Raw genomic sequence first — 72,089 nt, 5'->3', positions numbered from 1 at the left:
AATCCTCTAATTCGTCTGCCTTTTTACATTAGAAATATTCTGCTCATGTAAGATTGATTTGCTCTTAAATTGACCTTTTTTTTTTTTTTCCTTTTTAAATGTTGCATTCTAAAGTTCTACTCCTGGCTCCGCAGATCTGTTACACAAACAAGGGAAGACCGCTTTTGTTTTCATTTTGTAGGTTTAGATAGGCTAATCCTAAAGGCTTTGATAGAAACCCTCTTGTTAATAACAGAAAGCTCAAGATGTTATGCAACAGCAACAAGAAGAACATTTTTTTTTTGGTAGTCATCCCACAGGTTACCTACCCTGAACAGAGCTACTCCGGTCAGATATTGCCAACTATTGGAAAGCAACCATAAGTGTACTTTCTCCTTATCCTTCTGATATAACTTCCACTAATGTTCAGACACATTTCACCAAAGACTGAAATGATCTCCTCATTTCCTTTTTGTTCACCTTTTCTGATGCAGTGGCTTTGGTGCACTGCTGGGCTGCTGCACCACAGCTGGGAAAGGACAGGTGGAGCAGTGCTCCTCCCTCCACATTGCACATCTGCAGGTACATCACAGATTGTGGCTGCACCTGATGTGTGGGATCACAGGAGGGAAAACAGCTCACTGGGCTGCTCTGCAGATGACTGACAGCTTATGTACTGAGCCTGCTTCATGCTGACATCCAGACAGGGGCAGCTGGGTGAGCCCAAACACAGCCTCTCAGATTCAGCAGGTTTTCTGACACTGTAACAACAGAATTGCTCCTGAGCAATACAAGTACCAACAGATAGACTATCACTACTGGTTGTGTCCACCAGCCTTCACAGCAGCAACCCTTAATGACAGCCATGCAAGGGGAGCCCAGACAATTTACAGGCCACGTGCATTTAACTGTATTAATCAGTTCCCATGCACAAGCTTGGAACTGAAACTCTACAAACCCTGTCAACAGCCATCACTCCTACAGCGATACACAGGTGTCTGCATTCCTGCAGACAAAACCAAAGGCTGGACCCTCCTGAAACATTGTGATCAAATGAATGTCAAAGGCCAGCACAAATTAAGTGTTGTTCTCTTACTCCTAGGCTGGATTTGACAAATATTTTGCTCTTATGAAACCACACCTGGAGTACTGTGTCCAGCTCTGGGGCTCCCAAAATAAGAAGGACGTGGGCTTGTTGGAGCAAGTCCTGAAGAAGGCCATCAAACATGATCAGAGGGCTGGAGCACCAATCTTGTGAAGACAGGCTGAGAGATTTGGGGCTGTTCAACCTGAAGATAAAGCAGTTTTCTAGTATTTGAAGGGGATCTGTAAGAAATCTGAAGAGGGACTTTTTACAAGGGCATGTAGGGATAGAACAAGGGATAATGGCTTTAAAACTGAAAGAGGGCAGATTAGAGATTAGGTATAAAGAAGGAATTCTTTAATGTGAGGGTGGTGACACTGGAACAGTTTGCTCAGAGAAGCTGTGGCTGCCCCATCCCTGTCAGTGTTCAAGGCCAGGTTGTATAGGACTTTGAGCAACCTGCTCTAGTGGAAGGTGTCCCTGCACATGGCAGAGGGATTGGAACTAGATGAGCTTTAAGGTCCCTTCCAACCCAAACCATTCTATGATTCTGTGAATATTTACAGATAATAACAAGCCCACAGATAATACTATAAATGTTAATCTGCTTCCTATGACCTTTCCTCTTTGAGCTGTAGTGTCAGCAGACAATGTCCAGCCCTTGGCATAAACATCAGTGTGTCGTGCCTCTCTCATCTGCTTGGACAGCCTTTGTAGGGCCGCATGGAGCTCCCTGGGCACCAGGACACACAGTCCAGCATCTGGACAGTGTGTGGCAGACAGTAGAGAGGCACACAGCACATACATGCATGTCACTGCAGTGGTTTGCTTGTTTGATCTTCTCTGTACCACTGCTGAGGATCCTTGCAACAGATTTTCAGTAGGTACTTCTACATCATTGCTAATACCACCACAGGTAAAGGAAGGTATAAGACAGGCTGGAGAACTAAAATGATCTTACAGTGTCTGGCAGGTGCTTTTCAATCTTTTTGCTCCTAAGGAGGGCTGTTCAGGGCTGTTGTTGCTGCCTCAGGTCTGTGTTACGAAATCATTTTGCTGTATCCAGGGAACTACGCCACCTTTTTATTTCCTCCCCCTTCCTCCCCCTTCCTCCCCCTTCCTCCCTCCGTCCCCCCTCCCTGCCAGATAGTAACAAGTGAACCCAATCAATTAATTACTTTTCGTGGAGATATTTTGCCTACACAAGGTTCGCAGTGTCCATATTGGCAGAACACAAAAGTTTTCAAAATCCCATGTGTTACTGCTGGCATTGCATTACAAAAACCACAAGCTGATTAAGATCCATCTCATGAGCAGTTCATGGGCCTCTCCCCAGTCATCTGGCATTTGTAGAGATGATTTCCATATTACCGTGCCAAGTGTGTAAAGCATTCCCCCTCCCCAGCGCTATTCCTTAAACAAATGGAAGCGTAATTTCAACCTGGCACTGGGCAGCAGCTAACGTGGTCGAAGCAGAAATCTGTGGACAGACAGCGCCACCTCCAGCTACCAAATAATAATTACTCTGTGGGGACAAACCAACTAGGTATTTCTCCTTTGAAATTGCCATCTGTTCCAGCAAAAGATGGAGAAAAAAACCCCACTCAGAATGATGGAAGATTGAGAATTAAGCCTTAATACTATCTTAATATCCTGTAGGGACACTATGCAAATCCTTGCTGAAATTTTGGAATTAAATAAAAAAAAATGCTTAAAATTGCAAGGAGCTGAGCATCCCGAATTTGTTTCTGTTTTCAGCCTGTTCAGGCTACTTTGTTAAGTTCTGATGTGATTTTATTCTTGACTAAGCTAAATCTGTACTATATCACGGTCCTCCAGCCTACAAAAAGTCTATGCATCTAATGCTACCTGTGGTGAATTTGATAAGTGCTTGGAAAAGCTCATAAATGACACCTCTACAACTGTCCCAGAATGACTGGGTGGGAAACTAGTGTAACAATGTGTAAAAATAGTGTACACAGTGCATGCAGAAGAATCATATACATATAAATACTACAAAATTCACCCCCCCACATAAATATTAAAAAAATACATTTAAATACACAAATACTAGTATTACAAAATATTGCAAATATGACAAAATTTACATACAGTCAAAAGTTACATAAATACAGATACCAAATAATTACAGTGGTTGGATTATTTACATGTGTATTTCATATACATTTTATCCCACACAAATGGTACATATGTTTGTGTACACTTTTAAAGAGATTTGTGATGAAAAAAACAAACCAAGACATTATGTACAGCTGACACTTGAGAAATTATTCTCCACCACAATGCTACATGATGTTGCTACCATGCTGCTACCCAGCACTTTTCTGTTCTTCTGAACACCATGGGAAAACTCAGGTCTCAAGCAAATTCACAGCTCCAAAGTATTCAAATAAAGCAGAGATATTAAGTGCATTACAAAAGCAATCTGAGAGTGAGGGTACACTGCTTCTGATAGCAGTTTCTAAACTAAATGTACACCCAAGGTCAGGGTCTGTGAGCCCAGCATCATTAATGTCATAAAAGAAATGTATCTTAAGGACTAAGAAACTAGATGTTCTAGAAACGTATCTAAAGGACAGCAGTGGCAAAGAAGTTGTCACACACTAAAATTGAAAATCATGTCTCCTCACATGTGTTGTATATGACTCATCCACATTAAAGAATAATTAAAGAATTTGCAAAAGCAAACTTATTTAATGGGCTGTGAATACTAAACATGTATATTGAAGAGATTCAAGAAGGGTTAAAAGACAAAGCATCTGTTATTTAGCCTTAAATCTGTTATTTAGCCTTAAAAACAGCATTCCTGAACCAGATACAGCATCTTACTTAAATGCAAATTATTAAATTACTCTTACTTTCATGATTGTCTGAATTCAGAAGATATTTGACTGCCATTCAGAAAACCAGAAAGATTCCGTCTGCAGCCACAGAGATTGCAAGATACAGAAAGCTGGTGAAGCTCTTTTAGAAAGCGACCTGTAAAGGACAATAAAGCAATCAGGAACAGCTGGCATGGATTTATGAAGGATAAATCACACTTGGCTAATCTGATTGCATTCTACAATGAAGCGGCTGGCTATGCGGACAACGAGGGAGAAGCAGACACAACAGATCCTGATTTCAGTACAGCTTTTGAAATAATTTCCCATAGCACTTTCACTCACAAACTGAGGAAATGTGGCACGAAGGAGCTGGCTGTTAGATGCATTGTAAGGGGTCATGTAACAACTGCTTACAGCTACTTGAAGGGGGTTTACAATACAACAGAGCTAAAATCTCCCTGGTAGTGGCAGGCAAGACAACAGAAAACCATGGGCAGAAGTGGCTCAGGAGGTCCAAAGAGGCCACTATGAAATAAATTATTTACTTGGAAGGTTGCTAACCTGGACAAACTATGAGATTTTTATTTCAGATGGTTGCAAGCGCTGCAAAGACAAAACTGCAACAGATGTGATTTACTATCAGTAGGGAGGCTGGACTGTGCAACATCCAGAGGTCCTTTCCAACCAATCTGTTCGTGATTGTGCACAAATGTAAATTTGATGACCTTCCTAGTCTATGATTCTTGTTTATTGCAGGAAGATGGCCTTAAAATGGTCACCAAAACGTTGTATGGGCTTTATTATTAATTTGGGATCATGTCTGAGTATGCACATGGGCAAAAATAAAATACTCTGCCATCTGTGGGTATCTGCCAAACTGCAGATGTTCTTTCCTGAACACAGAGGTTTCAATCTGCTACTAGCAATATAAAAATAGCAAAGAAATGCAATGCATTTTGAAAGTCCACCAATTGTAAATTCAGTGTGTTACTTACTCCACTTGTAACAGTGATGGAAGTGTTTGTAGCCAGAGTCCAAAGTAATTTAAAACTCTGAGTGCAGCAACTCCAATAACTAACGCCTCATCTCCAAATAATTATGTGAGCTTGCACTATTTACCATTGTTGGGTTTGTCTGAAGTTTTTTAAGTATGCTAAAGGCTGTGGATATGATCAGTTTTGACTAAAGTACGAGCTATTTCTGCCCATCTGACCTCCTTTCCCTCCCTCTCACTAGGGACTTCTCCCCTTTTTCTTCTGCACCCCAGAAGAAGACACACCACTTCCTTACCCAGCCCTGCCCTTCCCCTTCATTTTCCTTTCACTTTTCCTCCTTCCCCTCTCCCCTTCTTTTTTTCCCCATTCTCCTTCTCCTGGCTTCTCTTGATGCTTCTCTCGTTACGATAGCAGCCCAGGCCATTCTTACTACAGCATTACTTATCCCTAAGGAGCCAGAGCGCAGGGAATACGGTTCCGCCACGCACCTGTCACCTATAAACACCCTTTCCTCCAGCAGCCAGAAGGAGCTCCAGTTGGAGGCGTGTTGTTCTGCACTCCGCTCGCTCCGACCACTCCTTCCCCTTCTGCTACCCAGCACCGCCCAGAGCTGCTGCCCGCCTGGGCCAGCCGAGGGAGGCGCGGGCCGTGGGAGCGGTTGCATGGCGGCGGGGGGCAGCGCTGGCGGCGGTCTGCTGCCCTTCCTGCGGCTGCTGGGGCAGCTCAAGGTGAGCGCAGGGCCTCAGGGCCGGCCGCTGCTGTGGCTGTCTGCGGGGCGGGGTCACCGGCGTGGGAGCGGGAGCACGGGTGATCGGTGACGCGTGGCCTTCCGGGCCTGGTAGCGGCGTGGCCTGCGGAGAGCAGGGGCCTTCGGGGTGTGGGTGGTGGGAGTGGCGGCCTGCAGCGGCGCCTGAGAAGGGGGGGGATGGCCGGCCTTGGTGCTGGGGCTGCCGGCCGGAGGAGGGCAGGGGTGGCCCGGCCCCTCGGGGGATCGCCGTGAGGCTGAGGAGGGCGTCTGCTGCTGGTAGTGCCGGTGCCTTCGCCTCGCCTGTGAGCGGCTCTGTAAGGCGGCCTCTCACAGCCTCGGGGGAGCCAGGTCCTTGGGCAGGTGTTTACCGGAAGCGTCAGGGCTCGCTGGAGCATGGAGGTTATGGTGGGTAAGAGTTCTGCTGGTGTCTCTGAGGTGAGATCCCCAAAACCTGAGTATTAACGTTCATGTTCCTGTGACTCTCCTTATGCAGAGAATACCACGGACTGGATGGGTGTACAGGAACGTGGCAAAGCCAGAGAGTGTGTCCGACCATATGTACAGAATGGCGATGATGGCTTTGGTGACTGAAGACAAAAGCCTTAACAAGGACAGGTGAGATTACCTCTGGATATTGTGACCACATGTAAACATTGTGAACAAGCTGCAACCAAAATGTTAAAAATAGCATCATCCTGAGGAAGGGCTTTTAAACCATACTGAAGGAGTTTAAAATCCTTTCCCCTTTTCTCTTTCCTCTGTCCGTTGGAAAGGGTGCTGTTTACCTGGAGAGCTGAAAGGGGCTAAAAACTTTCATTGCTAAAATGCTATGCTGAGGCAAGTTTTACTGCAGAGGCTCTGGGCTGGTGTTCTTGTAAAGCTGTAAGTATGTGAGCTGAAGACACTCAGTTAAACCACAGCTTGAAACAACAGACAGCAAAGGTAAAGCTGTATATTATGTGGATTTTAACAGCAGTAAGAAGCCTGAGCAGTCATCTAGAGTAGCAGAGATTGGTTATTGTGGAATGAATTATCAAGTCTAGTATGGAATCACACTTATTTTGTCCCTCTTAAAGCTGAACTGAATGCTGTTGTGAATATTCTGCTGCACACTGGCATAGCTACAGAGCTGTGAATGTCAGATTTTATACTGAATTCAGGATGATTCCAATCAGATTACCTTCTACATGTTGCAGGAATAATATGAAGTATATAATGTAGTTAGTCATCATAACATCTCTGAAAGCCAAACATGCAGAAGCTAAGTATGTTACTTTTGAATGCTACGCTCTCGTACAAAGGGTATTTATGCTTAAATCTGCATTTACAAGCAGCAGTAGCTAGAAGTGAGAAATTACAGTCATGTCTAGATGGAAACTGTTGTAGAAAAAAAAATGAAAAACATGTAAAGTTTAAAAAACCCAAACCAACCTCCACAAAAGACCCACAAAACATAACCTGTGAAATATTTGAAGGGGGTAAATTATATAGTCTCTTTGCTTAATGAATAACAGGATGTAACTTCAAATGCTGAAAACCTGATTATTCTGTCTTTGCTTCTTGCCAGATGCATACGATTAGCTTTGGTCCACGATATGGCTGAATGCATTGTTGGAGACATTGCTCCTGCAGATAATATCTCAAAGGGGGAGAAACACAGGAGAGAAGAGGTATGTGTGTAAGCTGTGAAGCCACATCTACAAAGTGTTCTGCATGTTATTAATATTCTGGTGGTAGTGAAAGGACCTTCTAAGCAACAGAATACTGTCACTGGCACTAGACAAGTGTGTCACAGACAACCGAAGTTTTCAACTCATTGTGATTCCTGTATGGGTATTGTCACCTAGTACAAAGTTAAGGAAGACCCTTTGAACTAATTTTCATGTTGGCCATTTATTCCTGAGCTGGCTGGATTTTTGATAACCTGAATTAGTCATTTTGACCAGCCTTACCAAAAGGTACAGAGGAGGGAGTGGGTGCACTGAGAAATGTGGATGGCAATTTGCGGTGGATCATTAGCGTGGTGCCAGATCATGTGTAGCAAGGACTTTATTTAAACCATTTGCACTATTTTTTGTCACGAATTTTTTTGTGCAGCATGCCTGGAGTTACTTTATGTTTGGCTTTGTACATACACAAATATGTATACAATGTTGGTTTGTCCTTTCTGGCTTGAAGAAAAGGTAAACTGCTCCTCTAGCCGCCGCTAGAGGGCAACGTGATACCTCAGAAGCTTTAGAGGCTCTAATTAGCTCTTCAAAGAGTGTAGAAAATGCTGCAATTATTATTTCACCATGACCACTTCTCTTTTACTTTACCTCACCTCCACTTGCCAGAGGACAGCAGGGGTGGCACCCCTAAGGCTGAGGAGAGTGCCTTCTGTTGCTTTCACCTGGCCTGTGAGCAGCTGCCTGAAGGCATCCCTCATAGCCTCAGGGAGCCTGGTCCTTGGACAGGCTTCTTCTACCTTATCTGGGATTGAGGAGCCTATGATGAGTAGCCTCCTTGCTATAAAATTGGAAATTAAAGATCAAAGGGTTATTCAGTATCCTTGAAGTGCTGTCTTTGCTGATTTCAATTTTGGTTTGGGCTTTTTTGTTTTTTTTTCCCCCTAAATTTATTTCTTACTGTGTTCTCACACTATAAACAAACAAACAAAATAATCCCTCTTTTCTGGAAGCCCCCAGGGGTTGTCTTGTCACTGAAAATCAATCTTCAGCTTTGCCTATAGGTAATTCTCACTTGTATTGAGGCAGTAAAAATTATATTTTGATGCCTAAGTATGTTTAAGAAGTTTCCTTAAGTATTCACAGCTTCTTCGCTCCCATTTCACTCAGTGAGGACTTTGCTGTTGACTCTGTGGGAAGGATGGGCCAGTATTCAACATTTAGGCTGACTGTGAAATACTTTGGTATTTACCAAAGGTAACCATTTCATGAGGGGGCTTGAGCTGAGTTACTAGTATGCTGTTTTTTTCTGCAGAGTTCTCCTTTTTTCCCCTTTGCTCTACAGCTGACATTGAGCTGGTTCTGAAGTTTGCTGCTCACGCAGTAAGTTTAATCAGCTAGTCTCACCAAGGCTAAGGCAGCAGAAAATGAACTTGAACAACCATTTTGGCCTGATAACCTTGAAGTCTGGTGAGCTCCAGAGCTGGAAGGAGGTGGAAAGTAATAAGACCTTGATGCTTCAGAGTGGGGAGCAGCTGATTCAGTTCAGCTATATTGTGAAACTGTACCTTGTATTTGAAGTGGAGAACTAATTGTGGCACAAAACCTCTGTCTTGCCTGTGATGTTGATTGTTTCAGAGGCAGCCCTTACCCTTAATAGGAAAAGAGCAGAAATATCACAGAAGTGAGACTGATCAGCTGGGGGAGCATGAAGAGCATGAATAGTTTCTGCTTGCTGATACCATAAGTTTGATACTGTTAGACCTTGGACCAGGATTTTTGTTGTTGAATAAATGGTGTTTCAGTCTAGTGCCGTGTTTCATTGCTGTAGGGTATGAAGTGGATTTTTTTTTATCCCTATTTTTCAAAACTGGGGATTTTTTAAAGGCTTATATTGTGTTGCCTGAGAATCAGTAGCTGTTCCTGCTAGTGGAAATGTGCTACTTGACTGGGAGGTGGCAGTTGCTTGTCAACACTGCACCTGTAACCTGTTGAGTTCAGATGTTGCATCCACTAGTTAAATCTGGGAGGCAGAGTTAGTAATTGGCAGCAGTTCACTGGCTTGCCTGCCTGCCTTGCTTTGGGCTTTTTTCTGGACTCTTGAAGATACTGGATACACATTCAAGCTTTTTCTTGTGTTGTAGCCTACCTGTCTAACAACCTAAGCAGCTCCCAGAAAAGATTCTTCACTGAGTGGTCTTACTGTTTCTTTGGTGGGTCTACAGATGGGTCTGCATGTGCACTTCAGAATAATCGTGGGCTGACCCTGGCTGGACACCAGGTGCCCACCAGAGCTTCTCTGTCACTCCCCTCCTTAGCTGGATAGGGCAGAGAGAATGCACCAAAAGGCTCGTGGGTGAGATAAGGACAGAAAGAAGTCACTCAGCAGTTACCATCATGAGCAAAATTGACTCAGCTGGGGAAATGAATTTATTACCAATCAAATCAGAGTAGGAAAATGAGTAAAAAACCCAAATCTTAAAACACCTTGTCTTCCCCTGTGTCCTTTTTTATCAGGCTTAACTTTACTCCTGAATTCTCTACCTCCTCTCCCCCACTGGTGCAGGAGGTTCTCCAATGTGAGTCTCTCCCATGGGCTGCAGTTCTTCATGCACTGCTCTAGTGTGGGTCCATTCCATGGGGTGCAGCCCTCAGCAACAGACTGCTCCAGTTTGGGTCCCTCACAGGGTTACAAGTCCTGACCACAGACCTGTTCCAACATGGGCTCCTCTCTCCAAGGAGTCACTGATCCTGCCAGGATCCTGTTCCAGCATGAGCTTCCTACAGGGTCACAGCCTCCTTTGGGCATCCCCCTGCTCCAGTGTAGAGTCCTCCACAGGCTGCAGGGTGTGTGCTCCACCGTGGACCAACATGGGCTGCAGGGGCACAGCCTGCCTCACCACTGTGCAGCACAGACTGCAAGGGAACCTCTGTTCTGGTGCCTGGAGCACCTTCTGCCCTCCTTCTGTGCTGACCTTGGGGTCTGCAGAGCTGTTTCTCTCCCCAGCTACAGCTGCTTCTGCAGAGTAACTTTTCCCCCTTTTAAGTAAGTTATCCTAAGGGGATAAAGCTTTTGGGCTTGTGCTTGGCCAGCTTTGGTCCATCTTGGAGGTGTCTGGCATTGGCTCTGTTGGACAGAGGGGAAGCTTCTAGCAGCTTCTTACAGAAGCCTTCCCTATATCCCCAAAACCTGGCTATGCAAACCAAATACAATAATACACTGTACAGTGTATGTTTCTACAAACTTGGTAAGAAGTAGTTAACTCTTGGAGGGGGAGGGGGGAAATGATATGCTTGCTCAAATAATGGATAAATAGAAATAGCTTTTTATTATTTATTTTTTTTCCAGGCAGCTATGCAACAACTGACCCAGCTTCTGTCAGAGGAGCTCAGAAAAGAAATCTATGAACTCTGGGAAGTAAGTTTGCATTCTTTTAACTCTTTGCTAAAATTAAGTGACTCCTTGTCCTTTTTCTGTTTACCTCTGAAGTGGTGTTGTGTCTTGTTTTGACCTCAAGCAACTTAGATTCATTTGCTTGGGAGGTAAAGCGAATGGTGTGAGTCAGGGTCACTTTGGGATCTTCTTGAAACAGAAATCCCAAACTTTTGTAAAATAACCAGGTTCTGCCTTTGGCTTTGCAAAGTTCCAGATGGACCTGTGTTGTGGTCTAAGGTGGTTAACCTGTCCAGGACGTTGTACAACAGAAGGAAGGTTTTGTCCTCTACATCCAACCTTCATGAGTATAAATCTGTTTTCTCACTACAGTATCTCTCTTGTTCACATCTGGCCATTTGTAGCTCATGATCTTTTAGTACAGAAAAAATAATGGGAGTTGATGTTATGGAGTATTTTCTGCTTTTTATGCAAAGAATATGTGTCTTCCATTTCTTTCTTATGCAGCTCCTTAGGCTAAAATATTTAGTAGTAACTTCTAGCTTAAACTTAAATGTGACCTACTGACTCACAAGAGTGCTTTTCTACAAACAGCACCAGTTACTCGCTGGTCTGCGTACCTTAAAATGTTTGGTCTAGAAAGTATCTTCTGTATTTGAAGGTGATTTAACTTTGATATGAACTCATGCTGTTAATTAGGATCTTTATACTTGAAAACCAGGGATGATTAGATTATCTCCAGACAATTCAAGATGGTAATTATTGTGCTTAGTCTTGTCCTGCCATACAGTTGTATGAGGACAACTGTATCTATGAACTCATGTTGTGGCAAAAATAAATTTATTACCAATCAAATCAGGGTAGGAAAATGAGTAACAAAACCAAATCTTAAAACACCTTGTCTTTCCCCCCATGTTCTTTTTCTCAGGCTTAACTTTATTCCTGAATTCTCTACCTCCTCCCCCCCCACTGGTACAGGAAGTTCTCCAGTGTTTCTTGGACTTTGTGACCTGAAACTGTATTTTATGCTAATACTCTTAGTTTTTCACTTTGACTGTTATTAAATTTAAGATATTTGCAGGCAATTTCTGCCTTTTGTTACAGCACTCTGTTGGGATGTGTTTCTTCTCTTTCTAGTTGTGGTGAAACTGGCAATGGGGATGGGTTTTCAGTGTTGCCATTCAAGGTGTAGGGGGCAAGTCAGCATAACCAGATCTGGGAAATAATGTGCATTTTCTTAGTGAGTACTGGTTTTGTCTCCTTTGGGAAGCTGTTATAATTGAGGAAAAGGAGGTTTTTATAAGATTAGTCCTGCAGGATTTCTTTCATTATTGTTTTTTTTTTTGCCTATGTTATTTTCCTTTGCCCCACTCTGCTCTTCTGATGGTATAGAGCTGGTTCAGTATGCAGTTAGTTGTTCAGCACGTTAGCTTTTTATCATTCTCATTAACCATAACTGAACATATTCATGCTTTTGATAATTTGTTCTTTGTTTCTACCTTCAGGATCATTTGTTGGCATTGAGTCTCTAATGCAGTAGTATGATTGTAACCCATATAGCAGCAAGTGTAACCTAAAAATCTATTATTCACATATAGTCCCTCTGGTCTTATTTTAAGTGGAACAACTAGGTGCTTTTTAAAAAGAAAAAGGAAGAAAAAATGCAGAAAACAGAAGCCTCTGATCAGTTGGTGTTGATACTCTGCTCTCAGCTGGCCACAGGCATTTCCCTCTGATTTCTTTTTATGAGTGAAGGAAGTTACGGCCCAGGGCTGAGCAGTGGCTGGGACAGGATCTGCTGACACACTTAGCAAGCTCCTGTACTGCTCTGCCCTCATCTCTGTGCCTCTTTCCCTTTCAGCTTTGTCTTTACCCCTCTTTCCCTTTCAGCCTTACAATGTCTATTGCTTTGGACTGGATTGACAGGCCCTCTGCAGGCCTGTTGGAGGGTGGAAAGGTGGCAGAAAGATGCCTCCAGTGTTATTTTGACTATAAATAAACCCAGAATTATTTAAAAAAAAAAAAACTAAAGAAAAAGAATTGTCACATTTCAGCCATGTTCTGCTTTTTTATGTTCAAGAGCAAAAGCACAGGAGTGATTTTTAAAAGACAGACTGTGGTGTTAGAGAGACCAGTTGCTGTTTTTCCAAAGCTTACTGTTATTTTGCCCTCTTAAACACCTGCAGGGAGGAAAGAGTGTTTATTTCAGCACTGCACAGTAGCACATATAATAGCTGCTGTTTCTTCAGGTTAATGTGAGCTGAGGCATGAAAAAGGTCTGGTAGGTTGTATGGCACGAAGAGGTTGATAACAGATTGATACTCCCAGTTAATTGCTGAAGGTGGGATAGACCTTTATAGGCAAACAGCCATAGTTCTTTTCTTAAAGTTCTCCTTTGTAGTGGTGCCAAGAGGTTTTTTTTTAGTTTTTGGTAGCCAGAAAAGGAATTATGAATAGTTTTAAGAAAATAAGTAGTAGTATTTAAACAAATTTTAAAGATAAGGCAAAGCTGAGAGTGAAAAGAGGAAAAGGAATTTAAAACTTGACTACTGAAAAATGATCAAAATATAACTGAAAATGTAAAGCATCATTCAAATCCAAATAGGGTGGTATATGAATCAGTCATGGCTATCAAAGTCTGGATTTCTGATTTTCAAGTGTAAAGCAATAAGCATAAGAACAGGCTTTTAAACAGCAGTCAGTCACACTTATCTGAGTTATCGCTGTGCTGGAAGCTACAACCCAGGATCTTTCCACTGAATGACACCCACAGTTGTCTTAAGGTGCAGAAAGGGATGCCATGTGCTTTGGTCAGTAGGAGCAGCTCTTCTGCAGCTGTGCTGCTCTTGCCTGCAGAATGGCTGTGTGTCGGAGGTTGGGTGGCTCTGAAAGCACAGATGGGCTTGGTGTGGTTAATCAGCCTCTGGTCTCATTATTGGTGGTGGTGATGGATGGCATCAGACCTGCTGAAGGTATCAAGGTGATGGCAACCTGCACAGAAAGAAGCCTTTTCCTTTGGTTGGTTTTGGGAGTCAGGAGAAGACAGATGATGAGAGATCAAGAAAATGCAGTAGATTTAGAAAACCGAAAATGAAATGGCAGACCTGTCTGCAGCCATCACAGGAAGCAAATGACAGGAAAACTGTTCAAGTTGCCTAGAAATGTGAATACAGAATATTCATACTCGTGGTGACTGGAGAGAGGGAAAAGATGGCAGAGAGATTAAAGGACTTAAAGTCTGAAGGGGAGGAAATCCATAAACAAATCCCCTTCCTCTCTTCTAGGAAAGACACAAAGACATAAGCAGCTCAGACAGATTAAACCAGAGAGATAAAAAGGAACAACAGGAGAAATGTAAAGAAAAATTTCTTGCAAAACCAGCAAGTAGTGGAGAAAAGTGAAAAACAGGTCTTAAAACTCAGTAACGGTAATGCATAGGTACACACTGTGGTGATTGATGGCCTTAGCTTGGCCTGAGAAGGTCTTTCTATGAAACTTTTGTTAAATGGAACCTATTATTGAACTTACGTATTGTGTAAGGTTGTCTGTATATCATCCCTGATTCAGCCAAAATGCTTGGTATGTTTAGAGTTAAGACATGTGAAAGAATCGTGTTCTTAAGTCCTATTACATTGAATTAAAATTCGGCACATACTTATTTCAACTGTTTTGCAAGTGGGTGAAGGTAGTCTTAAAAAGTAATCTTAGAAAGACCTAACTATCATGAATATTTATGGAGTGGCTTGTACTGATGAAGAAGATTCTAGATATATAAAGAGCTTCTAATATTCTGTTTCAGAACAACAAATTTTTTTGTCTTATAACTGCACATCTGTTCAGGAATATGAAAACCAGCATACTGCAGAGGCCAAGTTTGTAAAGCAGTTGGATCAGTGCGAGATGATACTGCAAGCATTTGAATATGAAGAGTTGGAAAACACACCTGGCAGACTGCAGGATTTTTACGATTCGACTGCTGGTATAACATTTGGGCTTTTTTGGGTGGTTTTTTCCTTTTTCTTTTGTAAATTAAAAAAATACACAAATTGCCTTTTTTCAGATAGATGTTCAGAGCAAGTGAGAGCTGATTATTTCACTCATTGCTCAAGTACCTTAAACATTTCTGGGGTAACTTAATGCAGAATGAAAATACCTTACTTTTATATACAGGTATTGAACCTGAATTTCATTTATGCCAAGTTCATTTTACATCAGTCTTTCCCTAGAGAGGCTCAGCTTTTGTTACATGTGTTTAAGGATCTTCCTGTAACATCAGAATAGGGTGTAACAGAGGCTGCAGGCTTCACCCATGCATTGGCAGTGGCTTGTTTCTAATTTGTTAGTGTTTCATGAACCAGTGAAGTAGAATTTGTTATCCCTACCTGAGCTGTGGTCTTGTGTGGCCTGTGTGAGGTACATGTGAGAGCCAGCTCAGTGAAATGTTTTAGGTGCAAACATACCACTTTTTATTCTATCCACTGCTTTTTGTCTTCTCAAAATAAACTGATAGTTGAAAGGAAAAATGTAAAATAGTCCTTACTGTGTTAGCAAGGGAGTTGAACACCAGCAGAGAGCTGTGGCTCCAAGTCACCCTATCCTGGCAGAAAATTAGGGACAGACAGTCACCAGACAGTCTGGGACAAGTCCTATTTGTACCTTGGTGACTCCTCAGAAATAATAAGCTCTCTGGAAATGGATTAATTTGATTAGAGAAGAAGGGGAAAAAAAGAACAACATCAACAAAGCTGGAGTACTTAATTTTATAATTGACATCTTTGCCCTCCTATCAGAATTCAGAAACTTAAACTGAGCTGGTGTCTCAGTAGAACCTGCAGCACATGCCCTAAGCGCACCTGTAACTGGGATGGTTTCCCGTAGCAGGATACACAGTGTGGGATTGTCTTGGTCAGGGTACATCACCTTTTCAGCTCTTAAGGGTCTTAACAGAGCACAAAGTATTTTTATAAGTTTTTGGGTAAAGGACTGTGACTACTCTTAGGCATTCCTTAGCTGGATTAAACTGGGAGTACTTTGACATTTATTCTGAGCCTAAAGCAGTGTTACTGCTAACATTTCACTGCCAACCTTTTGCACACAGGAAGATAAGAACATTTTTAACTAACTTTCCCTTTCTTCTGTTTTGCAGGGAAGTTTGTTCACCCTGAAATACTCCAGCTTGTATCTCTGATCAACACAGAAAGGAATAAAAAAATAGCTGCTGCATCTCCTCCACATTCCTGAGGTGCTCCTAAATACTATAGCTATAATAAATACTTTGTTTTGTATTCCATGTGTTGTATTTTCTCCTAATTGCTAATTCTTCTAGCAGTTTTTTTTTTTCCATGCATTTACTGTTGAGAATTCTAGGACCACTTAGGAGCAGGTAGGATAGTTACCTCCTGGGTCAGAGTTGGTGTTGTAAACCAGATGTAGCCTCTGACTGATGCAGTCCTAGTTACAAATAGGTTCTGCACTGGGGAATTTCAGGTAAGTTTAAAAATCAGCTGATTGCAACCTAGACAATTCGTGTAGTGCATTGACTAAGACAGGCAGTCCTGTTCTGTGATTCATCAGTATGTCTGGATTTAAGTTCCATCTGTATCAGATAGGATAATATTTGTTCATTGCACTACACAGAAGTGAAGACCAGTGAGTGTATGTTTATCTAGCTCTTGACAGAGCCAGACTTAGCAGTGAGATTTCTTTGGAGTGCATAAGCCTTAGGATAAAACTGGTAATCTCATTAATTAATTTTCTCAGTGCTTATTGTTTCATGCAGTTTTTCCACTGTTCATGTGTTGTATCGGGGAATGGTGCTGATGTTTCTGGAAGGCCAGTATTCCTGACACCCCTCACCCCAGATGGGCAGTTTTAGAGACTCTTGCCATAGGTATAATCACAGAATAGCCAAGGTTGAGAGCAATATTTTGAGTTTGTTGAGTCTAATGCAAAAGCCTGGCTGCCCCTGTTCAGGCTGTGACGGTTTTAGTGGACATAATAACAGTAATGTAAAAGTACTGTGTGGTTATCAAGTAAAGCTGTAGTTGTGGTAAATGCCGTCATGAAGCCAAGTGTCTGTGCTACTAACTGTTGTGTCATGTGTGCAGCTGGAGACTAGGGTGCTGCCACAGTTACTAGATAAGGAAAGCCTGCACCTGGAAAAATGACATGGTAAAGACCTGGAGCTAGCTTGCTTCACTTCAGTCACATGTCAAATGAGGCAGCATAAAACTAAATTCAGTTGCCATCCCCTTTTAAATGTAGGTAATGTAGCTGAGCACACACCTTCAGGCACTGTGACTTAGGAACGTCTCCTTTACACAAACATCAGGGGCCTCCACCAAGCCTGTGCTGTGTTCTGCAGCTGGTGCAGAGCTGCTGGGAGCTCTTGCCTTGATGGCTGGCACTGTGCACAGAATCTGGTCCAGCTGAGATGTGGGATGCCTACTCTGCATGGGAAGCCCCACAAGGCAGCAGTTGTGCCCTGTGGGAACCCCAAAAGAACAAGATGAGCTTTATGGAGCAATAGAAAACTGATTAGTGGTTATCAGTGGCTGATTGTTATACCACAGGGGTGATAAGAGTGTGGCTTGTGAAGCTCTAGTGATTTTATTCCACTGGGAAGCATACAAATCATAGACACCATTAGCTTTCACTGAATACCAGGCATGAAAGAGCTATAGATGCATTAGAAGACAGAACTGAGAACCAGAACAGTGGCCTTAAACAAGGTGTTTGACAGAAAGCCACAGCATGTGAGCTACCTCAGCAGGACCAGCCTGTTCCTCCAGTGCTGCAGGAGGCTTTACTGACTGGCAATGTGCTGCTATGCAGGGGATCCAGGGGATCTTGCACAGTGGTGCAAGAAAGGTAAATACCAGCCTGGAACACAGAGACATGGTTTGAATGCGAGTTGGGTAGGGTTTGGTTTTGCTTGAACAAATCCAACAGGTGCTTCATGTACAATTACATTCCTGTCTACTTGCTGCAGCTGCAATCCTGTGCTAGGTTTGGGCACTGCATTTTAATAGAAAGAGGGAGCTAGCTGGAAGGAGGCTGGAGAAGAAAGCATGCTTAGAAAGCATGAGCCATGAGGGCTTGTGAAGTGAGGCTTCAGGTGGTATGAAATGCACTGTTCACATGTAGAAGTGTATCAAGCCCTGGCCATGCCACCTGTGAGGGGAGACCATCTCCTGTCCTGATCTGTTCATATCAGCATCAACCTTACGTATAGTTGTAGCTGCTGTAGTGACAATAATGTGTAAGGAATGCTGTGGAAGAGAAGCTTGTGTGGCCAAGCTTGCCTGGTCCTACACAAGCTTTTTGAATTATGCTCTTACTAAATGTAGTTAAAAGCAATTTACTGCCTTTCCATAAGCATTTGTCTATGTGTATACATATATATATATACACATACATAAATATGTAATTAAAATGAGGTCTAAATTGGTGTCCTGTATAAGGTGTCAGTCATTGAACTCCATGTTCTAATTTTGTTTTGGCTGCTGGCCCTGCTCAAAAGTCATAGACCTAGAAGATGTTTTCTACCCTGTGCTTCACTTTTACTGATCAATTATTTTTCTCCTTTGAACCTGAACACTTTCAAAACTTAGACACATTTCCATGGGGAATTTCAAGGCCAGGAGGAACTGAACAGATTTTAAAATTAGGAATGGCAGATGAAGTTTTGCTATGTCACCAGGAGTATCAAGGTAAACTGCAGTGCTTAGAGATGCACAGTAAGACTGGTAGAGACACAGAACTGGAAAGAAAACAAAGTGTAAGAGAGAATTTATTTTTAATAAGAATATCAATAACTTCATTTACACAAAATTGACCAGGAGTATCTTCTTTAGTTAAATAAATTCATGTTTGTGCACAAACCCACTTAAAATAAGCTAGCAAATTATCACAAGAAACCTGAACTACAAAATATTAATTAGATTTGTTTCCATGCTAAAAATCACACTAAAGAGGCATTTGATATAAATGTCCAAAGTTAACTTATGTTCAGTAGAACATTACAAAAGGACTTCCAACTCTGTATAAACTATAACAAAAGCCACATGGGGAAAAAAAGTCACTTAAAGCCAACTTTTCTTACAAGATTTTAAGCAGTCTGTAACTTCACGCTCACTAACACTGATTTGAAGCTTTGGCTATGCTAAAAATCCACATCCATTTTGAAAGTAGCCAGACTCTTCCATCTTGTTTCTACTTTACTGTGCTCATCTCAGTCTGGTGAACTGAATAACACAACATGCAGACTGTCACGTGCTCACTAGACAGCAAGAGAGTGTCACAAGTGTGCTGCTCTTAGGAAAAATGTTAAAAGGATGCAAGCAAACATGCTGAATCAATCAAAGCTGAGAGATGGCCGGCTTCTGGTGATCGGGCAGATAGATGTGATATGTGGGATTATGACCTGGAGTGAAGCATGACAAAATGTGACACCAAGAGTAAAGTCCCTATTCATCCTGGGTGTCGTAACAATTTTATGCTAGCAGCTCTGGACCGTGGGCTGAAGGCATGGGTGCCCTAACCTATGGCACATCTTAAGCCAAGTGTTGGGTTTATATTCTTTCACTTAAGGCTGTGTTTTGACTGAGGCTTATAAATACCTTCCCTTATTATTTGAAGAGAAGATATGGAGGCAAAAATATTAGAGGTTCCATCCACTCCACCTCCTTCTGTAATTAATTTATACTGTCCAGTCTTAGCAAACCAGAGAGCAAGCAATGGTAATTTTAAAACTGAAGCTTTTCCAGTTACAATGACCAATTCAGTTTCCATATGAATTACTAAGGTGTCTCCTCCCGTCTTCCTCAACTCTGCTGACGAATGGGTGAAGGGCAACACCAGACTGTACCAGTGAAGGAGAAAAAACCTTTTGTGACAATAAGTGATTTTAATTCCATTAGGAAATAGACCATGTACAGACGCTCCTGATCAAAGGGCACCTGGTACGCCTGGTAGGCAGCTGGTATAGGGACTCGTGCTGGCAGTAGGAATCATTGCACAGCTCTGGGTCCATCTGTCTGATGTGGCACTGAGAGTGGAGTTGGAAACCAACAGAAAACTGAACTAAAGAAACAAACTGGGGAAGTGTTGGAGGGAGGTTAAATGAAAACTCTTTTGGTCACATAACATAGTATTTAGAGCATTTAAGTCAATGACTTGCATGTGGTTTCTATGGTGTACAAAGTACCTGATGATAAAATGGCCCATCAAAAATACAAATAGGAAAAGTTTCTCCAGCACAAGGCCAGGAAGGCAACTGACAAAATCTGGTTGCACAAATTGGGTGGTGGGATAGGTCTGAAGCTCACTGGCTGGGCAAGTCTGTTCAGAGAGGCCTGTGAGGCTCAGGAGCGCTGTGGTCTAACACTGAAGCTCTTCTTCACTCTCAGGGACTCGGGTTCCAGCAAGAGAGCTCTGAGCGCTGGCATGGGCTGTAGAGCTGAGAACTTCTTCAAAACTGCCTCCTGTGTTGCTTGTCCCACCAACCTTGGTCTGAAATACGAAAAAAAAAAAAAACAGCAAGTTCCTCTGCTCACACTGTAGCCAGTCCCATTTACATTCCACCCCAGGGCCATGAAGGGTTGAGAACTGTTCAAAGCAGGCAGAGAACGTGTGGGGTTGGGTTCTCCTTAGAACAAAAGCCATAAAAACATTCAAATAAAGCAACCCCTTTCCAACTCTAGGGCACAATCATAAAATCTGCCAGTGACACTTAACATACACTTAAAGGAACCAGTCCTTAAGCAGATCCTGGACAGGATTCCAGATCCTACCAGCAAACTTAGTGTGGTTCTATACATGAGTAGCTCACACTGGTTTCACTGTTTTTTTTTTGAGTTCTAAAAGGCTGGATAAAAGATGGGTATTGAAATGAACTGGTTCATTTTGCTGGGTGAAGTGGCCCATCACTGGCAACAGTAATACAGTTCCTCCCAAAATACATAAACTGTGCTGGGATCTTGGACAGCAGAAGGAATATAGTAACCAAAGAATAAAACCAGCAGCTTGCCTCCCTGTGCATACTTGTATCTGCCTAGATACTGGTATATATGTAAAAACTGCCCACAGCATTTTCATGTTGGGAGGGGAGAGGAAAAGATACCAAATTACATTAATGATGTTAATGAAATTAATACCAGTGTGCTCACAGGTCATCTACTTTCAAAATGCTTCAGTTTGCTGACAAGTATTAAAACCAAAATTCAGTATGACTATATCTCTGAAAAAAAGAGTTTTCCTAACAAAGAGCTCTAAGTAAAAGTCTGGAAATGGTCAAGACTAAGCGCTGAAGAGACAAAGCAGTTTTGACCAGGTTGCCTTGTTAAGAGAATGTTCTTTGGTGGTTGGTTGCTTTGATTCAAACCTGAAAATAGGGCAAAACTTTTTAGTCCATCCTAGAACTGCTGCAGGACTTGGAGACAAGCTGGCGTTTTCCCAGTCTGTAAGCTACTAAATGCTTAAGAAGATTATTTTAATTAAATGAACTTTATGTGCTCAGTTTCCAAAGGATTCTATGTAATCCTTTGTTTCAGCAGCTAGCACAGGAGCTGGCCTAGCTTGAAAGTTCAACAAAATAAGGTAGTAGTACTAGGCTTGATATTTGCTCTGATAGTTTGAGTCACTGCTATTAAAAGTTCTCATCCCCATAGGCAAAAATGTGTATCCAGTCTAAGGGGCTGTGCTGACTTCCAGAAAGTACCAGTCCATCCCTGGTTTTTGCAAACAGCAAGACAAAACACATACATTGTTAAAAACATTGTGAAGCCCAGAACTTGCAGTGAAAAGGAGCCACTGCCTAGTAAAGCTACTACTACATTTTCATGGCAAAACTAATGACTTTTATTTGCCAGTTAAAGTTCTCAATTGATTTGGACTGATCAGAGTGATTGTGAAATCAGACTATTCCTGCGCTGTTTTAAATGACTCAATAAGATGCATCTGAATTTGGACTCCTCACAAACATTAATGCAGTTTCATTTTCTATTTGCCTTTCTGCCTACTCTTCTATCTGAAAACAAGAATCGTGTAAGTTACTTTTCTGAATGCCTCTGGCCAATACTCATGTGTGTACTCAATCAACTTTTTGTTTTGTTGTGTTTAATCAAAGATTCCTTAAAGGATGATCAAAGAGCCCTCTGAGCACAACTGGCTAAGAACTGGTATGACAGTCTCCCCTGAAGGACCACCTTTCCTTAACCAGCAAAACAAGATCAGGCTCCTCAAGCAGTTCACTATGAGAAGTGGTCTTCAGAGTCATGCAGTTTGAATTGACTTTATCTCTTTCTGAATGACATACTGAGGCAGTGAGACACACACAGTCCTCCCTTGATGCAGAAAGGACATCGCTCACATTTGTCCTTCATGCCTCAAAACAAGGCAAAAAGCTTTTAAGCTGTCCCTCTCACAGCCTGGCCTAAACACAAGATTAACAGATTTGTGGAGTCTAGAGTAGTCTAGAAGCAAACTTGGGAGCTAGAAGTACTACTGAAAGCCCTGAGAGTAGGTTTAGTGACTAAATGGGTACAAAAAGTACTTTGCTTTTCCAACTGGTGAGTGGTGAAAAAGGAAGAAAAAATAATCCATTTCAGATCTCAGAAGTTACAATGAACTGCATTCCCTATCTAAATGGGTAGAATGAACACAAAGGGATAAGCAAGTGATATGCTTAACTGTGACAGGAAATCAGACCTTCCAAGCTGATGCACCCCACTGGATGAATGATTTCTCCCACAGTGAAACTGAGTATAAAAAGCACTTGCAGCTAAGGTGAAAAGAAAAATAGGAAAGCATATATAGGCACTAAGCTAGAGCTCTGGAGGTCTGTGCTCTATTCTAGCTCCTTGGGATACTCCTAGTCTTCCCTGGGATGCTGCCTCTCACTTGTGAAATTGAGATGATGTTTCCTTCTCTGACAGTGCAATGGAGATCACATAACCCTACACCATCATGACTTACATGAACAGCATATCACTAAATAAATGTGAACACTCAAAATCTGAAAATCACAGAGCAACTCTGAATTTTGATGGACATGCTTATTTAGAAACATAAAAGTAAGTAAAGCTCTGTGCTGACTTTCCGCAGACACTGACTGGAAAATCTTATGTGTTGTACAATTTCACAGTGGTACGGGTAAGACAGACCTTCCCTGTGCACCTGCTGCTTCTGTTCTAGCTGCAATCTGCATTTTCTCTAAGAAGGAATGTCCTTCTGTCCCAAATCGAAGGCCATTTTCTCACCTTTTTAATGCTTTACAAGTTATAACACCCCTTTACCTTCACCTATTTTTAAAATGTATTCTCAGTTCCCCCTAAAATGAGGGGTCATAACCTGGCTTTTGTCCACTGACAGACTGTACTTGGAATGTGTTGGAATCTTTTTATCACAGCAAAGTAAAATGTCAGTTTATGAGAACACTTGACTTTATCTGATGAATAAAAACCATTAGGACACAAACTCTCTTGTTCCCCACTTGAATGTGCCTTCCCATGCAGCAAAGATTAGCTCACTGCTCTGTCCTGCCGAGTGATATTGTCCTTAACAAGTGCTGTTAGTTATAATTGGTAACTGCCATCAGATCTTCCTGTCCCACAGCAAATTGAGTTTTGCAATTTTAAATCCAGACAAAACATTGCAATTTGAGAGGAAACACAACTGCATTAAAGAGAGACAAGTTCAGTGCTAAGAGCCACACAGGTAGTGTGAGTCACACCAGAGCTACAGGACAGATTCCATCAGCTGAACAAGGAGTACTTGGTGAGGACATCTCTAGTATTGGCAGGGGTGTAGCTCGGGGGTGGGACCACTTGTTTAATTTGGTGGGCAGCAGAAGTAATTTCTTAGCAACAAAGCAGAGAAAAACTGTTTCTTTGCATAGTTTCTTTGGCCTTCATTTGCCATTGGTGTTCTGTGAATTTCTTGCTGATGGAGTGGCAAGTTCAGTCTGTCCAAATGATAGAGACTAAGCTGTCACAATGTAACACACAGCCATGCAACTGCCTCTAACCTTTACCTTAAGGCTTGTGACAGTGGTCTCAACCTTCTCCTCAAACGATTTGAAAGTTGGAGAATTCCTAGGAAAAAAAGAAAGTGGAAGGAATTAAGAGTGACTTGCAAATGCAAACGCGTAACTCCACGGTTTGACCAGTTCTTGCCAGGCAAAAACAGTAGGACAGACTGAGACCTGGCTGGCAGCACAGGGCTGTAGACTAATAGGGTAAGAACAGTCACTTGTGCTCTGTCAGTCAAATCCAATTATGGTAATCGGATGAATATATTTTAGCTTCAAATTTGCAAAAGTGGAACCTGCCTAGCAATTGAAACCAAACTGGCTTGGCTACCCTGTTCCTACAAGGACAAACAGAAGCCACTTGGAAAAAATAATGCAGATTTACCTTTTGTTCTGTTAAACAGGTGATAAAAGGGTCAAAAGGAGAGAGAAATGACTTCTATTTGACCAACAGGTCACACTGGTGAATGCCTGCCTTAAACTATCCACCTTCTGCAGTTGGATGAATTAACATCCATCCCGTAGTTAGATTTGTTTTCCCACATGCTTTACAGGGAGTGGGGATATTCATATACGCAGAGGCCAAGGGGATCAAAAGAAAGCTGAGTCCTAATTTTATTGAAAACAGTCAGAGCTTTACTTGAACAGACATCAATATTTGGCTGCAGTCAAGTAAAGCATGATTATAGCCATTAAAACATGAAAGCACTCATATAAAATCCCTCCATAGGAACACGATCCAAAGCCTGCTGGAGTGGAAAGCATCTCTGACGTTAATGGACTTTGGATGATATTCTAAAACCAGCAGAACAGCTGAATTTCAGATTCAGTAATACAAACCTGGTAACAATCAACTCAGAACTGCTTCATCTACTCAAAGGCTTGTGCGAGAGATTAAACTAGTTAATACAATTAAAAGGAAAAAAGAAAACAAAACCCACAGATGGCCTGTCCTGCAGTCCTTATCTACATGAGCAACCTTAATTGATTGAAGTGGGACTGTTCATCCAACTAAAACCTGTAGGATCAGGATTGAAGCATGCAAAACCCCCCTCATTACACTGCTGAACATCACCATAGCAAATAGAATATGGGTAGCATATTACCTCATTGCAGGCATGCTTATGGAATGGCGAATAGAGTAACTGTGGGATAAAAGCAAAAGATAAGGAAAAAAAGCTGTAAAATCCAGTTTGCAACATGACTATAATATTTTTTTAACTTAAATTTTAAAATGCATTTTATACACTTTTAAAAAAATTACTTAATTTAAATCTTAAAATGCATATACATATTTTAGAGTGCTGGTACTTTTCCTCTCCTGATGACAGCAGCTTGTTTCCATCCACTCATCTATGGATTCCAGCTCACTTTCAGCACTGAAGATCTTACCACCACATTCTCATGACAATGGATCAGCAATAGGGCTCAAAACAACAGTGCCAAACAGTTCCTGGCAAAAACTATTTAAATGATTCAGACCCCTGCTATCTACAGACATGCAACGTGTCAGAGGAACAGAGCGCTACCTCTGTGCTCCACAGTGGCAGATGATAAGCTCTGCTGGGTGAGAGCAGCACACCTGGGGTTTGTGATCACAGACAGAGCCAGTCTGAGGCAGTACGTAAGTCGGCAATTGCCTTTGTGGTACGTATAATGAATACAGTCCAAACAGCCAGTGCTGGCCCCCAATTTGTGTAGGCTCCTGCACAATATGTTACCTAAGCAAGAGGTTTCTTCAGCCAGATACGCAGCTCTCTCAGCTGCAGCAGCTGCTGCACCCATCTCTGTAGGATGTTTCACCTCCTTCTTCACGCCTCAACATTAACAAGACTAGGAAGCTGTTTTCCACAGCTCTTGGCCATCTTTCCTTGCGACATTTCCCTCCTTAGACTTCTTGGCAGCAAGAGGATTGGAGGGCTGTCAAGTGAAGCATGGAGTCTCTGCATCATTCAAAAATACCCCAAATTGTCCTGCACCTTTAACCCTGCACATGGCTGCCCACTTGGCTTACATTAGCCACGTTCATCCACCTGAACCACCAAAGCCAACTCTGCTATCACAGCATCACCTATTCCTTGCTGGTGGGAAGCATCAACCCTGTTCTGAATATGGATCGCTATTTGAAGGACAAGAATCATCCATAAGTGCATTTAGATTTGAACCCTGAAAGTAAACTGTGCACTGCAAGAGTACGTACTGTTTCAAAAATTCGTGCTTGGCTGCTTTCAGTGTTGACTGACAGCTGCAGCCTGCTTTGATTGAGAACAGCGAGAGCTTTACTTTGAGGGATACCAACATTTGGCTGCAATCAAGCAAAGCATGATTATAGTATTAAAAAATGAAAGCTCTATATAAACAGCACATGTGCTTGTTCTGAACCATACAAATTCAGAGCAGCACTATGGCCGTATCCACACAAAGGATTATTTTTTTTCCAGATTAAAGATTCAGAAACAGGGACAGGAAGGAGGAGAGAGCTATTTGGCAAGCAGGTGGGACAGAGAGATCTTACACAAACTGTTTGCTGTTGTGTATATTTTGAGCATTCTGCTAAGCTCAGATAGATGAGAACTAACAGCAGACAATGCAAATGTTTCATATTCAGTTTCTCACATAATTTTGAAGACTTTCAAAAGATTAGCCCAAACATTTCAGAAGTGCAGCAAATCCATCCTAGTTAAATTAAACAAGCATGCTTACCATTTTAGTCTTTTAACACATGACACATAGGCAAGAACAAGAGTTTGGAAGCATTTGAGCACAGACTGCTCCTTTTCTAATAGCAAAACATTCCAAATATGATCATTTAAGATTACATTGTGCCAAATTAGATTTGCACAGCTGAGAGATGGCGTGTGACAGAAAACCTGAATACTAAATGCATACTTTCTTGAATTCATCTTTTTATTTCTGAGGAGGTAAGGAACTTATGGGAACAGTAACATCATCTTTTACTAGAAGCCTAAAATGTTAAGCTTTTTTAAAGACATACATATCTGTGATCAGTGCAGAGGCAGAGAACAGAGATCCTTCATGACAAAAGTTGCTAAATACTACGTTTTGGTTTCATGTCAGAGTGAAATAGGAAAGTCAGTCTATGCTCCAGTTTGAAGTTCTCTCAGTGAAGTAACAGTTCATGTTAGGATCACTTAGCTGAACAGAAAACTGTTCTTGAGCTGTCCTGTGCACTTGGGATGCTATAAGGGCAGAGAGACAGCAGGGGATTCAGGGCTGTTCAGCCCCTCTGCTGGTTGAGCTGATATAAAGCCAGACCACTTTGAGCCCATACAAAATTGTTTTATAATTCATCATATACTGAAGTGCTTTACCGCATCAATAAATCACACCTCTCTCTATAAAGAACCCCTTTAATCATGTTAAGAACTTGGCCTACTCTTGGAAATTTCCCCAGGACTCAAGACTTGTAAAGAGTCACCCTGTACACTTCATGACTAATACACTTCTGCTTTATTGAAGAGGAGGTAATTAAATACTTCATACTATCTTTATAAAACACTGCTGGCTGACTAGAATTTTTACTGAGCATTCATTATGCTCCAACCTCTGACAAAACAAGATGGTTGAGAGATTGGGATTATGTATAAGTAGGCTTTTCCAAAATCAACATCTCTGAATGTGTTCATTATTTGAATTTGAGACTAATCTACTCAAGAACAAGGCAAATACTTAGACCAGTCCCGTCCTCATTATATTCACCATGCTGTAAAAAATGAGACATTACAGTTTAAGTAGCATACGTTTTTATTCTATATAATGATACTGAAAGGAAAGAGGTTACTGCATTACATTCCATAAAACAAAACCTGTCAAGTATAGAGGCAGTATTCACAGAGAGTAATGTGTCTTACCTAATCGAATGTGATCTGTGGAGGATGCACAAGGAAAGAAAAGCCAGAGTTAAAAATATTATGAAAACATAACAAAAACCACACTTATATATTTCTAGCATGTCAAACTGCCTTAGAAGAAAAATAAAATCATTTGCATTCAAATCTTGTTGTTGGAATTCACATTGGAATGTGGATCAGTTGAGATTCCTTCAAAGCAAAAATATTCACACAGACTCCTCCACTACACGGTCACCTATTTTGTGTGCAGAATCCCACCCCAATCTCATTATAGAGAAAGTATGGGCAAACTGGAATTGTACATGTACACCAGCAGCAAATGTCTTTCTTCCCCTCTAAATTTCTTAATCATCTCTCAGTTGAGAAAGGTATTGGAAAAAATACCAAGCTTTTAATTCCTAAAATGACATTTTCTAAAATACCTGCTCCTTGTTGAAAACAATAATTGAAACACTTTGACACTGTTTTCCAGCTCACAAGGAACTTAATTAAGGCAGCAGAACTGGGAGAGGCACACTGATACACAAGATTCAAAGGATGTCATTAGGGCTCCAAAGTCAAGAAATGAGAAGGCAGACAGGCTCTCCTTTATCTGTGTGTTACTGATGTAGTCTTTAATTACAGACCACTTCAAGGGAACACCTGCCTCATGCAGTGAGCCAGATAGATGGTGCACAATTAATGAGCAGCTCCTCAGTACTCATTTTTCATATCCTTTCTCAATGTGTGGTGTGATGCATTATTTACTGCACAATATTCATATCTTGCTCTGAAGAAAAGCATTGATTTCTTCAGGGTTATTTACAGGACTCATCATGTATACTGGTGCCTTTCAAATGCTCATGGATTTATCTTTGTAACACTTCTCAGCTTAGACCAGCATAAGTAATGCTGTTGCCATAGGTAGCCTTCTTTTACTACCTGCTGACTCCCAGTAACAGTCTACTCCCTTTCTCCATGCTAATACAGATACAGTACAGCCACATCATAAGGAAGTATGTGATACTGCAGAGGTGCAAAAACCATCCCAAATGAAGGGGCAAGTGTCGGTAGAAATGAGAGAAATCAACTGCTTCACCCATCAGCAAAGAAATACTTACAATTACATTCTGAAGCAAGACAGTATTGCCGTTTCTTTTATGGGGATATCAGAGACACAGAGGTTTATGAATGGTAGTTTTGGTTATGACAGCTACAATATTTTAAGGAATTCAGCTCAGTGAATTCAGCAGCATTTTTTAGTGCCCAAAACATCCCTAGATCATGGAAATCCTGGAAATGATCAAGAAAAGACTACACAAAACCTCCACCACCACAACAAAAAACCCCAAAAGGCACAACAATAACAGCATGGCAAAAACTAACTCTCACAGCACTGAAAGAGATTAATTATACCTGAGCCATCTAAAAAAGATATTATCCTAACCTGCTTCTAAAATATTCCAAGGAGAGAGATTTCACAGCCTTCAGAAACAACCAGTTCAGCTGCATTTGTGAGCATTTTCAGTTCCCTATATGTCCTCTTCCTACTAAAGCGGTAACACTTCTTACACTGTATTTCTCTAGTTCTGTGAAAACAGAGTGGACAGCCTTATCAAAGTCAAGCTCTACCATGTCTCCTGCCTCCCCTATGTCCTCTATGACAGGTGCTGTCAGATCAAGATAATTGGTCTTGACAAATCCTTTTATATTTTTGCCATTATGCTATCTCCTAGATGCTTAGAAAATAACACCCCCCACACAGAGACCAGTACCTGCTTTGTATTTCCTTGAACTTCCCTTGCCCCTTTTCAGAGGGATGAACTTTGCCTTTTTCCACCCCTCTGGGACCTCATACACCTTCTGTGCTGATTCCCACCACTTTAGAGGGGCACATTCAACTGCCAGAGTCATGCCCCCAAACTCTTCCCCTTCCTGAAGTATTCTGCCTCTTTCCACATGTGCCTTCCAACTCCCGGTAGGAAGGAGGCATTATATTACCTTCATTCATCTCGAGAGCTGGCTCATCCAGGCACTGAATTTGAAAGGGGTCTGTGTGATCATGTAATTAAAGCAAATGTACCAGACAGTTAAATGAATGACGTATACGCAGTGTAACTGCTGACATCCTAATTTGCATGCATGCCTTTGTTAGCTTCATTTTAAAATACATTTATTTGTGTAGTAGTAATGTATGTAGTAGTACATAGTGTACATAGTTTCCTATTTTTTTAATTATGACCCACTTATTTTTTTTAAGCAAACCAAAATGACAAAAAGTCTTCCACTTTTACTTCTAAGAGGCCATCAGCAGGGCTGAAACTCTTAGCTCCACATAGACAGCTGCAGAGTGGTCCAGCAGTATTGCATGGAAAGATGCAAACTTTACCAATATGCAAAGGAGCAAGGGATAAAGACCTTCAACTCTGTATCACACCTCTGCTCTACAGGGCAAAAGCCATGCTGAAATGCTAGTGTAACATCTGTAAGAGCCAAGCCCATGCTACTGCCCTGTGGGTGTTCCTTCTTCCCCTGTGCCTTCCTTCTCTCTGTCAGAAAACGTCAAAGGACATTACACGAGCTGGGGGTAGAGGGGCAACAAAATATCCTGATGGTGTATCATTAATCACAAGAATCTATTACCTTAACTATATTACTAATGCCTGGTTTGTGTCCCAAGGCAAAAATTTCTGCATACTGTTTTTACATACTCTGGTATTTCTGGTAACATGATGATCTTAAATGGAATGCATTACAACTGTAAAGAGACCATACAAGCACTAATAATTACTACAAAATTTAAAAGATGTAAGATGCTAGTGATTATTTATGCACAAAATGAATTACAGAGTTGGCAAGCTGGGGTAAGGATGAAAGAGAAGCACAGCAGCTGCATGTAAAGCACTTTATCCCCAAGGGCCGGCTTCTCTGTTCTTTGGGACATGTGGAATTTGGTCATTTTTCTTTTTTGTAGATTTCATCTTCTTGAATTCTAGCACAGCAAAATAACACATTTGTGGGAGTCTGTTGCTGATATATGATATTTTAGTAATATTTTCACAGATAACACAAGGTGAGATTAAGGCCCTACATCTTCAGAAGTGTGTTTCACGTGGTGCTCTGTATAGCTGACATAGCAGACAACCTGAAAAACAGAATTTTGTTTCACAAAGCAGGCAAGCTTCAATATTTAGAGTCAGGCTGACTACAAACCCTTTCAAAATCACCATTGCCACAGGCAGGGGGTAAGACTGCTGATCCTACTGGGAATTATGACGATCAACTGAATTTCAGAAATCAGTTACAAGTGTCTGCTTTAAATGAAAGCAGAACAGGGATTTGCATCTGGATGCAAATTGGAAACTATCAGCCTTACTGCCTAACCAACAGAATTAAGCCACAGTGTGATGTGTGTTTAAATCAGCATTATGGGAGGGGCAGTGATAATCTATCTAAAATGATTTGGATTAGCAAAAAGCAAACAAACAATTAAGCATGCCTCCTTACATCTTACTCCCTCAAACAGAGCTGGGATTGGAGTGGAAGAAGGGAAGATTATTAAAATCATGTTATTTAAATGATAAGGTTTACAGTGTGACCCCACACAGAACTGCATCTGTCCAAGCTAAGCCAAAGATCTCAGGCCAGCTTTGTTGCTGAGGGAAGCATACTGACCATTACTCTAGATCTAGGATGTTCAGCAGATGCAGAAGGCCCAGCTTATTCCATGCTTTATATGTAACTATGATATATCGGCTGTACCACTCGATGCTTCATCATAAAGTATCAAAAAATTTTCCTTAAGAGAAAACAGCAAGTGTCCACAAAAAATATTGCAGTGCTGGTAGTTCATACTTTTCTGAGAAATTCCCAACCAGGTTCAAGGTAATAACTTCAGTCAAAGAAAGCTACTAGAAACAAGCTTCTTGATTAATCAAAATGTTTATGGATTTAGCCTCTGCTTTGAGCCCTTGGCTAAATGGCTAATGGGATAAACACCACCCATCTGCTTTCCAAGCAGTAGTCAGAAGTATGATTGCCATGGGGGTCAGGGATTAATACTGATAGATAAGGCAAAAGAATATGATAACAGTGATTAATTAAGGGAGATATTAAAGGAAAAACATGCTTTATTATAGTAAAGACATTTCTGACATTGCAGTTAATCCCATACCCTATGCAAAGCACAAACAACAGGACCTGACAAGCACCTAAGAAGTCCTGAACTGTTAATCATCCTTCCTTCTATGATCAGGAGCCAGTGTTCAATGTATTCTCACACCAGCTCTTTGCTCAGTGCTGTAGAATCTAAAGCACGGAAGCAGCAACAGGACCTATTCACCAAGCAGTGACCTTATCTTTCATTTTTTTGTACAGGAGGGAGTGTTAGGAAAGAACAAAAAATGAAATAGTGGGTATAACATCTCATGCATTTCTCAAAAATACAGAACACAATTCTAAATGCAGGAAAGGCAGAAAGAATGAGCAAAAGTAGGAAAATGGCTTGTGGATGCAACCCATGCAACTGGAGCCTCAACCTGGAAAAGAGGAAACTAAGTAAGTACCACATACCTCACTACAGAACAAGTGAGAATGAAAAGTCCTTGATCAGGGAAAGTGCTACTTAGCAACAACTAAATCATCAGTGTGTTATCAGCACTGTTCTCAGATTAAAGTCAAAACACAGCACTGCACCAGCTAATAGGAAGATAATTAACCATCCCAGCCAAAACCAGGAGAGTGAAATACAATAAAACCACAGGAAATCATGAGTGGCATGAAGGACAGCAGAAGGACTACAGTCAGTGTTTCTTATAATAGAAGGGCCAGAAGACATCAAAGAGAAGGGCAGGAAGACTGAGAATAGCGAATGAATGAAAGAAAAAATAAACCACACACTTCTTTACCACATAACTATCTGTTCATCTGGGAGATAAGAGGTGGTGTGAATGTCAAAAAGCTGATACAAGTTAAAAGACTTTTCAATGAAAGTTTTCAGCTCTCAGATTGCTGAATACTAAAAAATGCACTAGGAAAATGTAACTGCATGGCTCCTTATTCTGATATCCATATACAGGCATATAGATGTTTAACTGTACCAAGTCAAACAATTCTTAGTTTATGTTCATAGCCTGATTACAAGTCACTCGCTAGATTTCCATTTTATACTGCAATGTGGGAAAAGACATTGTAAGGCAGATGACACAGCAATGAAAATTTTCCTTATTTAGTTTCACCTAGAAAAACAGTAGCACTTCCATGCAGGGTTTATTAAGCTGTACATAAAGGTAGGTACAAAGGAGGGACTCTAAAGTTTTCTTAAGATTCAGATTAAAAATGAAAAGGAGAAAAAATAAGTTTTATCTGCCAAGAACTATGCTCCAGCGATTTGCAGCAAAAAATCCAAACCCATATATATTTGAAAAACTGTAAAATGGATTCATACAGCTCTTAGATAGTTATTGCATTCATTACAAAATGACCAAAAAAAAGTGAAAACATACCAATATCTCAAATAAATGTGACTAATTATGCAACTCAAATGATACACTATACAGTTACCCATGTCCATTTATTTCATCACCAAAAAAAATCAACTCCCTAAAACACCTGAGAAATTCTGTAATGCTGCTACAAAGTTGAAAACTGAAGTGATGGTTTACAGTGTACAGTTTCTTCATTTATGATCTTATTGTGAGGAAATTTAGATCAATACTTCTAAAGACACATCAACATAAAAAGCCTGACATTCAGGCTGCATTTAAGTGACAGTTCTTCTCCTGACCTCAACTCCTCCTACTTTCATCATATCTTTTTTTATAAATACAACTGTAAAACACAACTTTCATTTGTACATCTTGAAAAAGCTGATAAAAACAGCCACAGACAGCTGCAAGGCAAGCTTGTTTTCTTCAGACGACAGTGGCCTTCAGAATCCACATATGAATAAAACTGGGTTAATGAAGATCTAACAGCAATTTTTCATTCCATTTTACTTGTACATTTCCTTGAGGTTGCCAAGTTATTCCAAAAGGATTGCAAATTGCACTTTTTTAACTAGGACTCAGGTAAGAATTATATTTTCATTTGTCCCTATCCCTTCTTTTTGGTTGAAGCCAAACTATATTGCACACTGATGCCAAACTACTTGACTGTTTAAAATGCTAATGCAGAAGTTAAAAAAACAAAACCAAAAACAACCGACAGGTGACATATACTTTTTGATCTCCAAATAATATCAGAGAAATAGCAGATCCCTGTACCTCATATCTCCAAACTTCTTGCTTATAGCAGTTCCTACATTGCTGATAGCTGCTGTTGCTTTTTGTCCTGCATGGCTCAGGGTCTCATGTGTTTTCTTGTAACTGAAAAAAAAAAACCAACAACAAACCAGAAGCAGTGATAAGTACTAACAGAGGCCAGAATCCCTTGCAATTAATTCCCTTTTACCTTATTTCCACATCTTAAAGTCCCATCCACAGAAAGATTAAGAAACACAGTAACTGCAGCACAAAACAGATCACAAAGCTGCCTGCTTCTGCACAGCTTCCTAAGTGCAGTTTAGTCCTAACTGAGCAGAACACACTCCAGAACAGTCCTTAACTGTGTGTCTCCCCCTTCCACGTAACATCCCTGGAGGGCAGTAGCAATGCTGTTTAAAAGTGGAATGCAGTGATTAGTTGAGAACCTGTTTGGTACAATTTCTGCTTATAGAAAATAATATTTACATCAAATAAGCATTCTTGCAGCAGATACCAAGTTCGTAGCAAAATCTGCTGTCTAGAGCACAGAAAAGAATCAGGACATACACAACTCTGCCTTTCCTTGCACACACATATTAAGGTACCTTTAACAGATACACGCCAAAATTATTTGCTGATATTTCAAATTAGACAAAAGTTACCGAATCTGTTCCCATATGCCTCAATTTCACTTTTAACAAAAATTTCTTTAAAGGAAGAAGGCTTTAGAAGACACAGAGAAAGAAAGATAAAAAATCCAGACCACAAATGCATATTCTTAATAGGACTCAATCCTTTCAGAAGTCATTCAATACATGTATATTATATACAATCAAATACAGAATCATCTTAATTTACTGATCCAGAATTTATACTCTGACCCACATAGACCCGTTAGTATAGTTAAGTTGCTTTCTTAGAGTAATCAATAAGCTTTTCTGCATGGCTGGTTTTTTGCTGACTGAATTAACTCTGAGCAAATCAAAGACTTCCTTCCAAGTAAATTATCTGATACTCCCAGCGATGCAGACAAGCTTGGAATTAGAAGTACTGACCTAGTAACAAAAGCAGAGCACATTACAAACAGTCCTGTATCCTGTGGTGTGCGTTGGCAGGCAAGAACTGAAGAAATGATCATGAAAAATTCAGAAATAAAATTCCACTGGTTCTAATTCTCCTTTGAACAAAGTCTGTAAGATTGCAAATGTGTACCAAAATATACTGGAGATGAATAAAAAGACCCCACTGCCTAATTCCTGAAACAGAATATTTTCTTCTTATTTTTAGGTATATGAAAGCAATATAACTTTGTGGATGCAGGAGGGGAAATAAGAAAAGATCAACATTTGCGATACAGCACATCACATTTTATGTCAGGTTCTTTTAGCTCTAGCAGTACCTACTGCTTAAAGTCCTTTGTCGAGGACTGTTTTACAAACGACAAGTTAAAAGGCAGATGCCACGTAATGCTCTCTTCTTTCACACAATATTCTTTCAACAATGAATCTTCCCAACACAAATATTTTGATCTTAATGTTCCTAAACCACAAAGTTTCTTACAGACTACTGATCTAACAAGTTCTAAAATTGCCAAATGAAATGGCTGCTCCTATGAAGCTGTTTGTTTTGACTGACTAGCAAGGCAGTCTACAGGGAGCAATTTAAGACTAGCGTAGCAAATCTCTAGAAACCTAGAGAATGATAAGCTGAATCAATCACATACACAATGTTAAATGGCAACAAGGGCTAAAACATGCCAACAGTGACCACAAGTTATAACTAGAAAGGAAGGAACACTGGTTATGCCTGTTTTATTTACTCTGGTGGAATACAGAGACTGAAAAGACTGTTTCTACTGTGTTTCCTATCTCCTCAGCCAGTCTGCCCCTAGATGTTGCAAGACTGCAATGCTCTTATTTCACTGAGACCTCATTCTCTAGCTCAACTAGTTTAATAGCTCTGTCATTCTCTTGCTGTCAGTGGACATATTCTCATATAAACTAGGGTTGTGTGAGACCCCAAACCAGACATTAATAACACTTCAGTTAAATTGTGAGCACATAGCTTTGACAAGTGTTGCCTATGAAAAAAATTAAAAAAAAAATCAAATATTCTAATGCCAGTGGTATCAAAGTCTTTAGACATTTTGCTAGCAGAGCTAGCTTCCTAAACCATTCAGCACAAGTGGAATTTTGCTCATGACAAAATGAAGGTCAAGACTTGACTTCCAGGTCTAAAAAGTCTTTGGTATCAGAACCTATTTATGTACAGGTTGACTGTGCATAGTAAAATACTTTGTAGATATCCTTCTGCAGTGATTTTTTTTTTATTTGTTTCAGTTTTTTGGTTTGATTTGGTGTTTTTTGTTTTGTTGGGGGGGGGGGGGGGGAGGAGGTTTGTTTAGTTGGTTTTCGTTGGTTGGTTTTCTTTAAAGACACCCTGGAGTTCATTCACAAGCATATTTAGTTTAATGACAAAACATCTCCATGTCTTACCTTTCTGCTGTAGGTTCTTCACACTGTGTAAAACTGTTTAAAAGAATAGTCCCAAATGACCCATACAGCAGACAGGCTCAAATTCAATTGAGAAACATTAGAGTCCCCTAGTATTCCTGTGCATTGGTCAGAACATACCTTCTGGGAATTGGCTGAAATTACACTGATTTTGGTGTTCCAACTAATATTATTTTTTTTTCTTTAAATCCCATAAATCCAAAGTTCTCCCCAGAATTTCCACTAGCAAGGAAGACATGGAGACTGCATTTATGTTCCTAATATTTTTGACATTACATAACACTGTAAATCCAGCTAAGACTGTTACACAACTGGTCTTTTTTTCAGCACTAACTTCAGCAAAAACAACCTTTGACATGAAACCCTCCCCCTTTGGCAATGCTGAAGAAGAACTTTAAGGCACAACAAAATAACAAAGCTAAAGACGTAATGCAACATGCAATGCCTGTCATGGAAGACAAATATCAGTAATTTGCATTTTAGGTGAGCTCACTTATAGCTCAAAAATAGGCCACTCCATCCCTGCCTCTCCACCACCATGCATATTACTCTGCCTTCTTCATAAATAAATTATCTTTCCACAGAGCACACTGCCTTACTGTAGTTAGTTATGCTGTGTATTGATCTATAGCAAGTATTTTGGCTCAGATATTTTTACCATAATATTTATGTCATATATACAGCATTAATCTGATGCCAAACACTCTGGTAACCATGAGCTTTTCAACAGGTCTCTGACCTCTGGAAATCCTTCTCATTTGTATGTAGCATAAATAATATGAGCCAGCCATATCCTCTTGTAACACAGGTTTGCAGTTTTGCTTTAATGCACTGAACAGTTTACATTATTTTCAGAAACCTTAAGCAAAGAAATAAAGTTGGATATTCCAGGTAAAGCTTACATTTATTCATTGGAGTGCTATAAGTATGGCTTAAGTCCCTCTAAACCAGCTGCTCCAGCATGCTAAGTCATTTACACCACCTGTGTGTTCTCATCCTTTGAGCCGTTGTGGGCAAGTACAGACTGCCCAGCACAGGAGGACAGGTGACAGCAGCTCAGCAGTCAGTCAGCCATTGTGTGAAATAAGATCATTGACACTAAACTTTAAGGCATAAATGCTCCAGCAGAAACAAACTTGAAGGATTTATAACATAGAGATTCAAGAATTACCACCTTACATCCAACCCACAACATGCATCTTCACACAAAGATGTCATTAGGCTCTGTGCCTCTCTTCACTACTACAAAGTAACCATAACATCTCTGAGTTTAACTGTTGTGCCAGATGCCCAGCAGCATTACTGAAAGTAGAAACAGTCTACCTGATTCATGCTGTTGGAGTAGGAATGCCTTCTCTGGTTTTGTGGCATCTAAACATATGCCATAACACAGAAGAATTGCTGGAAGTGGCTAAAAAGGATCATATTCCATGCTTTTCACTTAGCATTTAAGAATTAATATTTCTATTGCATTTCATACATAAGAAGGATTAAACACAGTATATGAATTCCTGTCACAATTGTAACCCTGTTAATAAAACTCACCTGTGTCATTTTGGATATTACCTTTTTACATTACATTAACATAAGAATTTCATCCATTGACTTCAGATTATAATTTGTTTTTCTAAATTGGGTATTTCTTTAACAAAAGCAATTGTTTATAAAACTGATTATTCGAGATTATAAAATCTGCTGATATTGCAGTTAAATTCTGATAATAAGTCCAAAACACTTAAAAGAAACTTTAAAGATAACTCATATCCCCATCACTGTAAGACACTAATTAGGCAAAAAAGATTTGCAGCATATTTTGACTGCATTTTCACCTGACAGTTTACTGCATTTGGCTTGTACTATCATATGACAGCCGGGTCTCACTAGCTGATTTTTACAGCCAGTGACAGCAAGTGAAAGAACATCTCACTTCATAAAACACAGCATCTGAAGAAAATAGTGCTTCATATAGAGTATAGTCAGGCAGCAGAGGTATAGAGAGGTCATAGAACTGGATGTTTAAATGCATCCTGGATGTTTAAATGTTCATCTGCAGGATAAGACAAGTTAATCATACTGCATGCTACCTAATCTCATCTCAAGTCAGTACAGAACTACCCTTCATATGGCAGAGTTAATCTAACCTTACTTCATAGGTGTAACACAGGGGCTGCTGAGAGAAGCAGACTACCAATATAATATTATTATTTTACATGGCACAGTCAACCTATTGCAGTAAATTATAAGGAACTTACATTCAGCTTCTGTAAAATTAGTACATCTGCTTATTAGCACATCTTCATTCAGCATTGTGCCTCTCCATCAATGCTTGCTTGCAAAATTAATCCATTTGAGAAACCCTCTTCTGTGATAAAGCTTACATAAGATGCAACAAAATGCAAACAATTAACAACAAAACCATACAGCAGAGCAGAGCCTGGTAGCACAAGCCATGGCCTTTGGAGCTTGCTTAGTTTTCAAACCATTAGTCAGCTTAAGAATGACATTTCTGGAATCAATGTAAAACATCTGTATCTCTGAGAAACCCTCAGCTAGAGAACTATTTTTCCTGTTGATTTTCTGGGGAAAAAAAAAAAACAACAAAAAAAAAACCAACAAAAAAACAGGGCTCAGCATTAAATAAATCATGCTAATGTTCTAATAAAATAAATACATGTATGATGGAAGATAACATGTGCACAAAGCATTCTGTAAGAGCGTTCATACTGCCATTTTGCCCACAAATTAACTCTAAGCTGTTGTGCTTTTTTATTACTTCTTCTTTTTTAGTGCTCATCTGAAATTTACTCCAACTTCAAAACCAAACAACAGATGTACTTTTTTTTAGACATTCTTCCCTTTGCCAAGTATGTTAAGAATTAATTGAAACTGTGCTGGCACTTGGGTGGGTACATATGCCTAAAGCAGCCAAAGGAAGTATGCCCCAGGCAGTTCCTCTCCCACAGAGAGAGGAAGGGCAGAGCTTAGGGAACTGAACCTCTGCAGTTCACAGGGGACCTGCCTGCAGCCAGAAACCTGTGGGCAACACACAGAAGATGACTGTTCAGTAGGCTGGAAAGTCACAGGTCAGAAGAGGTGCCAGACAAAGGCAACAAATATTCCATGCCGTCCTGCACTGTAATCGTAAACTTGGGAACAAAATGGGATACAATTGTGTGAAATGCACTATTTGGGCAATGCAGGATAGAATAGGGGAAGAAAAAGCTGACATGATATTGTTAACTTTCAGGTGGAAAAGCCACAATATGTTGGCTTAAGCACAGAAAGATGTTCCAGGCTGAAACTTCACAGTTCATCACACCTTAAACTATGCCAATAAGACTGGGGGCTCTGTGCTGTACACTAGATCAACAAAATTATGCACATTAAACATATTCCAGCCTCTCTTTTCCTTTCTTCCCTTGCCTTTCTTCCCTTCTGCTCCATTTCTCTTCCTTCTTTCTGTTTCCTTCTTTCCTTTCACCTTTTCCTTCCATTTCTTCTTTTCCTTCCCTTTCCACTGACCCTTTCCTGGATATTTTTAATCATGGTAATTTACACTCAGGACTCCTCTTTCTTTCTTAGCTACGTACATACAGATAACTATAATATACACTTATGTATTTTCTGATGCCCAGTGATGATTACAGTGGACTTTTCCCTGAGAAAATAACACTATATTCATCAATCTGGAACAGATCACCTAACCTTGCTGTAGATTTTCCATTAGCTGAAAGTTCTGATGTAAAGAAGTGGAAAAGTAACAAGAATAGACAAAGATAACTTCTTTCTCCAACCTTACTACTCCATCCTTCAAAATTCAAAGCCAAAGATATGTGTGGAAAAGGGAAAAGCAGGAAAAAATATTACCTTTTAAGAAGCCATGAACATTGCCTGATTTGACCCAAAGGACACAAATTCAGTGGAAGTGAGAGGCTTCCTTCCATACAGCACAGACTCACAGGCAGGTCATTTGCTTGCTAAAGCCAACATATAATTTCTTCACTTACACAACTGCTACATTTACTTGCAGATTTAGAAAAGAAAATGCTAAAAGGCGATTACACATTGCAATGAACAGAAACACCCACAATTCTTTTACTACCGCTTATAACAAGGTGTGGGGGGTGGAGAACATGGTATGCTGAATTCCTAAAAGTCACAATAGGACTGTGGTTGTCCACAAATTATATTTGACTTCCTGAGAAAATTCTGAACCCCTGGAACATTACAGTATATTTAAAGTTACAGTAATGAAGACTGCAAGTACTTCAGATTGTAAGTCCAAGACACATGCAGTGCAACTATTACTTTCTATTTTCTCATCACCTGGCAGAAATTTGAACTACAAAATGGTAAGTTCCCACTATTTGTGGAAACCATACAGTTGTCCTCAGGTTCTCTATCAGCAGAACTAAGCCTGCTCACATAGCTTTCAGACAGTACCAAATGAAAATATATTTATTCTGTGTGTGAAGGGAAAGGACAAGTCCATGTTGAATGTTCATATCAAGTAATTACATGTAAGAGCAGAGCAATATTGAAACCTTCCTAAAAAGGCTTCAAAAGACAGCCACCACTTGATAAAGCCCCAGGCACCATCTTGGAGACATGCTGCTTGGAGTTAGCACTTACAGTTCTCTTCATTCTGGCCTCTAATTCATTACATTTTCCCTTTCTATCACAACTGAAAACTTTTGTCTGTGAGGGCAAAAGATGAAGTAATTTTGAAAACAGTTTTGTGAGATTCCTGTCCTAAATGGCAGTCTTGCATGGGTCCATTTTCCATCACATCATAGGCTTCCCAAAAACCTGGCTGGCATCACTAATCACATAGGCTTTGAGACATTTCACTTCAATATACTATTACAGCCCCCAAAGAGGCAATGGGTTTTCTTTAAGTTCTTAACCATTCTAACAGTTTACTGGCCATGGCAGAGCTGCTGCTGCATCTGGAGTATTGGTTTGAGGTTTTCTTTTCCTGGGGGAAGAGAGAGGAAGGTTAATAGCAAAACAAACCATTTTCATCTCCCTAGAAGATATCTCTGTAGTTGCATTACTTTTGCAACCATGGGTTGAAAGATTATCCACTTAAAACAGAGGAGGCTTATGCCTTCTAACAGTTGCTAACATTTCAAGAAAAGAATGACAAAGTAGCTTCTGGGAACTATTAGGCTGGAGTGAGTTTCCTGATGGGTAACTTTACAGATACAACTAACTGCTCCTTAGAAACTCAGTAGTACCAAAGTATCTCCTGAGAGGACAACACTATGATGTTTTACTGTGTTGTTTTGTTCAATTGTTTTCCAGAATAGTACAGAAGAGCATCACATTAACAGCTGCAAGACAGCCAAAGCTGAGCATGGTTATGACATACATGCTCAGCAAAGGCTAGTGGTATCTGGTGAAAGTGCAAGAAACAATGGGCACTAATTGAACTTAAGAAATATTTAAACAAAAGAAAAAGTTTTTTCACAGTAAGGGTAACTAAACACTGGAATGTGTTGCCCAGAGAGGCTGTAGAGTCTTCATTCTTCAAGATGTTAAAAATCTGACTGGACATAGTTCTGAGCACCCTGCTTTAGCTGACCCTGCTTTGAAAGTTGGACTAGGCAGTCTTCTGACAATTCTGTCAACCTCAGCGATACTGTGACACTGTATAAAACTAGGTCAGTCTTTATAGAAGCCATCTTCTTACCTTAATGCACTACACAGTGAAAATCTGAAATACAGAAAGCTAGGAAGAGCTGTGGGAACCTTACTGAAGCACCGCCAATCAAGCAGCATTACCTACATAAACATGCTGCATTCAGGTTACATAAAACCTTTCTTTTGTTGCAAAATGTTAATTAGAAAAGCTCAATTATGGTCTTTGTAAATATCCCTGTGAAGACATTTTTTATGATTTCTTAAACTATTTTATTTATTTTAAATAACCTTGAAATCCACCAACATTACCCTGCTTCCAGCATCTAAATAAGAAAGAATTATCTGTGTTTAAAATACAAATAAAAAAACTACTTTGCTAGAAGCTATCTGAATATCCACCCACCTCTATTCACTGGAAACCTGATCTTTAAAAAGGTATGTGTGGGAAGTCATTCCAGTTGAATGCCTTACCACCAGGAAAGCAAATTAAACTTGAAGCAATCATTTGCTCTCTAGTTACTGATATCTTCTATAGTAGAACCCCTGCCTTCCCTAACACAGAGATTATACTGAAAATCAGTGCACTAAAGAACAGCAGAGAAAATGAACAAGGAATGTGAACAATGCATCATGATTCTGGTCATCATCATAAATTAATGACTTCCAGGTGTATTTCATACAAGGCTGAAAAATGCAAACAACATTACAGGTTTCATTTAGAGAAAAACAAAACTGATAAAAGCTGATTTGATACATTAGAAGCTCCACATTACATTTGCAAGAGTAATGTCTCACTGCAGGTAGTTAAATTGCTTTTGCATACCTTAAAGCATGAATTAATAACAAGGAAATAGACTTTGTACAGAACTTTATGTTGAGCCTGACAGAATCTTCAGTTTATGGAGAATATCAGTCCACTAACTTCCAGCTCTAGCTTTCCTCAGTACAACTGTTATATTTTTTCCCTTTTAATAATAGGGATTCTTCAATGACAATCATGTACATCTTAATCCTGCTCAGACTAACTCCTAAACTACCTGTGGCCAACCATTTAAGATTAAAAGTGTCATAGCCAGAATCTCAAGTTTAAATTTAGTCATTCCAGGTGGCAACCATCCTGTGAGTCAGGTCATGAGTCTTAACTAGCTGTTCAAACACACCTTACTGTTCCTGAAAAACGTTCAGCCCTCTGCCTCTAAGTTCACTTTAACCCTAAGAATGTGTCCCTAAATGGAGAGCTTAAAAATCGTTTTAACAATAAGAGGACAAAAATTGGGTGCTTGCTTGTTCTCTGTGGCTTTGAAAAGTTCCACATTAAAGGAAAGTGGGTTTAACTTCCAGGAAAGCAAAGCAGCTACAAACCCCAGAAGACTGCATGAAAGCAAAATCTGCCTCCTTAGAAACAGGTCTTTTTTAAATTTAAAATGACTAATTGTGGATTTAGAATCCTAAAGTACAGGCATGTAAATATTTTGAACTTTTATTTTTTAAAACTGGCTTTTCATCCTTACTAAATCAGAGACTCTTGGTGAGTAATGCTATTCCATTTCTATTTTGGTGCAGCAACAATGAATCACCTCTATTACTTAACACATCCATTCTGAAGAATGCTGGATTGCCATGATCTGTACCAGCATCAGTGTACTGGCATGAGCATCAGCCAAAATTGTATAGCAACTGGATCATGGACATCAGGGTTTTCAAGGATGCAAATGGACTTCTGCTGCTCAGTTCCACATAACTACTTGTGGATGCTCATTGCCTAATGGCTTCTTAGTTTTGAAACACATCTTTAAATAAAAAGTAGCAACTACCTTTCTGATAATGTCTCCTACATCTCTCTGTCCTTGTGGAAAATGTCAACATTGCAAAGGTAAACCGAAAAGCTGTCTTGGAATTTGCTACCAAATTTCAAGTAAAAATGAAATATTTTCTGTCAAAATTTTGTTAGTGACTCCTAAGTAACTAATTCAGGTGTCTATTCTAAGGCTCAGTCTGTCTGGACTGTCCTCTCCTAGCACATGCCAGACATCCTCACCGAGCCAGAATGGATGATACTGTTAATAGCATATCATGAGAAATACGACACAGCTGAGAAACTGTCCAGAAGTTAGAAACAGGAGACATACAAACGACATTTCCTATTAAGGTGTTTATGCCCTATTGGACTTTCCATTAAAAGACACAGAATGATTATTTTCATGGAAAAAAAATGTACATTTTTACTTATTTTTCCAAGTCTCTGTCAGGGCCTGGAGTGCACCAAGAGGCACTACAAACTCTCCCCCTCTTCCCCCACTCCCATGGGTTTGGCTGCCTAGGCTCAGGGACAGCTCTGACACAGCCCAACTGTGTGTCTTGTGAGCAAGTGTGGTGACAGCACTGCGCAAGAAAGAGCTATGAGAAGCCTTGTTAGGCATACCTCCACTTGCACACTACACTAAAGCTTGGACTGCATTTAAGTCCCTGGTCCTTGCCCAGGTTATGTTACCACTGTGCTTGTATCTGGACAGATACCTCACTGATCTTGAGTCACATATTGGACTTCCTGGCTTGACCTTGAACCTGGCTCATCACTACAGACTTATCCGGAGATCTGAACTCCTGGCTTGCCCTTGTTTACTGTGGCTGGGCCTCCTCTGCTCCCTTTGTTCAGGTACTGTGGGATGGCTTCTTCATGGATGATGCCACTGCCCTGACTCCCTTGCTGTCAAATCCCAGCTCAGCTCTGCTGTACAGCAGCTCACTCTTGTTTCTACCTAAGTGTCAAATTCAGCTGTCAATTGAAAAGAAAAAGTATTATTAATACTCTCATAACTTTTCAGACAGTACTTGATGATAAGTGGGTGGTTCTTTCTCCCAATGTTGCTATTAATTCAGCCCAAATAGTTTTAGAGGAACATGGCAAGTTCATATGTGTAAGCATAAAACCCAGTATGAAGCTGAGACCAGCCCCTCAGTAATTATTATTGCCTTCCTAGAGCTTTGGAGTTTGTAGTTTTATTTTCCACCTCTCTTGGCAACACTATCAGATACAGAGCAAAGAGTAACACTGCCTATCCTGGGTTTGATCATTGACTTTTTTTTTTTTTTTTGTGGCATATTCGGGATAGGTCTTATCACTATGTCCATATGTGTATTTTTAACTCCTTCCTTGCATGAGAGAAAAGGCTTATACCAGTAGCTCCTGGCAGCAAGCTGCAGCCTAAATAACACCCCTCCTCTGCTTCCTCATCTAAGAACTGGTTCATTTTTATAAGGCACCTTTCTTGCAGGCAGCAACTGACTTGGACTAGACTTCCACAGGACAATTGGTCTGGTTAAAAAAAATAAATAAATTTTAAAATTCATGTTAAAATCACTGCAACAACGGCAGTGGAGTTAACAGGTCATATTTACGCATTATCTTTCACTCTGGGAACTCAAAGCTGCGTTTCATTGAACTCTTGTGAGCTAGTTACACATTCTGCACAGTGCTAAACCAAGGCTGTGAGAGGCTTCCAGAACTTGCCTAAGAACACACTGCTGAAAAACAATAAAAACTCGAGTACATAGAACTTATGACAACCTCAAAGATGGTACAGTTACTCCAACACATCTTTTTGTTCCTTTTGGACAACCAAAAGCAGGAATTAAAGAGTCAAACATCAACGGATCCTGTCAGTATTCTTTATGACTCAGATTATGGTACTATTTTTTAAATAGTTGCTAACATTTTGGTTTAAATTTATTTTTTTATATTGCCTCTCTTGGAAGTTGAAAAAATATAACACATTGAGGTTTAAAAATTCTCTCTCTCCCCCTTCAGGACTCTGTAAGAATGTGTCAGGGGACAGAAAGATAACCTTCTCAGGACCGCAACATTTTAGTCCCTGCTATTTTACAAGAGTGAGGTGCAACACAGTAGCAAAGCACATTGCCGCTGCAGACGGCTTTTTTTCAGGTCTCCTTGCTCTGAGAAGCTTTACATGTTTGTTCCTGCCATCTACTCATTCAGACAAGCATTTCAATTGCTAAATTCCATACCAGAGCTCATGAAGTCAACACCCCCAACATAGTATACAGCATATAAGGATAAATTTGTGTAAGGTACTCACGCAGAAGTTGTCTGCACATCATGCCAGCTTTTGCTAAAGTTCTGTTTCAGCTCATTCATCAGACTTACGCCAAGCTTTTGTTTAATTTCAACCAGGTGCTTTTCTTTGGCTGCTAGCACTTGTCGCAAAGTTGAAATTTCATCCTCTAGCTGAGAGAAACAGAGGGAGGAAAAAGGGAAAAGGTGTTAGCCTGTTCCAAAGGACTGATAAATACAAACACTGTTAACAGATTAAATGAACCTCACATAAACTTGCATTTTCTGTAGGTGACTAGAGACACAGAGAGATTAAAGTACTTGTGGAGATCACAAAGACATGTCCAGAACAGGGCTGAAAATACATTAAATTACTGTGTCAAACTGTGCCACCTATGTGCACCATCATATACATGCATCTGGTAAGAGACAGAATTCTCCAGTAAGGGACTATTGAGTAACCTGGCCAAGATTTGCCTTGGGGCATTAGTAGTCTCCAACACCAGTCTTTCATTCATTAGTAAAATTGGAACAGGCAGACCAAGAGAAGACTTGATAATTCAGTCAAATACCTCTCCTTGAATGCACAGGCTTTTAACTTCATATTTGCAGCTTTTCAGTCTTCCACTCATGTCATATGCATTTTTATCTACATATTTTAGGTTCTACATATTTCAAAACAGTAACAAAAATAAATAGCAGATGGATTGTTAACATGAGTGAACAGGTCCTGCTCAAAGCATAGAAGCATTCAGAATACGGCAGATTAGTCTTTTCAGAGTTCCTAGTCATTAACCAAACCATGCAAATTCAAGTTGCAAAGATGCCATTCAGCCCAAACAGAGGGATATAACTCTCCCAGCAGCGAACATTACTTGGAACATTTAAATCAAAACAGTATTTTAGCAAGACAAGGATCAGAACACTTGACTGAGAAGAAGGACCATGGAATCAGCCTGCTACTGGCTCAGAATTCTTCCCCTTGAGCAGCCCTCTAGTGAGCATGGGTAAGCCCTCATGGTGAGCATTCTTCATCCTGGGCCTCCCAAGCCAATTATACAAGTAGCACTCAAAGGTACTGAAGCTAACAAGGGCAAGTGACAGCAGACCTGCTGCCTTTCACTTCAGGTTTAGAAATTCCCCTACCGTGTTCCTTCCTCCATATGTTAATAGAATAACATATGGCAATGTATCTGATTACCGTATGTTAAGCTCCCTGGAACTACAGTCTCCTGTGACTTAACTCCATAGGCTGCAGGGAATGAGGCAAGCACCAGCTGAATCAAGTTGCTGACCTCCAGGGCTATATTTAGGATGTCAATACTGTAGGATTTAGGATGTCAATACTGTAGGATTTAGGATGTCTTTACTTTACACACTTTAGACACTTAGGCCTTCTGCCTCTCTATAAAACTGGCTGCAAGCTCATTCTTGGAAAGGCCTCACACTTTAATTCCCCAACTATCACCTTCAATTTTGTCACTACCTGCTATCTAAACTATTCAAGTAGCTCAGGAATTAAGTAGCAATATTATGAACACAAAGCAAAATCATGACTTCAATGAAGTAGAAGGCATCAGTTTCACCAATGTCTGTGATGCAAACACTTCACCAGTAAAATCATAGAATCATAGAATAGTTAGGGTTGGAAAGGACCTTAAGATCATCTAGTTCCAGGCCCCCTGTCATGGGCAGGGACACTTCACACTAAACCAGGTCACCCAAGGCTCTGTCCAACCTGGCCATGAACACCATCAGGGATGGAGCATTCACAGCCTCCCTGGGCAAACCATTCCAGTGCCTCACCACCCTCACAGTAAAGAACTTCTTCCTTATATCCAATCTAAACCTCTCCCATTTAAGTTTCAACCTGTTACCCCTTGTCCTATCACTACAGTCCCTAATGAAGAGTCCATCCCCAGCATGCATACAGCCCCCCTTCAGATACTGGAAGGCTGCTATGTGGTCTCCACGCAGCCTTCTCTTCTCTGGGCTGAACAGCCCCAACTTTCTCAGCCTGTCTTCATATGAAAGGTGCTCCAGTCCCCTGATCATCCTCGTGGCCCTCCTCTGGACTTGTTCCAACAGTTCCATGTCCTTTTTATGTTGAGGACACCAGAACTGTACACAGTATTCCAGGTGAGGTCTCACTAAAGCAGAGCAGAGGGGCAGGATCACCTCCTTCAACCTGCTGGTCACGCTTCTTTTGATGCAGACCAGGATACGGTTGGCTTTCTGGGCTGCAAGCGCACGCTGCTGTTTCATGTTCAGTTTCTCATCAATCAACGCCCCCAAGTCCTTCTCCACAGGGCTGCCCTGAATCTCTTCTCTATGTAGAATATATAACCATTCAAAATTGCTTTATTCCTTCTCCTGTGCTTTATGCTCCATTATATTCCCAACCTGCAAATGAGAGGCAATGTGAATTTGTCTTCTGAGAGGATAGCTGCTTAAACGCTTACAGAAAGAAGAAATCACAGATGTCAGCATTCCTCAGGCAGCAGTTCAGATGTCCCTTTAGCTGTTTCCCACCCAGAGCAAAGCCCTTAGTGCACAAGTCTGCCTGAGTAACACTGCTAGAGAACTTAAGGAACTAAGGCTGATAAATGAAAATAAAGGAATTAATTAATTAATTAAAATAAAGGAATTAAGTCTAATAAATTAACTTAAGGAATTAAGTTCCTTCCTTAACCAATACCAGTATCCTTACATGTACATAAACAATAATGCTTTCCATATGAGCTAGCACTAGGCTGATCATTAGGTACCTGGATATGTAAACATCTGATGGCTTTTATTAAAATTACCTTCTATCTGTTCCATTGAATAGACACCTAAGGCTGTAAAGCCCTAAGCAAGCATTAACTGTGTACCCAATGGCATTAAATATGAACATTTTTGACTGCATTAAAAACAATATATTTTCTTCAGAGAGCAGTTTTGAAGTGCCACAATCCTCCTCAAGTCCCATAATTTTAAAATAGTGGTAGATACAAAGCCTCCCTCAAGTGCTCAGACATCAGTGACCGACGACTGTGAGGTAGGTAGAAAGTATTACGGCTCATAGCAGGCTCTTGAAAAGCATTTAAGCAGGTTACATGCCTAACTCCTATGGAAGTTAGGCATCACCTGCCTAGGCATTTTTGAAAAGTACACTCTTACAAATGCAGAATCCATTATGAAACTAGGGCTTAAGTCAACAGAAATGTAAGTTTCTACTCTTCACATTTCCTTCTTTCTAAATGCAACAGAATTGTAAGAATATAGATATACCAGATATGAACAAAGTTCCCTTCTCCCTTTTTGTGGGCTTAAAGACACAAAGAAAGTTACAGCAATCATGAAGTCAATCCATGGGACCCTTACATTTTTATTAGCAATTATATTTAGTAAACTAGTGATTGTTATTGAACTGTTATCCTTTTCAAAATTGCTGAGTATTATATATACATGAAAATGTATTAAATATTATGGAAATGTGAGCACCTTAATATTTAAAAGAAAGTAGTTGTAAAAGCCTTTAAAAAGAAAGTACTTGTAACTGTGAACAGAATAACATAGCACAAAAAATAACAGACACTTCACCTCTGCACCAAATCATATAGCTCAAATTTTACACCTCCAGGCTGAGTACCTGTTGATTTGTACATTTTTCCTTGGGTGAACATCACCCAGAGACATCAGGGACACTCATAAATAAAATTAGCCATAAGTTTGCAGAAAAAGCTACTCACATATTTCCTCAAACTGGGAATAAATATGCAGTAGCACACACAGCTGAATTTAGAATATGTGTATCAGCTAGCAAGCTTGTACATCAAACCAGATAGCTGCTTTTGTGAAGGTATGGAGGGGGAAGACAGCAAGGAGTATATGACTACTTTGATGGGAATAATGGAAGGACAACTGACAGCAGTGAGTGAGACAGCTCAAAACCTCAGCCCCCATAATGACTCAAGAGTCATTGTAACGTGCTCCTCACACTGAGGAAGGAAGAGGGGGCTGGGAAAGAGGGAGCCTGTTCTGTTAACAAGCTTCTGGCCTTACATAAAGTTTTTGGCCTAGAATTTCCCGGTATTATTCTGAAGTGACCTCTTTCACTTCTATCAGTCATAATTCAAATGACTGATACAAGTTTCTGTAGGAGTTACATTTTTTTACCTGCACTGTAGAAATTCCAGGGCTTGATTAAGGTCAGAGCCCTGCTGTGTTAGCCAGACTACAAATACAAGAATAGTTAGCCCATACTCTGAAAAGCTTTCAGTACAAAGAGACTACGAGCCACAGAAGATGAGGAAGAGAAAAAAAGACAGAGAATATAAACAGCAGACACACAATAGAGATGGAGCATGCACTTTCTGGTGAAATACATGCACAACAGGTGTTCATGACAGCTCCCCATTATATCAGGTATTAAATAATTGCAGCATTAAGGAAGATTTGAAGCTTTCAGGACAGTAACAAAGGTGCTTGTTCCTACAGGCTCAACCAGGTATTACCAAACACATAAGCGCATGGAAGAAAACAAAATTACCAGCAGTGGAGAAGAGGAAACTTGAAAGTAAGGACTAATAGCTTTTCAAAAGGAAATATTAGCCAATTCCCACAGAGATTTCCTTCTGACGAAAGCAAGGCCTAACATGTTTTTTACAGTCTTTTCTAAGAATCATAACCCTTCTTTCAGTTTAGACTTTTTTCTTTGTAAATTAAAGTTTTCCAAACCTTTCTTGCAATAATTATCAGTTTTATTTTGGTTTTAAGCATAAGCTGTATGCCAAAAAAACTGCTGAGAGCAATTCACAAAATAACTTCTAGGTCAGCCAAAATCATAATATTTGAAAGACAATCTCTCACTTGTGTGTTGGTACATGAATTAAAGCATTTCTAACATAAGCCACTGAGAATTCTTTGCTCCCACAGGAATCGTCAAGCAGAGCAGTTGCCCAGAAACCGTTGAGTTTAATTCTCTTGAGAGAGACATACCATTCTCAGATGGTTGCAGGAAGTTTTTTCCCCTTGTTTCCATCTGCCTCTTAAGTTCCTTTCACCAGAAAAAAGAACCACAGAATGGCTGAGGTTGGAAGGGACCTGTGGAGGTCATCTGGTCCAAGCCCTCTGCCCAAGCAAGGACACCTACAGCCAGTTGTTCAAGACTATGTCCAGATGGCTTTTGAGTATCTCCAAGGATGGCAATTCCACAACCTCCCTGGGTAACCAGTGTGTGCTCAGTCACACTCACAGTATTTCCTGATGTTCAGAGGGAACCTCCAGTGCTTCAGTGTGCCCACTGCCTCTGTTCTGATGAAGATCCACTGATGAACATCCCAGCTCCTATGTGATGAGCTGAAGATGTGAAGTTCCAGCTACGTTCTTATTACTTACGTATGTGACAGGATCAGCAAAGAAGCAAAAATTAACTAGCAACTTAGAAATGCAAGGCTTGATAAAACATTAAACAAAAAAAAAAACCCAATCTTCTGGTTTCTGTTTAAGTGGAAAATCCTAAATCAGCTCCAAAGGTAAATGACTTGAGAGTCATTAAGAATGTGACTTCTTAAGAGTAGTTAATATTACAACTTAATATTAATTTAAACACTTGTTGCATTCATTATTTCAATTTAGACAAAATCAACTCCCCCTTCATACAGCTGTGATTTATTTGTCTCATATGTAAAATACTCACTTTTTCCCATTCTCTCATTATCCATTTTTAAATTTCACTTGTTTCTGCAGTATTCATTAGCAGTAACTAGAACTGAACCCACCCTCCCACTGTAGACCAACACTAGACAATCTCTTTAATCTTTGTAATAAAAAGACCACATAGTTCACACCTTTTTCCTCCCATCTCCTTGTTATTAAGAATTATTTTTAAACCTCTTTATGGTGTCATGACGTCAAGTTCTTTAATTAAGCAAACAAATACAAACCAAAAATATAACCCTCTCCAAACATGACAGTGCCAAAGGAAACAAAAATGTGATGTGCTCATCATCATCAGTCTCATCTGTAACCATCTCCAGCTTTTTCTCTGAGCACCACACAAAGAATCTTTTCCAGGTGTCACAACCACGATAGTAACAATATCACAGATCTAGTGAGAACACGTTTCATTCTTTATAAAGGAAGGTTTATAAATGAAAGACACATCTTGAATAAAATGGCAAGGTATATTTAACTTTCTCTCTACAATCATCAAGTAAAGATATTTAATCTTCAAAAAATATCTAAAGAAATTCATTGCTTCACATTACTGTAGCCTAAAATAATTTTACTAAAAAGGAAGATAATAATTTTCTGATGTGTACTTCATCTGACAATTAATATCTTCCATTTTAATGGCGTAAAAACAGTAACACTCACAGAAATTCAAATCAATTACCTTGGCTAGCTCAATCTTTAACTCTTCTTTTTCTTCTTCAGAAATCATAGTGGTGAAATCAACATCAGTGACCACATCATCATCTGCTTCATGCAATGACTGGGTTTCCAACAGGCCTTAAAATAAAGAGTTAAAAGATCAGGACAACCATTATCAATTATTTCAGCTATGATATTGACTTTCCCTAAAATCTAAGATTGATAGTATATTTACCCACAAGGAAAATGAAACAACATTTTCCTGCTAAAGGTCATTTGGATTCTGCTCCTCTTTGTTTCTGAAAACCTATTGGAAGTATCAGATGGTAATGTCTGCACGGAAGCAATTTAATGTGAAAGTACCACACATTCCCAGAAAGCAACCAACTTGGACCCCAGTAGTCCCTGACAAAGCATTTCCTTGCTTCTAACAATATAGAAGTAAACAGAAAAAAACCAAAAAAACCCAACCAAAAAAACAAACAAAAAATCTTTTTCCTTCAAAATAGGAAAAATAGGAAAGCTGGCTAATGTGGATCACTGATGTGAATAGTGGTAATAGTATACTGACCTACACAGGAAGCAGATTACTGAGCAAAGTTTGCTTTAACAGTACCTCTGATTGAAGCAATTTGAGAACATTACAGCTGTACAGAGTTTGCAGAAGCAAATGCCATACCTACTGTCTGAATTTTCTAAATGTTAAGGATAAGCATACCTTTATTGCCTAATCTAAACTTGTGAAGGGTCAACATTCATACTGGATCTCCAGTTACTTTCTTCTTCTACATGTACAAGACCAGGATCAGTATGCATGATAACCAAAATAAGCACGTACATAAATGTTTGTGAGACCTGGGCCTGCCTGGTATAATATAGAGAAAACAAAATATATACTATCTCCCAATCATTCAGTAAAGAGAAGAATGATTGCCTTGGTTCCAGCCATTAATAGCCTCCTATTCTTCATTGTCTGCAAAGAAAACAATGCAAAACATAAGGTAACAGAAAACTTTCTGATTTTCTGGGGACTTGTTTTAAATTTCTCAATCTGTTTCTGTTGTGGAAGAAAATTCTGCTCCAGACAGCATCTGGGGCAGCACTTTTCCCTGTATTTCAGTTCTTTAGCAGAGTAATCTGCCATCTCAGCTGACTCCTGACATCTGTATACTGCTTAATACATAAGAGAGCAGTTCCTTTCCTAGGTCCACAGAGGCCTGTATACTCTATTACATGGCACTTAGAATTTAACTTTGTTAAGTTCTGGCAGTAGGATATAGAGGTTACAAACAGCAAATCTGAAGTATTCAACAACTTGAAATTGAATATGTTGTATTTTCATATAGAAAGCAAAACTCCCTCCAGTTCTCTCTCATTTCTTCCACCTAGAGTCCCCCAGTGTACCTGGATTTCCTCCTATTTAACAGAACAGAGCTGATTCGATTCATACCATCAACTTCACTGCAGAGCACAACGTGGTGAACTCAACCTTGTTAATTACAACCTCCCCTGAGTAGGAAGATAAAGAGCAGCAACATAGGTGCTGAACCCCTGCCTGGCATGGTATGCAATAATAGAACACCACCCTCAAGCACAAACCGTTTTAAAACATGAAAGCATACAGTAGTTGACACCTTAGCTATTACCCAAAAGCAGCTTGCCAAGAAAACCTCAACTGTTGAAGTCACAACAAAAGAAAAGCACATTTGTTCAGCACGAATACTCTCAAATCACCTTTATTAACAACCCTCCATCTCTAAATACAACTGTTCGATATGTGTTTGAGGATTAATAGTGTTGCTGTGGGAATCAGGCTAAACTTAGTCCCCATGGTCTTGAAAGCAGTCTTTTTCTTTGAACACCTCTTGGAAATACCAGGAAGAACTTCAGAGACAACGGGGATAAGACTAGAAACCCTTAGGGAAATTGTTAGGGTAGATGTGAGATGATGTAATCTTGGAGCAACCAATCCTTGAGCTAATAAAAAGGCAGATCTGTGCTCAAGGGACAGCATTAGTCTGGGATTGGCTAGGTAAAGAGGCCAGAATTGCTGGATAACAGTTTAAGATGGAAACCAGCATGAGCCAAAATACCAAAGACAACTAACACTTAATTAGACCCGGTGGTCAAATTCAAACTTGAAGACTGAACTGAAATCACAATTCATTCCAAAATAGCACATGCATATCAATCTTTGGCAGGATCTTCTGCAACCTCATCCAGTGCCCGTCCATTTCCCAATTCTTATCTCTGGCTTCTAGTCTAAGTCATCTAAAATACAACCTGATCCTTCAGTCTCCACTTTCTTGCTCAAGCCACTACTAGAATCTTCCCTAATGATCACTGTCCCCCTGCAAAGACTTCACTTCAGCCACCTCACAGTTTTAGTCGGAACATAACCATACTGTGAGTCATGGTCTTCTGCCAGTTTCAGTTCTGAAACTTCTTCACACCAGCACTACCACGAGCAACCTACTCTCTCACTTTTCCCTTGCTGTTCTCCTCTTCTCCTCAGTGTCCATCTTTCCTTTATGATCCTTTTTGTTTTTCCAGCCACATCTGCTAGCTTTCAGTCCCAGACTTCACCCTCTGCTGTCATTCTACTCTTCCAAAGACAGCTTCACTTCTCACCACTTATGACTGACCAGTCAGTCCTCAGCCAGGTCTACCAGCATAGGTAACATGCTTCATTTCTCATGCTAGGTCATCTGAACTTCTCAGTCGCTTTTCCCCACTTGAGCAACAAAAACTAATTTTTTTAATCTGTCCTAAATGTTTTTAATCATCACCAGTGTCTGGGGCTACCATCACAGACCACTGCTCTAACCTGTCTTCAGGTTAGGAAAGGAAGAAAAAAAAAGCCCTGAACACATTAGTAAGAAAACAGGTTTCATCTGGCAGAAGAGACCTCAACTTTTTCCACCTACTGAGAATGTAAACATGAAACTTTGTCCCTGTGATTTATGTCCTAGAGAATTTATCATCCACAATTTCAAACAATTGCACAGCCAGGTACACAAGACTTTGTTGTTCTTAGTTGATTTGGGGTTTCTTTTCTTAAATTTATGTTCCTGTCCCTATTTCCCCTCTAAATAACCACTGAGTTTGGTATTAGATTTCAAACAGAGTTAGAAGTCTCTTAAAAAAGTTTAATAAAACACTCAGTGGTAGAGAAGATTTAAAGTGATTCCACAGACAAAGAGAATGTTAGATGAGGTCATCCTTGGATGACATGCTAGAGAAACCAGACAGGGAGGAAGGGTCATTCATAAAATCTGTTTTACAATAAAGAGAAAAAAAAAGTCCAAGTTTGTACTTCCAGATACCACAGCCTCCATTCCACCAAAGCACACCTTCTGTGAGGTTCCTACAGCACCTTACCCAGAAGGAGCTCAGCACAGCCTCAGAACAATAGTATTAACTTGATTCAAGGAAGTCAGGCAACCACAAGACACAAAACCATAACAAATCATGCTAGTAACATTTAACTACTCTAAGACAACTTGTTAGTTCTGCAGTCTCTAAGGAGAACAGGAACCTGCAGTAAAATTCACAGAATCACAGAATCCCGAGGGTTGGAAGGGACCTCAAAAGATCATCTAGTCCAACCCCCCTGCAAGAGCAGGGTAACCTAGAGTACATCACACAGGAACTTGTCCAGGCGAGCCTTGAATATCTCCAACGTAGGAGACTCCACAACCTCCCTGGGCAACCTGTTCCAGTGCTCTGTCACTCTCACAGTAAAGAAGTTCTTCCTCATGTTAACGTGGAACCTCCTATGCTCCAGTTTACACCCATTGCCTCTTGTCCTATCACTGGATATCACTGAAAAAAACCTAGCTCCATCATCCTGACACCCACCCTTTACATATTTGTAAACACTGACGAGGTCACCCCTCAGTATCCTCTTCTCCAAGCTAAAGAGACCCAGCTCCCTCAGCCTCTCCTCATAAGGGAGGTGTTCCACTCCCTTCATCATCTTTGTGGCTCTGCGCTGGACTCTTTCAAGCAATTCCCTGTCCTTCTTGAACTGAGGGGCCCAGAACTGGATGCAATATTCCAGATGCGGCCTCACCAAGGCAGAGTAGAGGGGGAGGAGAACCTCTCTTGCCCTACTAACCACAGCCTTTCTAATGCATCCTAGGATGCCATTTGCCTTCTTGGCCACAAGGGCACATTGCTGGCTCATGGTCATCCTCCTATCCACCAGGACCCCCAGGTCCCTTTCCCCTTCACTCCTTTCCAGCAGGTCAACCCCCAACCTGTACTGGTACATGGGGTTGTTCTTCCCCAGATGCAAGACCCTACACTTGCCCTTGTTGAATTTCATCAAGTTTCTCCCTGCCCAACTCTCCAGAGTGTCCAGGTCTCGCTGAATGGCAACACAGCCTTCTGGTGTGTCAGCCACTCCTCCCAGTTTAGTGTCATCAGCGAACTTGCTGAGGGTACACTCAGTTCCCTCATCCAGGTCGTTGATGAAAATATTAAGCAGCACTGGTCCCAGCACTGACCCCTGAGAGACTCCACTAGTCACAGACCTCCAGCTAGATTCTGCCCCTTTGACCACAACTCTCTGCCTTCTTCCTTTCAACCAGTTCTTGATCCACCTCACTACCTGATCATCAAGCCCACACTTCCTTAGCTTATCTATGAGGATGCTGTGGGAGACAGTATCAAATGCCTTACTGAAATCAAGAAAAAACACATCTACCGCTCTACCATCATCCCTCCACCTAGTCACTTCCTCATAGAAGGCTATAAGGTTGGTCAAACATGACTTCCCCCTGGTAAAACCATGTTGGCTGTTCTTAATGACCCCCTCATTGCTGATATGCCTAGAGATGGAGTCAAGAATAAGTTGTTCCATCACCTTTCCAGTGATGGAGGTAAGGCTGACCGGTCTATAATTACCCGGGTCCTCCTTCTTGCCTTTCTTATAGACTGGTGTGACATTTGCCATCTTCCAATCCTCAGGCACCTCTCCCGTTTCCCACGATTTACCAAAGATGATGGAGAGTGGCCTAGAAATGACCTCCACCAGCTCCCTCAGCACCCATGGGTGCATTCCATCTGGACTCATTGATTTATAGATGTCCAGATTGCATAGCTGATCCCTAACCCAATCCTCATCTACCAAAGCAAACTCCTCCTTTGTCCTGACTCCTTCTGGGGCTACAGGAATCTGGGGCCCCTGGGGAGAGTCTGCAGGAGTAAAGACAGAGGCAAAGGAGGCATTCAGCACCTCTGCCTTCTTTATATCCTCTGTCTCCAGGGCACCCACCTCATTCAACAGCGGGCCTATATTGCCTCTTGTGTTAGTTTTATTTGCTATGTATTTGAAGAAGCCCTTTCTAATGTCCTTAATCCGACTAGCATGATTAATTTCCAAGGAGGCCTTAGCTGTCCTAATTGCCTCCCTACATCTTCTAACAACTGTCCTATATTCCTCCCAAGTGGCCAGCCCCTCTTTCCATAATCCATAGATTCTCCTTTTCCACTTGAGTTTGCCCAGCAGCTCCTTGTTTAACCACGCAGGTCTCCTAGATCCCTTACTTGATTTCCTACTCATTGGGATGCTGTGATCCTGAGCTTGGAAGAAGTGGTCCTTGAATGCTGATCAATTATCATGAGCCCCTTTACCACCTAGTACCCTTTCCCATGGGACTTCCCTTAGCAGTTGATACCAATATATTTAAGAATTGTAATGATTCTAGTAGCAAACCAGCTCCTACTGCCAGTAGATGCTGACTACAAAATATTTTCACTCCTTCCACCCTGTGCAAGAAGCACAGCCTCCTCTTAACCACCACTGTAAGGTCTTACCAACTAGGCAGCTCAGAAAACAGATCTTTCAGATATTGGTTGTAGACATACCAAGTACAAAGCATAATAGAATACAAAAGCTCAGTGGGATTGGTGATATGTCTTGAATTAACCACATGAGTAACTCTAAGAATCAAGGAACAAGGCAGGATCATATTTAGTGTGTTTAACCTAGCTACACATTTTGTTAATCTAACAATTCATGAAAATGCACACAAGGATGAGTTGATTCAGCCAAATAGTTAGAGCCAAGTCCTAGAATCTGAGTATTTTTCTACACTTTAGAGAGTGACATTTTTAGGCATCTAAAAATTTTAGGCATCTAAGAATTTTAAAATAACACAGCATTTTTATTCTTCACCATGTATGTCCAATTCCAAAAATTATGTACTTCACTCAGAAAAAAAACCCTAAATCTGCACTTTAGCAATGTAGGTATTTGTCTGTGCACATATACAGACATTCAATTTACACATACAGTTCCTGCAGTTTGAACACATAACATAGCTCTTATCGTTAGCTCTTATAACTTTTTCCTTTGGGGATAGAAGGAACTTAACTAGTTTTCAATCCACCTGGAATTAAATCTTTCTACATAGTATATATCTATGGAGATAACTATTACAATAGGTATCTACACTTAGTCATAATATTACTACAATTATATAAATAATCTGTAATTTCTCACAGGAATTAAAATACAGAATGGCGTTTTGATTAGATGACCAAAGCAAATCTTTCCTGCAGCACTGGAATATGATAGCTTCTACAGCGAACCTCAATTTACCTCCAGGCAATACCCATCTTTTTCTTTAAATGTGCACTCTTTTAAATAATAGTATTCAAATGATCATTAGCTGCTTACTAAAAGAAGCTTGTTGGGAAGCTGTAAATCAGGCTAGGTAACATTTCAAGGTTCTGTTTTCCCAATAGCTTCCCCCCAGCTGAAAGTCTGGGGAAGCTGTAAAATTAATTTAAATATTTTTTTCTCCTAAATTACAGGATTAGGGAAGACATTTATTACTTCCTAACTCTCAATTAAGGCTCCTTCTAACAAAATACAGGAGCATAAAATTTAAAAGTGAAACATTTTCCAATAGCTAAATTAGTTTTCCATATGAAGCCACAAGTATATGCCTGGTCAGCATAATTACTGTCAAATTACCAACCATTTTATGTGCAGGGAACTGAAACAGTTCTACCTGCATGCTCGTAAAAGTAAAGCTTGGGTCAGGGGTAGTGTCAAGGAGAGAGAGAGAACAGCTTTTGAATGTTCAAGAGCTCTAGGACATAATCTACCATCTCAACATAAGTGGCCTCAGTTGTCCTGGAGCAGCTCATTATGGACTTTCCTAAGCCTTCCCATTCCAACTTTTAACCCCTGAAAAAAATAGGCATTAATAAATCTATCCACAGCTATGAGATAGATTGGCAGGTTTCCAAACAAAGGAACACTTATTTGAAGCTCCTAGATAAACATTCAGTCATAGTGTGCTAATTACTTAAATTGTTTTAGTAAAATCAAAAGAAATTAATCACACGTTGGGGATCTCTATATGTTATTTTTCCTCCAAAAGCCATTGACACAGATGCCAATCTATGTTTGTGAAGAGAGACAATCTGCACACAAATAACTGGCAGAAAATAGATTTCACAGCTTGACCACTGCACCAAGAAGCCATACACATTGGTAAGGAGCTTGATAATCATACTAAAAGCAGAAGTGCAGTGGATGAAAGTGAGAATAGCAGTCATAGTAAGCAAATTTAGAAATAAAATATATAATTTACTAAGAGTATTTACCAAAGTTCAATCCAAGAACTGATCTTCCAAAAAAATACTTATATGAAATGTCCAGAAATGCAAGACAATCCTCACGCATTTTATCCAATAGCTAGCTCTCTTTCTACAAAATAATAATGCTGCCTGCCTGGGGAAGACAAGGGTGACATTGCTTTCTAAGCTGTAGCTATGGAAATTCAAAGCAATTATTGTGAAATGTAACAGTTTAAAGACAGCATCTGCTTCTTTCTATCATGTCAATACTGAAAGTAATGACAGTATTGTACCACTTACTGTGCTTTCTAGTGATCATTATGCACAACTTTCCATGAGGTCAAGGATAAGAAAAAGATGCCACAAGTAGAAGGGTTATCATCTCTTTTTCCTTTTTCAGGCAGAATAGAAAGAGAAAAAAGATGAAGTCATGATAGAATAATAGGCAATGAGAAAATAGGCAATGAGAAAGTGGATGACACTGAGTCACAAAAGAGACTTGTTCTCTACAAATAAGGTACTCTAGAAACTGCAACAGACTGCATAAAACAAATGAAGGAATAAATCATATATAATCAGGCCAGAGAAAAAGCAGTGTAGGGGAAGATAAGAGCTATGACATGGAAATGCTGGCAGTCAGAGGTGGAAGTTGTCAGTCACATTTCTTAAACCCACCCTTTCATACTAAAAATACAAAAAGGTACGTTTTTCTAATCTCAGAATAGACAGGCACCTTGGGTCCCATTCTCAGCTGGTAGAAGTGACTGAGATCCCACCAATTCTGTAATTAAGTTCACACATCTACTTCACAATCAAAATCACAGAAATTTAATGGCAGGATTTAATAACCTTTCCTTCCTAAGAAAGGATCAGTTTATTGTACTTTTCTAAAGCCAGGTGCGAAAGTATATCACTAGATAGCAATCTAACAGCAGTATAATTAAACTGACAAGCCTTCGCAATTAACTTCCAACAAAGTATCTGTGCTGCAAGAAGTGATAAAATTATATTTTTATTTAAAAAACAAATTCTTAAAGTAGCTATAATTTGTATTCTTTAGATAATAAAGCACATCACTAACAAGATCTTTGTAGGTCTAATTTAAAAAATGAGCAAAACCACTGCAGCCAGCAGGTTACTTTCTTTCCCACATCTCTATCCAGCCATCTTAATAAGTAAGGCAGACATGTCGCTTTGGATCCTGTAAACTTACTAGGGGAAATACACAGGAAACAATTATAAGTGGGTACATGACACATTCTTTATTCTAGCTACTTTGTACCCCTGCACTGTTGCCTTCCTAAGGGTGTATCATCTGACAGTACAGACTTCCTCCAGGTTTCCCTAAACAAACTTGACCTACTCTTGGATGCATCTACCTGTAACACAACTGCATACACACTTAAAACCAATGAAAATAAAGCTCATTTATATTAATATTACTTGAAAACAATAAATTTTACCAGAGAGAAAGGCCATGTCCTCCCTTGCACAGGCCTTTTGTTTGAAATATAACAGAATTTTAGTTGTTAAAACACATATTGAAAATCTACTGAAAAGCAGCTCTAAATTGTGCCACCTCACTTCTTGCAAGGTCACTGCCTTACAGGTAGGTATTCATTGCTGTGGTGGGTTGTTCTGATAAACCTGGAATATGGAGTTAGAGTAACAAATTCCCTGGACACAGGCCACATAAAATTCTTCTCAATCAGAACACCACCATCTAACCAGGCATGTTCAGCTCAAAGTTTCATTTGGTTTTCCCTGTTGGTTTTTGTTGGGTTGTTTTTGTCTGCACTCTGAACTGTGAAATGAGTTATTTATTATTCTGCTCTTAACATTATGCTCCATGTTAAGGCCTTCAGAGTTTTTGGCATCATTAATTTTGTAACTTTGCCCACTCAGTGTTTTGTAGCATGCCATTAGCAAGAAATATGTTCGCTTGGTGAGGCTGTGGGTGGAGACATCTGGGGTTTAGGGCCCTGGATATCTGTTCCCATAGAAACAGGTTTCTTGGCCTTTCCTTCTGTTACGGTTTGAAGACAAGAGGCATGCCTCTGCAGTTGGCCTAGGTTACACAAATGGCCATGCTGCAGGAGTGGAGGTTACTTAGCAGAACAGGAGACAGACACTGGCACTTCCAGCCACACCGTATGGTCTCAATCCTTGAAGTCCCTGGTTTACCTTCAAATACCAGGCAGAATTGCAGCTGACACAAAGTGGGGTTTGACTGCTTGAAAATCAGTAGGAAAGATAAGCCCTGAACCAAACAGGGTCAGCATCTCTGACAGCTGCTCTGGACACATTGATGGCAGGCCAAGTGGTAAGAGAAGGAAGGGGTTTAACTAAGTACATGGCATGAGGTCCTACACCCTTATGGTTTCATTAGACCACATGCAATGGCATGAACATCACTTAACCCTCTAATCCATAGAGATCATCCAATCTGTTACCATACCTATTGTAACATCTGTACTTTAAGGTCTAGAAGACAGTTCTTGTCTTTTCTTTGCTCTTCTACTACCTTACGTAACAAGATTTTAATAAGGATGACAATGAACTTTCCCAAAAAAAAAAAACAGAACACTTGCATCTCTGCTAATAACTTCCATTCACATCTTCATCACTATTCAACTTAATTGTTAAAAAATTTTATTCGCTCTTACCCTTTCCCTGCCCTTGATTCCCATGTGCAGCACATAACTATGACCAGAATATTGCTGCTCCTCTTTCAGGATGTGTTCATGCTCCATATTTCTGTGCACATTTGGAGACAAATTCTGGATCTAGGTCTAAATATAGTTCCCATATTTGACTCTCTCTTGAATGGGTATAAACCATTATCATTACATACCCTTCTTTATTCCTTGTGCTTAATGCACACTACATCTATACTACTCATTATCTATGCTTTTCTATTTTTGAAGCAATTTAAAACTACAAGGGGAGACATTTTTCCATCTGCCTGTAGTATTTGACCTCCAGTTTCTTGACAGTATCTGTTATTTAACTCTACAAAGACCTTATTTAAATCTTCAAAACCAAAACCACATTGTGATTCGGTTTATTTGAATGACATTATTCAGCAGCCTTTTTTTTTTAATCAGGCTATTCAAGTAATTGTTCCTTCTTTACCATTATCTTTTCTTAGATATCAAAGCTTCTGCACCACCTGACCCACAACACAACTGAAGGATTTACTCTTGCAAGACCACATGGCTTCCTCGGTTCTGCAGTGTACAGCAGCAGTTCGATAGTTTAATTACATGACAAACATCATTCTCCCTGATTATGACTTTGATTCCTTCCTCCCACAGTAATAAGTTAATAGCTGCCATCTGCCTATTAAAATACTTTGAGCAGAAGATAATCTTCTGTTCCTGGCATAATTGCCCCTCTAACTCTGTAATGTACACACATTTTACTTGTCTATAAGGAAAATCTGGTTGTGTTTAAATACAGCTATCTTTGATCACTTTTTAATAAAAATTTAGCATGCACCAATCCAGCAGAGAAAGAACACAATGAATTTAAGGCCTTCAGAAAGTATTCTAACTAAATACATTTGCTCCATATAATTCTCTAAAAATACGTTAGGATTTTCCAGAGTGACCTGTGGTCTACTCAGTGGAGTTAAGAACATTTTAATTACAGTGTGAAACATAGAAAGAGGAATTAGATAAGCACCTAAAATGCCTAGCCAGCATCAGCAGGACAAGTTATTACTAAATCCACCTAAAACACAAAGAATACAATTATTTAAAGGAAACTGTGTAAAGGTATTTTAAAACTTTAAGATGGTTATGAGCAACCTTTTGTAACCACAAACCCGCATCACCTTAGTTCCACCCAGGTGGCAAGGCAATTTCCTGCTGAGGAAACTGGTGAAAAAAAGAACACTTAAACAAAGAGGTGAACACAGAAAAACCTAATCTATTACTGAAGAAGCAAACATGGAGAGCACCTCCCTTCAGCCACAATTTATAAATATTTACAGAATATAAATCATACAGCCTTTTAAATCAGCACCATAAATAGTTTTCAGTCATGTTTTCCATACTTTCTTACTATTTCTAAATTAGTAATTTTAATTATTAGGCAATTATTAAATACAATTTTGAAGTGTGGCACAAATACTAAAAGAGACAGCTTGTATTTGGATGGCTAAAGAGGAAGGCTTTTCCACAGGTTAAAGCAAAATCCAGTCAGAAATCAGGCTGGACAAAGGGAAATTAAAAAAAAAAAAAAAAGAATGAATGGTTTTCAGAAGAGTTTGAGCAGGACCTGGTTAGGATCAGGTCCTAACAACTTCATTAACCAGCAAACAAAAGTAGCCCTTTCAACTAAAAAGCACAGGAAAGCGAACTGCACTGCCTCCTACGAAAACATTTTGTACACCTTTTAGGGAAAACCAACACCATATCTATGGGCATTTTATTCCTTCATTAATATAGAAAATGTTTTCAGAGCATAATTCTTTATCTCTCTCAGCCAAAAGCACCACTAGAACCTTTGTTCCTGTGATACACTAAATGTTACTCTTGAATTTGCATTTGAGGAATCTGTTGCTCTTACAAGTACTTTAAATTCTATTATCTTAGAAAAACATCAAAAGTCTAATTTGCCTTTAGAACAGCAAAGTTTAAAAGTGACTGCTTTCCTTGACACATTTTAAGTACTTTCACTACTTCAGAACACTTTACTGACTAGGTTCTTGGTGGATAACTGCATGCTGAGGCAAATTAGCGGTGATACCAGGGTAACTTAATGAAACCCAAATCCCAGAAAACTAACAAAAAAACCCAGAAACAAACACTTTTTTCCTAATAGTCCTCCTTGCTTCAAAAGGAAAAATGGAAGACTCAGTCTAAGACCTTTATCATCATGGTAAGATGGTACTTGAGGCAGTATCATTTTATGTATGTCATGCTCTTGCATTTGTTTTACACTTTCAGAGAAGAGCATTTGCAGAGAGAACCTCACTGTGGACTTTCTACTTGTTTTAGCAAAGTGCAAGAGAGAGGGAATGAGACACCACAAGAGAAACAAAAGGAAATTTAGTGCTAAAGTGTGGTATAAGCACTTGCTAAATGACTGTGTCTTTTGCAGTTACCTGCCTGTGACATTTAACCAGGCCACAGATGCAGAAGTATGATGACGATAGCCTAATAGTTTGCTATTATAATATAATTTTGATCCATGAATCTCAAATGTGGCTAAGCAGCATTACCTCTATCCTAGAGAATAAAAAAAAACAACTAATACGGCCAAAGTTTTGAGAAGTGTGACATCTGGTATTAGAATCTGCATTTATTAGTCCCTTCTCATCATTTCTCATACTCAGTGGGTTTAGAGAACACAGTAGCCAAAATGCTCAGCTTCGAGAGCAGTGATACGACTACAGCAGACATTTCTAAAATTTGGCATTGCAACTGTGCATTTCTATGAGATAAAGTAAAACCAGATAAAACTAGCATGACCAGATGTCATATTTATATAGTACCCCAAGAGGTATCTTCTGATTAGTAAGACAGGTCTAATTTTACCCTTGAAACACTTTCTGAAACAAAGTGTTGACTACAGTCTTTCTAAACCCAAATTACAGGACTATGCTAAAGCAAGCTACAAAACAATATCTAAATTTTTAAATATGGCCACACAGAACATACTTCAACACCTCTGCAGTCTTTTGCCATCAATCCTTGACCTTCAAGCAGCACATAGCCTAAGCAAAGCACCTCAAAAGTTCCACGTATCTCTGTACTGTACTACACAATTAAGGAAGCAGAACAGCATCATCAGACTCATCTTTCCATTAATGCACTTAAGAACACTGACAGATATCAGACTCAGACTGTACTTGTGTTACCTCACAGGAGGACTCAGACCAGCAGTCCTGTGAAAATAAGAAGATACAGGAGTAAACATAGAGCAAGAATTTAAAAAAACTTGGTTTAGGGTTTGATGTGCTTGTTTTCACATGTTCTGTATTTTAGATGCTCATGTTTGTAAAACTGGTAAAGTTACAATGCCTCGTGAGACTGGCCTTAGATTGTAGAGGATGTCTCTCTTTTACAGCTCTTCCAAATCCTACCATCCTCTGTTCTCAGTTCTCATGTGTAGCCTGAAATCACTCAAATTTTCTCAGCCTCTGCAAACTGAATTTCATCCTGTGACAAGTGTCATAAAGCTGAAAGCAGTGTAAGTTCAAAAGGGTAAAACAGAAACATGGCATTTGATTTCAGACATTTGTTTGCTTAAAATCTGATACACCCAGCAACACATTCCATGCATATATTTTCCCTCATTTTAGTATAAAAAGGATGAAAGAGTAATTATCTTGAGTACTGTGCACTCCTGTTAAATATTAAAGAATCCTATTATAAATTACAACCCTACCATTTTCACTTGACCTCATCTTCATGCAATCTTATTAACAGAGCAGCTGAGACTTCCACCATGCTGTCAAATATGCAGATTATCACTGGGTGGTTCAATTACCTCAGTATCATCCTGACCCTTTGTGAAGTCCTCTCTTCTGCTTTCCATAGCAGAGCAGCGGTGAGCACAGTAAGGAGACCACGCAACTCCCAGATAACTAGAGTGAAACCTGAAGCTTCAGAAGCATGTATGGCCAGGCACTCTCCTTGCAAAGAGAGCTGGGGAATATAAAAGAGACCACTCACAATAGAAGGAACTAGCAGCTACTGCTGGGCAAAAAACCTAAGGTTCCACTTGCCCCAGCCTTCCTGTTTTCTCACATGTATCAACACTGACCAACCTGTGCGCTGATGGACTTACCCAATGAGAGAGGGATTTTCTTTACACAGAACAATTATACTAAATCAGCCCCAAACTACTATTTTTATTATGCCCTTAGGGGAAAGGTGAACACAGAACAAAACAGTCAGTGTTCCTTGCTAAAGCCACCAACCTCAAACATGAGGCTAGGGAAGATGCTTTCCAGCAAGACTGTGCTTTGGCACGATGTCCAAAACACATGGTTCCTGCAATGAAGTTAATAGTTCTGTGTGTTCCATATTCCCAACTTCCCACTATGAAACAGACTCTCTATCCAGATTCATATCCATACTAGTAACTACGTGAATAGCTAATGACGAGAAAGAGGGAGAGAGAATGCTGCCCAAGCTGTCAATGCCTTATTTTGGTGAGCCTTGTACATCACAGGAACACAAGACCTCCTTACTACTGCATCTCATCGGGGAGACCTCAGTCCATCTGACTGCAAGATGAGAGGTGCCACTGGTCTGATGGTGTGACTTGTAACACTTTTCTTCTGATCATAAACTCTAGCCAAATAGCATGTGCCTAGGTGCTGCCTCTCTGCTCCATAACCTTGCATGCCATATGGAACTGGCCTTAGGATGACAGATGGCACATGTCAGCTGCACACAGCAGAGGAAAGTAGTGCAGTGCTGTAAGACACAGGTCTTGAGGAGCTGCCATTGCCTAACATCTGAACTAGCTACACCTCTCACTACAATACTTTACAGTTATAAGCATAGTCACAGCAAGCTATTACAGCTACAATGTACCACTAACAGAAGATGCAGAACAGATATCAGAAGCAGCTGTAAGAAGAATAGCAGCTAGGACAGGAGATGCCTCAAAACACCATTCAGACACTACAAAATGCAAGAAGCTGGTTAAGCTACCTGGGCAGGTAAAAGTGCAAAGAGCAGAACATTACACACCAAAGCTTTACGAGGGTAAGAATCATGAGAAGGCACAACAGAAAGGAGAAGGTACAATTATAACTGCATACAAAAAAAAAAGGAGAATTATTGCAAAATGAGAGCTATGTATTAAAAACAAAGCTTCAGTGCTAAAAGTCACATCGATTCTCAGATGAAGATACCAACAGCACTGTCATTATTAGAGACATTCACAGCTTTAAATTCAAAAACAGGACTACACAGGATAGTCAGCTAATCTAGACCTGGAGTATAATGAGTGTGATGAGAGGCGAATACACAGTTCTGATCTTCCTGTATTTCAGAGAGAAACATTGTTCTTCAGACTTCCAAACTCTTCACTTTAAAAATGCCTGACAGCTACAGGAAGGAAAACAAATATGCTTTTATGGAATTTTTAGCAGCCAGCATAAGTATAGCTGACCCTGGGAAAACAGCAGCTAACCCTAGTACCATTAAGAAGAAAAAGCAACCAAAGAAAAAAGCACTCAGAGGCTTGAAGATACAATTTATGTAAAGTACAACTTATGATTTTTATTACTTTTTTTTTTTGCACATGGAACATGTGGTTATTTCTTTAGAAAACAATTTTAACATTAATTACTATTACTCTCTGTCTGGTAGACTATCTCATCTAGTTAGTGTGAATGCTACATGACATATTCAATATACTCCAGTGTAACAGTAATACCATTTCAGCCTATGAACTGTCTCTACTACTTTAAGATAAAAAGCAGAGAATTTAACTTCTACAGTCTTTGGAGTACAGACAGATGCTCAGATGCTGTGTGGTGCCTTGAACAACACAGAAACTCCCGATGTTAGCTGTGACCTCTATCTTGATACAGTTACATGTAATAATACTTCTTGATGTGCACAGATTTAAGATAAGATTTATAAGGTTGATTCATGCTGCTACTTAAAAATGCTGACAACTACTTTCCTGCTCTGGAGAAATCTACATTTATTTGCATGTGTGTATTTCTTATACATGAAATTGATCCACTCAGGCATAGCCTCCCTTCAGGACAAAGTAAAATGGCACAAACAACACAATCATGTAGAAAAGCCCTTTTGATGAAAATCTTTAATGTGTTAAATATGAAAAATTCAACAGAGCTTTAGAATTTATAGCTTTTACTTTGTCTTTTCAATTCAAATGAAATCCCCCAGCAGAGCACACTGGAACAAACCATTCAGAATTCATTTCTGTGTGGGCATCTAAAGGGTCCTTAAAAGCAATTCATAAACTTATTAAAATGCATACATATTTGTCCTGCTGCTTAAGCAGATACTCAGGAGTGTTTTGGGTTTCTTTTTCTTTTTTTTTTCCCCCCCAAGCAAATTGTTACTATTCTTTTAGTAACCTGCTATAACTATGCTCTGCAAATTACATAATGGGGTTGAAGAATTCAGGTTTCTGGGCAGGTACGTAATTGTTAATTCAACTGCATTAGACACATACAGGTTATATGCTTTTTGCCAGCAAGGCTCCATAACTGCAGTAGCATGCACTGAATTAAATCTAGAAGGAAAAAGGGACCTTTTGGTACAAAGGTTTGCTGGCATGCAAATACTAACCATAAAAATCTTAGCTTGTATTGTTAGTGTAAGAAAGATAGTTTTAGGTAACGGGCGACTGTTCTGAAAAACTGTAGAAATAAAACACACAGGTGAGAAATAGAAGAAAAAAGTGACTCAGCTGAGTACAGCCTTGAAAAGTCCTATATCTGTCTTTCTGTCAACTAAGTTTAAGATTGCAAAACCAAAACAAAAAATGCGCCCGAGCTCCTTCATTGCATGCAGAAAAATGAAGGGCTAAGAATGCCTAATTAGATGACATTAAGCAATACAGAATGCTTTTATAGTCTCTCACTAGCCAATACATATTCATCCAGAAGAAAAAGTTAATAAAGACCTGTGGTACTAACAGAGTTGCTAATCAAAATGTACACTGGCAAAATACATTTATTGTTTTGAATTTTTAACGCCTACTAAGAATATATTTACTCATCTTACCAGTCAGGGAAGGTAGAAAGTTCACATGCACATACACCACTATTTGGCTAATGAGAATCAGATACTGCTTTCCATCAGTGCTATAAAAAAAAACAAGTTATCAAATCCTTCACATATGAAGCTCCTGTATGAAGAACAGGAGCTCCCATTGAAAAAGTAGTTTAAATAAGTCTTATGCTATAATCTTAAAACTGACTTTTAAAAATCCTGGGAAATGAGCCAAAGACTTATTTATTTTGCCAATCAGCTTCTGCTATGTATCCATTAGGATAGCACAGGAAAGGCTTTCTCTTTCACAAGAATCATGAACTCAAATTTCCCCACCATATTCCTTTATGTACAACTATATTTGCAATCAACATTTGCCTCTTTTATGTGTATTCGTTTAAGGCAGTTTAAAACTATTCTGGAAAGCTATTTTGTCAGTTAGTTTCAATAAACATATGTCTCCCCCTTAACTTCATCTCCCTGTTTTAGAGATGATATAAAATGGTTTCTAAACATCATGCTTTCTCAGAAATACTTGTACTACCTGCTTCATACTGTTGATTTACAACACGTGGGGCCAAGTTATAAGGTTCTTCAGGAAAATGGCATGTAGGGATAGGACAAAGGGGAATGGCTTTCAATTGAAAAAGGGTAGATTTAGATTATATATTGGGAAGAAATTCTTCATTGTGAGTGTTGTGAGGCACTGGCACAGCTTGCCCAGAAAAGCTGTGGCTGCACTGTCCCTGGCAGTGTTCAAGGCCAGGATGGATGGAGCTTGGAGCAACCTGGTCTAGTGGAAGGTGTACCTGCCTGTGGCAGGGGTGGTGGAACTGAATGATCTTTGGGCTCCCTTCCAACTCAAACCATTCTATGATTCCAAAATAGAAGCAAGACCTTAAAGGTGAGCAAGACCTCTGTATGCTAAATACCTTAGGTTGACCCAAACATCATCTAAACCTTCTGTAAAAAGTTCCTTCTGCTCTTTGAGGCCAATCAACTTTATCCAGAGAGAGAGGTGAATAACTAACATAATCATAATCGTTGCAAAAGAAAAAGTTCATTTTAAGCTAACGACAGAAGCGTTTGGCAGAGCCTCAGACACGCTTCAGCAGACCCCGCTTTTGGCTGACCCCGGCAGAGGGCTCTGCGGGAGCGCGGCCGCAGCCCCGCTGTTAGAGGCGCCAGTGACCCGGCTCAGCCTCCTCCCAAGGCTAGGGCTGCGGTGCGGCCGGTCCTGTGCCGCCCCCCAAGAGCCAGTGCAGGCGATCTGCCCGAAACATCCCGAGGCGGTCCGGCAGGCGCTATTTCTGACCAACTGCACACCCCACTCCCGCCGAGGTTAACTTAACGCGAAGTTGAATCCCTGCTACTCGACAGTCACACGCTTAAAGCAGCAGCAGCAAAGAGAACACCACCACCCCAACCATGTAGAGTAATAATGAAAGCCAAAGGGAGCCCGGGGGGGGATGGAGGGCAAGGTGCACGGCAAGTCCGGGTGGCCGGCAGCCAGCGGGCACCGGAGAGCCCTCACGGGTACCCCAGATTGGGCTCCTCTCTTCGGCGCCCTGGCCAGAAAAGCGGACGATACCCGGGTCGCGACTCGCCCAAAGCTCTCCCCGCAGCGCGGGCTCAGCCTCTCCCGAGGTGGGGGAGCAGCAGCCACGGAGGGCTCAGTGCTGCCGAGACTCACCCTGTGCCTGCGGCTCCATGGCGCTGGGGGCTCTGCTGTCCGCCAGACTTGCGGCTCTGTAGTGCTAACAGCTACGACGGGCTACCGGCCGCTTTGCTCCCCACCGAGCGAAGGGGGCCGGGCCGGGCGGGGCCGGGCCGGGCCGAGCGGACAGCGCCATCTGTGGGCCAGGCGCGGGTATCGCCGGCGCAGCTCACCTGGGCCCGCCTGGGTCGCCTCACTTAAGACGCAAGCCTGGCCGTGGTGGGGGGCACTGGGGAGCGGGCATAGGGACCCCAGCAGCAGGGAGCCCTGCGGAGGGTGGCAGCGAAGAAAGGCCCTTCGCGGGGGCAGAGACTCGGCCAACCTTTGCCGCCGTCACCTTCGTGGAGACGGGCCTTCCCTTGAGGCCTACCGGGGAGGGCTGAGACTGATCCCAGCAGGTGTCTGCAAGTCCCGTCGGGCAAGTTCGCATCTACTGCAGCTGCAAGTAAAGAAGAACATGCCTGTGAGGTCGGTGTGGGAAAGAAGAGCTGCTCTTAAGTGCCCTTCTCCTCCTTACTGCCTAACTGCATGGACTCTTGCTTCTCTTAATATGAAATCTAATCTTAAATATTGGACTCCGAGGCTTCTATCTTAAGAGTCAGAAGTAGCAAAGATAGGACAGTT

At 40.4% G+C, this 72,089-nt stretch overlaps 2 protein-coding genes across 4 annotated transcripts; one reads left to right on the top strand and one right to left on the bottom strand.

The window, feature by feature from the left end:
* The first annotated feature begins 5,497 nt into the window (after positions 1-5,497).
* Positions 5,498-16,003, top strand: HDDC2 (HD domain containing 2). The gene is made up of 6 exons (XM_005154722.3): positions 5,498-5,632; positions 6,146-6,267; positions 7,220-7,322; positions 10,669-10,737; positions 14,554-14,692; positions 15,860-16,003. The coding sequence occupies exons 1-6, from the start codon at positions 5,567-5,569 to the stop codon at positions 15,952-15,954; spliced, it is 594 nt and encodes a 197-aa protein (XP_005154779.1). The 5' UTR covers positions 5,498-5,566; the 3' UTR covers positions 15,955-16,003.
* A 3,489-nt stretch (positions 16,004-19,492) lies between these two features.
* On the bottom strand, positions 19,493-71,593 carry TPD52L1 (TPD52 like 1). Of its 3 annotated transcripts, XM_031054042.2 has the most exons (8): positions 71,442-71,579; positions 52,450-52,565; positions 46,093-46,241; positions 33,858-33,959; positions 27,616-27,630; positions 24,850-24,888; positions 23,747-23,807; positions 19,493-20,226 (listed from the first exon to the last, which is right to left on the bottom strand). In XM_031054042.2, the coding sequence occupies exons 1-8, from the start codon at positions 71,458-71,460 to the stop codon at positions 20,095-20,097; spliced, it is 633 nt and encodes a 210-aa protein (XP_030909902.1). In that variant the 5' UTR covers positions 71,461-71,579; the 3' UTR covers positions 19,493-20,094. The 3 variants fall into 3 exon arrangements, with proteins under 3 accessions (XP_030909902.1, XP_012985941.2, XP_030909903.1); XM_013130487.3 differs by lacking the exon at positions 27,616-27,630 and having other exon boundaries at positions 71,442-71,580; XM_031054043.2 differs by lacking the exons at positions 19,493-20,226; positions 23,747-23,807; positions 24,850-24,888; positions 27,616-27,630 and adding an exon at positions 31,861-32,132 and having other exon boundaries at positions 71,442-71,593.
* Between the last annotated feature and the right edge of the window lie 496 nt (positions 71,594-72,089).

Source organism: Melopsittacus undulatus, chromosome 3 (genome assembly GCF_012275295.1).
Source record: "Melopsittacus undulatus isolate bMelUnd1 chromosome 3, bMelUnd1.mat.Z, whole genome shotgun sequence".
In the NCBI taxonomy this organism is placed as follows: Eukaryota; Metazoa; Chordata; class Aves; order Psittaciformes; family Psittaculidae; genus Melopsittacus; species Melopsittacus undulatus.
This window is presented reverse-complemented; position numbering and strand designations above follow the sequence as displayed.

Excerpts from the sequence above, each read along its gene's own strand:
- HDDC2 (XM_005154722.3), top strand. The coding sequence starts at position 5,567 with ATGGCGGCGGGGGGCAGCGCTGGCGGCGGTCTGCTGCCCTTCCTGCGG. Across the intron at positions 7,323-10,668 it reads AGAAACACAGGAGAGAAGAG|GCAGCTATGCAACAACTGAC; the intron begins GTATGTGTGTAA and ends TTTTTTTTCCAG. Across the intron at positions 14,693-15,859 it reads TTTTTACGATTCGACTGCTG|GGAAGTTTGTTCACCCTGAA; the intron begins GTATAACATTTG and ends TCTGTTTTGCAG.
- TPD52L1 (XM_031054042.2), bottom strand. Across the intron at positions 33,960-46,092 it reads GATGTGCAGACAACTTCTGC|TTACAAGAAAACACATGAGA; the intron begins GTGAGTACCTTA and ends TTTTTTTTTCAG. Across the intron at positions 20,227-23,746 it reads CCACTGTCACAAGCCTTAAG|ACCAAGGTTGGTGGGACAAG; the intron begins GTAAAGGTTAGA and ends TTCGTATTTCAG.